This window comes from Bos mutus, chromosome 2, assembly GCF_027580195.1.
Source record: "Bos mutus isolate GX-2022 chromosome 2, NWIPB_WYAK_1.1, whole genome shotgun sequence".
Lineage (NCBI taxonomy): Eukaryota > Metazoa > Chordata > Mammalia > Artiodactyla > Bovidae > Bos > Bos mutus.
In genome coordinates this window covers 11292910-11356284 of record NC_091618.1, presented here as the reverse complement: position 1 = coordinate 11356284, position 63375 = coordinate 11292910, and the positions used below count along the sequence as shown (strand labels likewise).

General features: G+C 41.8%; 1 protein-coding gene and 1 non-coding gene across 4 annotated transcripts; one reads left to right on the top strand and one right to left on the bottom strand.

Moving 5' to 3' along the window:
- The first annotated feature begins 9232 nt into the window (after positions 1-9232).
- On the top strand, positions 9233-9339 carry LOC138985093 (U6 spliceosomal RNA). The gene has a single exon (XR_011462363.1). It is a non-coding gene; the product is annotated as a U6 spliceosomal RNA (small nuclear RNA).
- Positions 9340-12655: 3316 nt separating this feature from the next.
- GMEB1 (glucocorticoid modulatory element binding protein 1) lies at positions 12656-51327 on the bottom strand. Of its 3 annotated transcripts, none has more exons than XM_070384186.1 (10): positions 51200-51327; positions 44958-45115; positions 36636-36718; positions 35745-35869; positions 34664-34767; positions 31928-32085; positions 30204-30335; positions 28579-28716; positions 23497-23619; positions 12656-19281 (listed from the first exon to the last, which is right to left on the bottom strand). In XM_070384186.1, the coding sequence occupies exons 2-10, from the start codon at positions 45083-45085 to the stop codon at positions 18581-18583; spliced, it is 1692 nt and encodes a 563-aa protein (XP_070240287.1). In that variant the 5' UTR covers positions 45086-45115; positions 51200-51327; the 3' UTR covers positions 12656-18580. The 3 variants fall into 3 exon arrangements, with proteins under 3 accessions (XP_070240287.1, XP_070240298.1, XP_005900945.2); XM_070384197.1 differs by lacking the exon at positions 51200-51327 and adding an exon at positions 50126-50956; XM_005900883.3 differs by lacking the exon at positions 51200-51327 and having other exon boundaries at positions 44958-50104.
- Positions 51328-63375: the final 12048 nt, after the last annotated feature.

The following is a 63375-nucleotide window of genomic DNA, read 5'->3' as shown; positions in this document are numbered from 1 at the left end:
AGCTATCAAAGAAGTTTGTCTGACATTGAGAGGAACATAATAGTGTCCCTCCGACCCCAAGAGAAATCATATGTATTGAGGAGGTCTAAAGGATGGGGGGCACTGGTGGTAAAGAACCTGCCTACCAAAGCTGGAGACACAGGAGATGCAGGTTCTATCCTTGGGTTGGGAAGATTCCCTAGAGGAGGGAATGGCAACCCACGCCAGTATTCTTTCCTAGAGAATCCCATGGACAGAGGAGCCTGGTGGGTTTACAGTCCATGGGGTCCTAAGGACTCAGACAGGACTTAGCGACTGAGCACACACACATACACACAAAGGGTGGGCAAAAGCATTTTTCATCAGAGGCAAACCTGACTCCTGCAAGGATATTTGATATGGGACAGCCCATCACCTAATAGCTTTTGTTTTTGCAAATAGTACTAAACAGATGAATAATGCACTCTTAAGGGTCAACCTGATACCATCCACTCCCTGGATACAGGAAGCTTTGGTGGACTCAGTAGTAAAATAAGTGATAACATGTTGTATGTTGCATCATAATTTTACTAAAAGTGCTCAAAGTACTTTTTTCCTACCCATAATCACATTTATGGTTGGAAAGGATAAGGTGAGGTACCAAATATGATAGATTCTGGCAGAATCCAGATTCAGAGGATAGATCCCACCAAAGAAAGAAAACTAACCTGGTAAGCCTTTCTTTTTTTTAAAAAAAGGAAAGATAACTTAGTCAGTTAACTCCATGACCCAGATTTATGTGCAAACTGTAAGAAGTTGCCTAACCTACCCTTGTATGGTAAATATAGGATTAGACCAGGAGTCATAACCTGGGAGAGGGAGTGACTAAATACAGGCCTTCTCAACAGATTTATGACTCTAGGTAAATTACTAAAACTTTCAGTGATTCCCTCATTTGGTGAAAGGGATAAAAATATCTACCTAACATGTTTGTTGCAAAGATTAAGTTGCATGAATCAAAAAACAAAAACATTAAAGCAAATCTCGTACATTTTAAGTTTCTTTCCTATAATCCCATTAAGGCATGATAGTGAAAATTCCCAGATCAGATCAGATCAGATCAGTCGCTCAGTCCTGTCCGACTCTTTGCAACCTCATGAATCGCAGCAAGCCAGGCCTCCCTGTCCATCAACAACTCCCGGAGTTCACTCAGACTCACGTCCATTGAGTCAGTGATGCCATCCAGCCATCTCATCCTCTGTCGTCCCCTTCTCCTCCTGCCCCCAATCCCTCTCAGCATCAGGGTCTTTTCCAATGAGTCAACTCTTCCCATGAGGTGGCCAAAGTACTGGAGTTTCAGCTTTAGCATCATTCCTTCCAAAGAAATCCCAGGGCTGATCTCTTTCAGAATGGACTAGTTGGATCTCCTTGCAGTCCAAGGGACTTTCAAGAGTCTTCTCCAACACCACAGTTCAAAAGCATCAATTCTTTGGTGCTCAGCCTTCTTCACAGTCCAACTCTCACATCCACACGTGACCACAGGAAAAACCATAGCCTTGACTAGACGAATCTTTGTTGGCAAAGTAATGTCTCTGCTTTTGAGTATGCTATCTAGGTTGGTCATAACTTTCCTTCCAAGGAGTGTCTTTTAATTTCATGGCTGCAGTCACCATCTGTAGTGATTTTGGAGCCCAGAAAAATAAAGTCTGACACTGTTTCCACTGTTTCCCCATCTATTTCCTGTGAAGTGGTGGGACCGGATGCCAGGATCTTCGTTTTCTGAATGTGGAGCTTTAAGCCAACTTTTTCACTCTCCACTTTCACTTTCATCAAGAGGCTTTTGAGTTCCTCTTCACTTTCTGCCATAAGGGTGGTGTCATCTGTGTATCTGAGGTTATTGATATTTCTCCCGGCAATCTTGATTCCAGCTTGTGTTTCTTCCAGCCCAGCGTTTCTCATGATGTACTCTGCATATAAGTTAAATAAGCAGGATGACAATATACAGCCTTGACATACTCCTTTTCCTATTTGGAACCAGTCTTTTGTTCCATGTCCAGTTCTAACTGTTGCTTCCTGACCTGCATACAGGTTTCTCAAGAGGCAGGTCAGGTGGTCTGGTATTCCCATCTCTTTCAGAATTTTCCACAGTTTATTGTGATCCACACAGTCAAAGGCTTTGGCATAGTCAATAAAGCAGAAATAGATGTTTTTCTGGAACTCTCTTGCTTTTTCCATGATCCAGTGGATGTTGTCAATTTGATCTCTGGTTCCTCTTCCTTTTCTAAAACCAGCTTGAACATCAGGAAGTTCACGGTTCACATATTGCTGAAGCCTGGCTTGGAGAATTTTGAGCATTACTTTACTAGTGTGTGAGATGAGTGCAATTGTGTGGTAGTTTGAGCATTCTTTGGCATTGCCTTTCTTTGGGATTGGAATGAAAACTGACCTTTTCCAGTCCTGTGGCCACTGCTGAGTTTTCCAAATTTTCTGGCATATTGAGTGCAGCAGTTTCACAGCATCATCTTTCAGAATTTGGAATAGCTCAACTGGAATTCCATCACCTCCACTAGCTTTGTTCGTAGTGATGCTTTCTAAGGCCCACTTGACTTCCCATTCCAGGATGTCTGGCTCTAGGTCCGTGATCACACCATTGTGATTATCTGGATCCTGAAGATCTTTTTTGTACATTTCTTCTGTGTATTCTTGCCATCTCTTCTTAATATCTTCTGCTTCTGTTAGGTCCATACCATTTCTGTCCTTTATCGAGCCCATCTTGGCATGAAATGTTCCTTTGGTATCTCTGATTTTCTTGAAGAGATCCCTAGTCTTTCCCATTCTGTTGTTTTCCTCTATTTCTTTGCATTGATCGCTAAAGAAGGCTTTCTTATCTCTTCTTGCTATTCTTTGGAACTCTGCATTCAGATGTTTATATGTTTCCTTTTCTCCTTTGCTTTTCGCTTCTCTTCTTTTCACAGCTCTTTGTAAGGCCTCCCCAGACAGCCATTTTGCTTTTTTGCATTTCTTTTTCTTGGGGATGGTCTTGATCCCTGTCTCCTGTACAGTGTCACGAACCTCAGTCCATAGTTCATCAGGCACTCTTATCTATCAGATCTAGGCCCTTAAATCTATTTCTCACTTCCACTGTATAATCATAAGGGATTTGATTTAGGTCATACCTGAATGGTCTAGTGGTTTTCCCTACTTTCTTCAATTTCAGTCTGAATTTGGCAATAAGGAGTTCATGGTCTGAGCCACAGTCAGCTCCTGGTCTTGTTTTTGGTGACTGTATAGAGCTTCTCCATCTTTGGCTGCAAAGAATATAATCAATCTGATTTCGGTGTTGACCATCTGGTGATGTCCATGTGTAGAGTCTTCTCTTGTGTTGTTGGAAGAGGGTGTTTGTTAATTCCCTCCTTTCAATAATATTTTCTTAGTGCCTGAAATTTTGATTAATCCCTTTGGGATTACTTTTTGTCCTACAGGAGTTCCCAGTTAAAAGGCAGATATCCTGGGGGGAAGGATATTCTCTAAACCTGAATTAGTTTACAAGATTGGCTTTAACAGGCCCCTGAACAGAACACAAACAATATTGATATACATTTAGGGACTTTCCTGGTGGTTCAGTGGCCAAGACTCCTGGATACCACAGCAGGGGGCTCAGTTCAATTCCCCAGTCAGGGATCTAGATCCCACATGCTACAACTAAGACCCAGCACAGCCAAAAAAAAAAAATTTAAGACATATGGGATTTCCCTGATGGTGCAGGGCTAAGAATCCACCTGCCAATGCAGGCGACACAGGTTTGATCCTGATGCAAGAAGATGCCACATATCATGGGACAACTGAACTTGTTCACCACAACTACTGAACCTGTGCACTAGAACCCACAGACTGCAAGTACTGAAGCCCGAGTGCCCTAGAGCCCGTGCTCTGCAATAAGAGAAGCCACCACAATGAAAAGCCTGTGCATCCACCCACCACAAGTAGAGGAAGCCTGCTTGCAGCAAGAAAAACCCCAGTGTAGCCAAAAAAAAGAGAGAGAGAGACATATAATTAATCATTGGGAAGAGGGAGAGGAAGTCTGGAGTGTGGGGTATCATCTTAGGGTGGCAGAGAAAAGAATACTGTATGAGAAGTTAGTTTGGATTCTAGTTTCACCTCTACCACTAGGTGCATAGATCCTTCAGTCCCTCTACTAACACAACAAGCATTTATTGAGGGCGAGGAGTACGTCAAGGCTGTATGTTGTCACCCTGCTTATTTAGCTTATATGCAGAGTACATCATGAGAAACGCTGGACTGGATGAAGCACAAGCTGGAATCAAGATTTCTGGGAGAAATATCAATAACCTCAGATATGCAGATGACACCACCCCTATGGCAGAAAGTGAAGAAGAACTAAAGAGACTCTTGATGAAAGTGAAAGATGAGAGTGAAAAAGTTGACTTAAAGCTCAACATTCAGAAAACTAAGATCATGGCATCCTGTCCCATCACTTCATGGCAAATAGGTGGGGAAACAGTGGAAACAGTGGCTGACTTTATTTTTGGGGGCTCCAAAATCACTGCAGATGGTGATTGCAGCCATAAAATTAAAAGACGTTTGCTCCTTGGAAGGAAAGTTATGACCAACCTAGACAGCATATTAAAAAGCAGATGGACCTTGCCAACAAAAGTCAGTCTAGTCAAGGCTATGGTTTTTCCAGTGGTCATGTATGGATGTGAGAGTTGGACCATAAAGAAAGCTAAGCGCTGAAGAACTGATGCTTTTGAACTGTGGTGTTGGAGAAGACTCTTGAGAGTCCCTTGAACTGCAAGGAGATCCAACCAGTCTGTCCTAAAGGAGATCAGTCCTGGGTGTTCACTGGAAGGACTGATGTTGAAGCTGAAACTCCAATATTTTGGCCACCTGATGCGAAGAACTGACTCATTTGAAAAGACCTTGATGCTGGGGAAGATTGAAGGCAGGAGGAGAAGGGGACGACGAAGGATGAGATGGTTGGATGGCATCACCGACTTAATGGACATGAGTTTGGGTAAACTCCGGGAGTTGGTGATGGATAGGGAGGCCTGGCGTGCTGTGGTCCATGGGGTCGCAAAGAGTCAGATATGACTGAGTGATTGAACTGAACTGAACTAAGGCAATGTGCTGGGGAGAAAGTCTTAAGAGTTCAGTTCCTCTTGAAGTCTATAGTCAGGGAAACTGACAGCAAATAGCTATTAAAATAATCATTCAATCACAGTTGTGTAGAGTGCATGAGAAAGCGTAGATGGACCCCACTTAGTCAGAAGACCAGGAAGTTTTCTCTGAAGTCCATGAGCTTCAGCTAGAACCTGAAAGGTGACCGGAAATTGACCAGTCTAGGAGGGAAGGAATGTGAGAGATAATGTGTGCAAAGGCCTCAGGCAGGGAAGGAGCTTTGGCACTGGTGAGGAACTGAAAAAAAGGCCAGTGTGACTGGTGCATAATGAGAGACAGGATGAAACCAAATGAGACTCAAGAATTGGGCAGAAAGAAGGAAAATAGAGACTATAGTTGTTAACTACAAGGAGTGATCATCTGGTAAAGGGTTAATAGAAGCATAGTATTCTCAGGTTTATGTTTTAAGAAGTTCACTGTGATTGCAGTGTGGAAAGGAGATTCAGGGAGAGATGAGTACATTAGGAGTTAGAAGAATATCGTAGCAAATGCAAGCAAAACGTAGTGGTCTAATACGGTGATAATGGGGAATACCTTGACGGTCCAATGCTTAGGACTCCTCGCTCTCACTGTCAAGGGTTCGGGTTCAATCTCTGGTGGGGGAACTAAGATCCCACAAGCTGTGCGGCTTGGGGACGGGAAATATATATATATATATATATATATACATATATATATATATATGTATATATATATAAACAGAAAAGGACAAATGGACATTTTAGGTGGTAAAATGAGAGGTCTCAGTGATTGATTGGATTTGGGGAGGGCATTAAAGGAGGAGATACAAACATAATATCTAGTTTAATTTGAGTGATTCCATGGATCTGGTGCCATTTTCTTTAACTATGTTTATTTATTTTTAATATCTATATTTATTTATGTGGCTGCACTGAGTCACAGTTGCAGGACACAGGATCTTCAATCTTCATTGCAGCATTCCAACTCTTAGTTGCAGCGTGTGGGATCTAGTTCCCCCAACCTGGGCCCCCTGCATTGAAAGCAGGTGCCATTTTCTAAAGCAGGTAATACTAGAGACAGGGAAAGATCATTAATTCACCTTTGGACATGCTGTGTTTCAGGAGAATCTAAAATATCAGATAGGAATATTCCATAGACAATTAAGAGGTTTGGGGCTTAGAGAGTAAAATCAAACTAGGAATACAAATCTTGGAATCTCTGGTATGGGGATGTTAGTTAAACCCAAAAGAGCCCCTGAAATTTCCTCAGAAGAGCAAGAGGAGAGCAACAGGCCCAGTACCAAACTAGAGATGGAAGGGGAGAGACAGAGGAAATCATCTCCTTACTCAGAGTCTATTTCCAAGACTGTAAAATAGGGACGTGGGGCTATTAATCTCAGAATAACTTCTGAGATTCCTTCTAGTTCAACCATTTTAGACCTCTGGAAGGTAAAACCGAAGAAATTCTTCCGGATGTATGAAGGGGGCAGTGGGGATAAGAGAAAGAAAAGAAGCAGGCAAGGAGGGGACTTCCCTGGCGGTCCAGTGACTAAGGCTCAGCCTTCCACCTCAGGGGATACAGTTTAATCCCTGGTTCAGTTCAGTTCAGTCGCTCAGTCGTGTCCGACCCTTTGCGACCCCATGAACTGCAGCATGCCAGGCCTCTCTGTCCACCACCAACTCTCAGAGTTCACTCAAACTCACATCCATCGAGTCGGTGATGCCATCCAGCCATCTCATCCTCTGTCATCTCCTTCTCCTCCTGCCCCCAATCCCTCTCAGCATCAGGGTCTTTTCCAATGAGTCAACTCTTCGCATGAGGTGGCCAAAGTATTAGAGTTTCAGCTTTAGCATCATTCCTTCCAAAGAACACCCAAGACTGATCTCCTTTAGGATGGACTAGTTGGATCTCCTTGCAGTCCAAGGGACTGTCGAGTCTTCTCCAACACCACAGTTCAAAAGCATCAATTCTTCGGTGCTCAGCTTTCTTCGCAGTCCATCTCTCACACCCATACACGACTGCTGGAAAAACCATAGCCTTGACTAGACGGACCTTTGTTGGCAAAGTAATGTCTCTGCTTTTGAATATGCTATCTAGGTTGGTCATAACTTTCCTTCCAAGGAGTAAGCGTCTTTTAATTTCATTTAAAACCCCTGCTTAGGACAGGTTTAATCCCTGGTTAGAACAGGTTCGATCCCTGGTTAGGACAGATTTTACGTGTAATCTCCAGAATTTTACTATGGGCTGGGCTGGGCCCTAGCACGCTTGCTCTTTTTCTCAAATGCTTCCAGACTTCAGGAACAGCAGACTTCATTGCCCACGTCACCCTCTTACTAAGGCAGGAATGGAACATTTATCCTTTGATAAATGTTTATATACTTCATACAACTGACAGTGTAAAACCCTATTTTTAAAGATTTCTACTGGTTCTCTGTAATCCACACAGTTTACCAAGCTTGTGACTCCCTGCTGCTGCTGCTGCTGCTAAATTTCTTCAGTCGTGTCCGACTCTGTGCGACCCCATAGATAGCAGCCCATGAGGCTCCCCTGTCCCTGGGATTCTCAAGGCAAGAACACTGGAGTGGGTTGCCATTTCCTTCTCCAATGCATGAAAGTGAAAAGTGAAAGTGAAGTCACTCAGTCGTGTCCAACTCCTAGCGACCCCATGGACTGCAGCCTACCAGGCTCCTCCGTCCATGGGATTTTCCAGGCAAGAGTACTGGAGTAGGGTGCCATTGCCTTCTCCATGTGACTCCCTAGCCATGTATATTTCTCACCATACACTCTGAGCTCCAGCCACATTGTGTTTTTCTGAAACATACATTTTTTTCCTGGAACCTACAACTTTGCACATGCTGTTCTTTCTGCTCCATTGTCCTTGACATCTCCCCTCCCCAACTCACATTTGTCCTTCAAAACCCTGATCAATTAAGCCATATTTTTTCCCTTGAGCAGAACAAAGGTGCTCTCTTTGCCCACCCATAATATTGGTCACAGTTCCTTATGGTAACCTATTTTAGTGTATTAAAGTTATCTGTTAATATCAGCATTTTTCTTTTGGAAATCTTGGACTCAGTTGAAAATCTAATGAGAGTAATGAAACTTCTCAGAAAAATGCATATACAACCAAATTTTTACCTCCAATCTCATTATGTACTCTGTTTCCCAAGGATGGGGGTTCCCTGGTGGCTCAGATGGTAAAGAATCTGCCTGCAATGCAGGAGACCCAGGTTTCATCCCTTGTCAGGAAGATCCGTTGGAGAAGAGAATGGCTACCCATTTCAGTATTCTTCCCTGGAGAATTCCAGGGACTACTGGAATTCACTACTGATCGACTAATGCTTTTGCTTTCACACTTTCCCCAAGTACATCCATTTCATCGACTGCAGGTTAAGACAACCAACTCTCAGCTTATATACTGCCTCTCCAATAAATCTATTACTGCTTATAGGACAAAGAACATTTTATTATTAATCTTTATAATCCAGTGCTTGCTAAATAAATGTTTGTTGAATTAATTTCTCTCATTCATTTTCAAAATTCCCCCTAGTAATGTCAATCTCCATTTTATTAATGAAAACCTTGTGGGGCCAACCTTTGCATTCAAAAGTTAAATGTGAAGATTTAACTTGCATAATTGAATGTTAAGGAAAGGCACTGTGGAAATCCAAGATAAATGGATGGTTGTCTTTTGACATGCAGGTGTGTTTTATGACTTGCTGAATGAAGTTCTGAGAAGAGCAACATGAGAACAAAGCTAAAGGAAGAAAAGACCTACATCTGGGCCAAGTGGCCTAAGGACACTAGGAATCCACAAGGGCCCCTGTCGGGGATGTCATCAAGGGCAGAAAAGAACCAGAACCCAGAGAGAGCCAGCAGGAAAAGATCCTTGAAGTTTTCAACTCAGGGTCTAGAGGTGAAAGCTGAAAGTTTCACCAATCCCCCAAGAAATGAGAAAGCTAATGATAATGTAATGAGCTTTTCATAAAGCTAAACTTATTCAGTGTAGAAGACTTATTTATTCTTAGATTGTTTTCCTCCTACTTTCGTGATGTGAAAATGACCTTTCTTCTCAAATGATGCCAGTAAAAATTAGCCATTTAAAAAATAGCCTTTGCTCACTTTGGCAGCACATATACTAAAATTGGAACACTACAGAGAAGATTAGCACGGCCCCTATGCAAGGATGACATGCAAATTCATGAAGTGTTCCATATTTTTATATGTATGGCTGAGTCCCTTCACTGTTTACCTGAAACTGGCACAATATCGTTAAGCAGTTATACCCCAATGCAAAATAAAAAGTTTAAGGTTTGGAAAAATAAAAAATATACACTAGATGTTGAAGATATAACAGTGAGCAAAAGAAAATAAGTCAATAAATTAATATCCTTATTTGGTAAAATATAGTGTATAGAACTCCGTACTGGTTCCTTTTCTTTTTTTTTCTTCATACTGTTTCCTAAGACTTTTTTTTTTTCAAACCTCTTTTATTGATCCACGGGATCTCAGAGTTTGAACAGCACTGTGCTAGGAAACAGCTTATAGTCTTAATCTTAAGACAATAGCCCAGAGGGAAAAATGAAGTATAAACAAGATTTCTAGAGATAGTTCCAAGAGAAAAATGAAGTTAGGGAGACCTAGGAAGGACTGGTTCAATTTTAAGTCTGTGCCAAGAAAAAATAGTGAAACTAATGAATGTGCCTCTAAACAATTTCACAGTGTTTTATAGTTAAATGCTTCCCTTTTGATCCTTGGGTGGCAGCTACAGAGTGTGAGAGGCAAAAATATGTCCACTTTGCTCAAAAAGTCTTATCAGAATGTCTTGGTCAATGGAAATGTTAACTCAACATTTCTGAAGCATAGTGGTTGCATTTTTGTTCCTGGAGCAGGGAAATACATTTTCACTGAGTTGGTAAAGACTTTACAATATTATAATGTTCTATGAAATTGGTTCCTCACCAACAAGGGATATGGGGTTGGGCTCTCAGTTCAGTTCAGTTGAGTCTTGTCCAACTCTTTGCAACCCCATGGACTGCATCACACCAGGTTTCCGTGTCCAACACCAACTCCTGGAACTTGATCAAACTCATGTCCATCGAGTCAGTGATGCCATCCAACCATCTCATCCTCTGTCGTCCCCTTCTTTTCCTGCCTTCAATTTTTCCCAGCATCAGGGTCTTTTCCACAGAGTCAGTTCTTTGCATCAGGTGGCTAAAGTATTAGAGTTTCAGCTTCAGCATCAGTCCTTCCAATGAATATTCAGGACTGATTTCCTTTAGGATGGACTGGTTTGATCTCCTTGCAGTGCAAGGGACTCTCAAGAGTCTTCTCCAACACCACAGTTCAAAAGCATCACTTTTTTCACATTCAGCTTTCTTTACGGTCCAATTCTCACATCCGTATATGACTAATGGAAAAACCATAGCTTTGACCAAAAGGACCTTTGTCAGCAAAGTAATGTCTCTGCTTTTTAATATGCTGTCTAGGTTGGTCATAGCTTTGCTTCCAAGGAGCAAGTGTCTTTTAATTGTGTGGTTGCAGTCACCATCTACAGTGATTTTGAAGCCCAAGAAAAGAAAGCCTGTCACTGTTTCCACTGTTTCCCTGTCTATTTGCCATGAAGTGATGTGTTGACTTTTAAGCCAGCCTTTTTTCACTTTCTTCTTTCACTTTAGTGAAAGCTCTTTAGTTCCTCTTCACTATCTGCCATAAGGATGGTGTCATCTGTGTATCTGGGGTTATTGATATTTCTCCCGACCATCTTGATTCCAGCTTGTGCCTCATCCAGCCTGGCATTCTGCATGATGCACTCTGCATATAGACCCAGGGTTCGATCCCTTGGTCGAGAAGATTCCCTGAAGTAGGAAATGGCACACTACTCCAGTATTCTTGCCAGAATATCCCATGGACAGAGAAGCCTGGTGGGCTACAATCCATGGGGTTTCAAAGAGTCAGACACGACTGAGAAACAGCATGCACTCTGCATATAATTTAAATAAGCAGGGTGATAATATACAGCCTTGACGTACTCCCTTCTTGATTTGGAACGAGTCTGTTGTTCCATGTCCAGTTCTAACTGTTGCTTCTTGACCTGCATACACATTTCAGGAGGCAGGTAAGGTGGTCTGGTATTTCCATCTCTTTCAGAATTTTCCTCAGTTTGTTGTGATCTACACAGTCAAAGGCTTTGGTGTAATCAATGAAGCAGATGTTTTTCTGGAACTCTCTTGCTTTTTTGATGATCCAGCAGATGTTGGCAATTTGATCTCTGGTTCCTCTGCCTTTTCTAAATCCAGCTTGAACATCTGGACGTTCACAGTTCATGTATTATTGAAGCCTGGGTTGGAGAACTTTGAGCATTACTTTGATAGCATGTGCAATGAGTGCAATTGTGCAGTAGTTTGAGCATTCTTTGGCATTGCCTTTCTTTGGGATTGGAATGAAAACTGACCTTTTCCAGTCCTGTGGCCACTGCTGAGTTTTCCAAATTGGCTGGCATATTGAGTGTAGTACTTTAACAGCATCATCTTTTAGGATTTGAAAGAGCCCAACTGGAATTCCATCACCTCCACTAGCTTTGTTTGTAGTGATGCTTCCTAAGGTCCACTTGACTTCCCATCCCAGGATGTCTGGCTCTATGTAAGTAATCACACCATTGTGGTTATCTGGGTCATGAAGCTCTTTTTTGTACAGTTCTTCTGTGTATTCTTGCCATCTCTTCTTAATATCTTCTGCTTCTGTTAGGTCCATACAGTTTCTATTCTTTATTGTGCCCATCTTTGCATGAAATGTTCCCTTGGTATCTCTGATTTTCTGTGTCTTTCCCTGTCTATTGTTTTCCTCTATTTTTTTTTGCATTGATCTGTTAGGAAGGCTTTCTTATCTATTAGGCTTGCTAATCTTTGGAACTCTGCACTCAGATGGATATATCTTTTCTTTTCTCCTTTGCCTTTTGCTTCTCTTCTTTTCTCAGATAATTGTAAAGACCTCCTCAGACCATTTTGCCTTTTTGCATTTCTTTTCCTTGGAGATGGTTTTGATCACTGCCTCCTGTACAATGTCACGAACCTCCATCCATAGTTCTTCAGGCACTCTGTCTATCAGACCTAATCCCTTGAATCTATTTCTCACTTCCACTGTATAATCGTAAAGGGTTGGGCTCTATACAGTAGGGAACAAATGAAGGAGTTCTAATCAGGGACCATGACATCAGCATCACCTCAAACAGGACCATTAACAAAGTGATAAATCAGTACTTCCTGTGTCTGATGGACAGGATAGATGATTTGGGTTCTAAAATAATTTCTCAGGTAAGTTCCCTCCCCTCACAACTCCCTCTCCAGTACTTTTGAGAGATGGTGAACAGGACTGTAAGCAAAACAACCTTAAGGAGCAGCTAAACAAAATACATTATCCGTAGAACATCATCACGATAAAATAGTTAGTTGAAAGTTTTCCTTTTAGGTATTAAGGTTCTCTAGCACATTTGAAGACTCTGTTTAATAAATTTGATCCATATACAATGCTTCAAATGTATCTGTTGTTTAGAGTAGAATATAAATGTTAGTTTCCTCATTGTAAAATGATGTAAACAATGCTATTGACCACGCAGGACTGTAGTGAGGATCAAATGGATTAACAATGTAAAGTGCTTAGAACAATGCTTGGTACATAGTTATCCTTCCATAAGTATTGGCTATTATTATTATTAATAATATTATTCATGCATCAAATATCTATCCAGCCTCTACTACATGCCAGGCACTGTTCCAGGGACTGCAGAACAGCAGTGACCAAGAGGTGAGAAAGGCCCCTGCTCTCATGGAGCTTCCATTCTAGTTGGGGGAGAAAAAAATACATGTATATCAGGTGATAGTAAAAGAAAGAAAAATAAAGCAGGGTAAAGGAAAGTGGGAAGCACAGTGCAGAAGGAAACTGCCACTCTTCATAGGGTGGGTAATCAAGGAAGTCCTCTCTGATAAGGGAACATGTGAACGGAGACTTGAAGGAAATGAGGTATTAATAATAAGCTCCGCAGCTACCTGGGGGGAAGAGTGTGCTTGAAACCATTGAATCAAAAAATAAGCTGCAAAAAATAAGTATTAATAGATTGGGGTTTGTAATAGGGAGTGACAGTGTCTGTTAAGAAGCCATGTTTCACCTAACACAGGCCTCAGTTCCAGTCTGGTGCTGCTGTGAGGAAATGTGGACCCAGTGTTGTCAGATCTTCTGGGCTTTGGTTTTTGTTGTTGCTGTTTTTTGAAGAAAAGTTTTATCCTAAATTTTTCATGTGAACTGTTCCTATGTTTGAAACTCTGTGTAGGCATAAACGGGGCTTCCCTGGCGGCTCAGATGGTAAAGAATCCGCCTGCGATGCAGGAGACCGGGTTCAATCCCTGGGTCGGGAAGATCCCCTGGAGGAGGAAGTGGCAACCCACTCCAGTATTCTTGCCTGGAGGATCCCATGGACAAAGCTCCTACATTAAAGTCCAATGAGGAACCCATCTTTCTTTCTGGATCACTACCCAGCCTCAGATTTATCTTTGTATGTGACCCAATGCTAATGTCCACGTGTCTTCAAACTAGAAAAATCGACCCACGTCATAAACCATAGTTACTAGCAAAGGCACATAGAAGCAAGAGAACCCAGGGTTAATTTCAAAGTAGAGTGTGGCCTACTTTAGGATGAGAGGGCTTCAGGAGTCTTCAGGTTGGGAGCCTCATAGACACAACAGAAACTTCAGGTAGTTATGAAGATGTAGTTAAGAATCATACTGGGCTGCAATAATTTATCCAGCAAACAGGCATGTCTCAGCCTGGGCTATGGACCATAGGTAGAGAATCGATCAGGTGTGAAAGATAGATTTTAGAATCTGTGTTCTGAGGAACTTCGAGCACAAGCATATCCCAAAGATGCCTCAATTCAGGTGATGACTAGAGTTAAGAAGGCTGTTCTAGAGTAAAGACTGAAATCTCTGGATGTACGGTGAGGTTTGGGTCTTGGGGTCTCCTTGGAAGGAAATGATTGTCTTGAGTTGTTGATAAGAAAGTTATTGCTAAGAAAGGCAGAGTTACTACATGGCAGGATTTGGGAACTAAGTGACACTGGTTTCTCCAAAGCAAGGAGGATGGTGCAGCATGGTGAGGATGTTCAAGGAAAGTAGAACCTTCTAGAGGGCGCGCGATTGCCTAGCTTGGGACTAAGAAAGGTGTTCCAGGTTGGCAAGGAAAACTAGAAATGACTCAACTAAGGCTATCTAAGAAGAGAATACCAGGGGCAGAGAGTGCTAGTCTAGCGGAACTGATCCTTTGTTTAGCGCATCAGCCTTGCTTATTATTGTAGTACGTTACAGACTACACAAGAATTTCCCAGGGAAGAGGTATCCAAGGTGTGAGGGGTCTGTGATCAATTGTACTAGGTTGTTGACTGAAAAGGCAGGGGCTAGCTAACCTAGAATCTGATTTGTCTCAGAAAGGACTATTTCCTCAGGAGCATTACCCAAGTGAATCACAACTCATGCCTATTTTGAGAATTCAACCTTTTCTTTGTCCTTTCTGCCTCCTTGAGAGTTGTGGGCCAGTTATAACTCAATGAACTGCTGCTACTAAGTCGCTTCAGTCGTGTCCAACTCTGTGCGACCCCATAGACGGCAGCCCACCAGGCTCCCATCCCGGGATTCTCCAGGCAAGAACACTGGAGTGGGTTGCCATTTCCTTCTCCAATGCATGAAAGTGAAAAGCAAAAGTGAAGTCGCTCAGTCGTGTCTGACTCTTTGCGACCCCATGGACTGCAGCCTACCAGACTCCTCCATCCATGGGATTTTCCAGGCAAGAGTACTGGAGTGGGGAGCCATTCTCCAAACTCAATGAACTAGGAGTTCCATATTTCGTACTTGATTTCACTATCTTTATCATCAAATGTTACCAGTACTTCCCACCATGCAGACTTACCTTTAATGCTTTTCATGAAATAGGTTAAAATGCCACCACTAAACAGTCAATCCACCTGGGTTGAATGTTAAATTTGAGGGTATCTGGATTAATTCTGGTCTTCCTCCCCAAATATGGACAGAAGCATAAAAGAAACTTCACATGAAACAGCTTGAAATCCTAAATATTTAAGTCTATTGTTTCTTTTTTTAACTTTGGAATGGCAGGGAGTTTTGTTTTAATTGGGGGAGGGGACAGGGATGGAGCCTGGAAACTGAAAAGGGGAAGAGAACAGGCACGCACCAGACAGGGGCATGGCCAAGGTAAGACAGCTGAACAGTTGCTTCTGAGCCCTTTGTGAAAACCACACTGCAGGAATGTTTGGGGCATTTACCTTCTACCAGCTAAAGTCCAGTCCTGTACTGGATTCATCTGCTGGAAACTCTGAGAAGCTGATGAATGACTGGGCTTTCTCCAGTGGAGTGGTCTCAGGAGAGCCTATCTAAGCTGCTGACTCTGCCTAGCTCTGGAGGCAGAAGCAACAAGACAGCGGATTTTTTCCCCCTTCTTGTATACCTAAGTCCAACAACTTGAAAATGGAATCCAAAAAAGTAGCCAAAAATGGTCTGTCCTAAATCAGGTTAGGTATACATCTTCTCCAGGAAGTACTCCCATTATTTACTGATCTCTGCCTCCAAGCTGGGTTAGACGCTTGACCCTTTGTTCTCTCTTCTCCCAGCCAATAGCTCTGCCACTGCACTTATCCCATTGGATGATTAGTTTCAGTATCTCCCTAGAGAAAGGCTTAACCATTTTGTACCTTTGGTAGCCTTCTGAAATCCATGGACCAGCTCTCGGAACAATATTTATCAATGCGTGAAATAAAATACATAAGGTTACAAAGGAAACCAATTATATTGAAATACAGTTCTTAACTCCAGACAGTCTCTGGAGAATGAGTCCCTTGAGTGCATGGACTGAGCGAGGCTTCATCTCTGTACTGCGAGTGCCGAGCACAAAGCCTGGCACATAGGTGACACTTACAAACATTCACTTAGTGAGGGAACAGAAAGATAGATGGCTACTGGAAGCTCAGCCTGAGGAATGATTCACTGCAACTGCTTGTGCACACAGCAGTGCCTTGCGTGTGTCTCACCCCATCTGAGCTCATTTAGACCAGGGCTACGAGGAAACCCACATTCAACAACAGGTACATAGCATTGAGCAATAACGACAGGCTATTGGAAGACCAGGAAAACAACATAGCTCATGTATTTCCACCAGGTGGAATATTCAGAGAGTGAAAAGAAACAGGCTCTGTCTTTAGGAGGCGATCTCTTGACTTAGGAAGCATGATGCTCACACTACTTTAAAACAGTACCAACATCTCTGAAATAAGAAAGGAACCTAAGCTAGCATGTAGGTGTTCTCTAGGGCTCCTCCTCTGTCCAGAGTTAAGCCTGTTGTCTCTAGCAAAGAGAAAAGTGTCCTTAAAAACCACATGAGGGATGACATGTGCCTTTCTAGGTTCAAGTAGTAGTTTTAGACTTAGGCAGAAATTTTGTTTATGTACCAAAAGAAAATCTAAAGAAGCAAGAAATAAAAGTCATTTTCCTCACTAAAGATATATTAAGGGCCAAAGCTTTGTTCTAAATTGATTGCTCTGTCTATTGACTATTCTGAAAAGAAAAACAAAACCCCGGACAATCTTAAAGCTGAAAATCACAACTGCATGGGATTCAGAAATTTCACCCTTAAGCCTTTTAAGATTGACCCTTCCAAATGAGAGGGCTTCTCTAGCTATACACAGCTATCGGAGGGATGGCAGAACGCAGTTTTCACTTGCTTAACAACAGGGTTTCCAACATCCGTTGGAAGAAACATAGCTTCAGGTGGGTGCCTTCAAAAAAAAAGAAGGAAACTACAGGTCAAAGTTTTGTTTTTAATTAAAAAAAAAAAAAGACCTCCCACTCCTAAGATGTGTGCTTTCTTTTTTGACCTACTTTTCCTTTAAATGGTCTGCAGTTTCCCTACATTTTTCCTAGTGCAGTAAACAATGCATTCTTTAGAAATAAAAACCAGGGTCCACTCTTGCCCCAAACACTGAAGATGGTCAAAGAGAAAGAATCACAGCACAGAAAATGGGCCCAGCTCCAAATATACAAAAACATTAAAAAAAGAACAAAACAAAATACCCCCTCCCCACCCAAAGACATTATGATTACATTCCTGGTACATTTCCTATAATATAATGCTGCAGACAATGCTTCTTTCCCAGGAAGTCCAGCTTGCTCAGGAGACATCTACTTGATAGGCTGGGATATTGAGTCCTCCCTGCCAAACCTAAGGGTCTTTTATGAGCTCAATATCTCACAGAAACATCTGTGGTATAAATGGTAGAAATGAATCTAAAAGGGGATGAAGGCAGGCAGCCACCTGTCACTGTTCTCTGAATCAGCCAAAAAGCTGAAGAGCGTGGGATCCAGGAGACAGATGCCATTAACCATTCAGGGATACAGGGGAAAACAAGAGGAAGCACCAAAGGAGTGGCTGCTTTTGGTTCCAAAGTCAAGAAAGGGCCCTGCAAAAAAGGGCAGTTGGTCTGGAAGAGGAAATCTCCTGCTCCTGGAGTCATGCAATAAAAATGATGGCCTTGGAGCCCCAGCCACCCAGAACAGCCACAGTCTAAGGACCAGAGCAATTTTATACCACACCACAGTTTGCAAATGAATGGACTAGGAGGGTAAGTGCTTTGACAGAGCGGCTGCAAGGTAAGCCTTAGCCCCAAAGCACAGCTGTGACATCTCTGGATTCTTATCTCTGCCAAGCTGCAGGTCCCTGACGCCACCTGCTTGGTGAAAATGTACCCTTCCGCTTAACACTGGCCTTGCCTCAAAACGGCACCCATGGTGGTAACCCTCAGAGACAGCAAGAGGCATCAGTAGCACTTCTGGAAGTAAGATAATTTCCTTGCCCCATCCTGGCCAAAGCACTTCCCTTTTTAAGCTTCTGCTAGTTTGTTATCTTCCCCTCTAAGCAGAGTCAACTCACTTTTGTTTGGGGGTTTTGCACTGGCCTCTGAGGGCTTGTTTCAGGATACAACATCAAGTATACTTTTGCATCCATGTGTGAGTGGGTTGCCTTCAGGGTCAGATCTGTGTTCCCTGGTTTGGTCAATGCACCTTATGAGACTAAAACCACGTGTATACACAGAGAGACCAGCCTGGAAAGTGACTTCTGGAGAGGGTTTCGGGTTATCTTGATGCCTCCCCTCAAAGAAATAACTCTCTTGATGTAAGACGGTTAGGACATTGAATGACCTACTCTCAACTTCCAGAAGGGCAGCTTGTTTTGTCCATTTTTCAGAGAGGGGCTGGAAGGGACCCGACATGTTCAGTTACAACAATGAGATCTTGTTTTTTTAAAAAAAAAAAAGGATCCTATGTGGAAATGAGTGGGACAATGATAAAAATAAACAAATAATTAAAATTCCAAACCAAAACATATCTCCTGGCCCCAAGACCCCCAGTTAATCTTCTAAGACCACAATCTCCACATTGTGGACTTGATGCTGGTGTTCTTCCATCTCAGCCACGACTTTCTCCTCAGTCCTCAGTTCGGTCTCCAAAATGACTGCTTTGCCCTCAGTATCCTCGGCCTCTGGGTCTGGGGCTGGGTCAATCTCAATGATGGTCTGCCCATCCTCTGAGGTGCTTTCAACTGCCTGGATGGCCGAGGTTAGGCCAGACTCCATGGCCACCAGCTCCACAGGGCTCACCATGGTGGTCATGTTGCCCAGGGTACTCCCATCCTGCATGGCGGTGGAGCTCAGCAGTGCCAAGCTAGACGAAGGGTGGATGGTCACTGTGTCTGGTGAGCTGCTCTTGGCTGAGGAGACCACTGTGGCATAACGGAAGAGCTGAGGGCCAGAAGGCAGTGTGTGGACAGTCACAGGACTGGAGCCCTGGCTGAGGGTGGCCACTGGAATATTGCCCATGGAAAATGACTGACCCACTGGTGTGATGGTGATGGGTGAGATGACCGTGAACTGAGGCTGGTGGACAGGAGGAGAAGGGCTCAGGACGGTGGTGGAGGCTGGCCGCTGGAGCCGGGGCCTTTTGGGAGGCTTAGGAGTGCTCACAGGCATCAGTACCACATTTTGAACTGTCTGGGATTTCAGCCTGTGATCCTGGGCTTGCTTCTTCTGTTCTTCCAACTGGCGTTCCAAGTCTATGGAAAAAAGACAGACTTTGTGTAGAGAGAAGCGTAATCTTGGGAACAGTAAACTAGGAGTGAGGAGACCTGGGGTCTTGTCCTGGTTTTGCTACTATTTAGTGACTTCACTTTCACTTTTCACTTTCATGAATTGGAGAAGGAAATGGCAACCCACTCCAGTGTTCTTGCCAGGAGAATCCCAGGGACCGGGAAGCCTGGTGGGCTGCCGTCTATGGGGCTGCACAGAGTCGGACACGACTGAAGCGACTTAGCAGCAGCAGCAGCAGCCTTAGGCAAGTCATGTTATCATTTTGAAGAAGGAACCAGACTGGATCTTTACAACTCCACCAGTTATTATATTTCATTGTGTGATTATAGGCAAGGTGATAATTCAGAATCTTGCCATACTGTGATCCTACTACAGCTCAACTCTAGAAGCTCCTGTGGCATTTTGCCACCTGTCACCAAAATGCAAACCGAAGAAGTCTCCATTTGGTCTAGTAGTTTATATATGCCCTGCCTACAGATGAAAATAATATCTGTACAATCCCTTTGCAGTTGCCATGGACCTACAAAGGAGCTACAATGGCCACTCTGAAAAACAGTGATTTCCAAACTGTCCTTCAAGACAGGATCACTTGCTGGTGACCCAGATGGCTTTAATCTACCATCAGCCCCAGAGAAGTCTACACAAAGTTACAAAGGAAGTCCCTAAGAATTACAATACTGAAGGAGGTCTTAGAGTTCTAACATATTCATTTTGACAGAGATCCAGAGAAGTAAAGCTATTTATTTAAGGTCACAGAGCTTGGGCCAAAACAAAAGTCTTCTGATAGTCAATTTGGTGGCCTTCCCACCCCAATACACCTATCACTATCCCTCTCCCAAGGGTCTAATCCAACCTTGATGACTACTGGTGAGTCTGATTCTACAGCAGAACTTCTCTGCTGCTTAGCACCTGATATACATCCAATAAATAACCAGTTACACCCGAAGAGCACTATTCTTCCTGTGCGACACCAAGAGCAAGTCAATTCCCTGCTTGGAATAAAAGAGTGTGTATGTGCATGCATGTATACTAAGCCGCTAATTCGTAGGGATAAAGAACATAGTCAAAAATTTTACAACGCTGTCTTTTAAAGGTTATAAGATACTACATTTTTCTCCCATCTTTGGTGGTAATCAAAGAAACGTGAACCTAAACAAGATATCAATTAAATGTATAGTTTTAAAAAAGTTAAATCAGAGTGTATTATAAAAAACAACACCCAATGTTGGGAGCTCAAACTTGTGAACTAAATTGGTATAATCTACTCGGAAATTTGATAATAGGTCACAGAACTCCATAAACAAATATCAATACCATTTAGCCTCAAGCTTAGTCCTGTGAAGTAGCTTATTTCTTTATTTTTGGGGGGCCTCACGGCTTACAGGATCTCAGTTCCCCAACCAGGGATTGAACCTGGGTCACGGCATTGAAAGCCTAGAATCCTAACCACTAGACCACCAGGGAACTTCCATGAAGTAGTTTAAAAGGACATAAGAAGAAATGTTATATTCATATAAGTTCACTACAATAAATAAGCCTTTGAAGAAAATTTTGAAAATTTAAATTCATCCCTAGAAAAATGTCGAGGTAAAATACTGTGTAGGAACTTGAAAAAATATTAGTATATCATAGTGAAAAAAGCAGAAAACACAACTTTATGTATATTGTGGTTATAACTAAAATATATGGACAAGGAACCAGAAGCCTACATTTCTAACAAAAACCATCTTTCAGACTGTTCTACCAGTCTGAAAGAAGACAGTGCTACCCTGGGCTTCACTGTCAAGGAGTGATGTGATCCCAGCAAATCATTTACTCTCTCTCTCCCTTTACTGGGTTATCTGTAAAATCAGGATAACAGCCTATAATATCCCTAGGAAGATGAAATGAAAAGGGGGATCTCTGAGAATACTTGGTAAACTGAATTTAAAATATAAACTGGACATAAAAATAAGTTTAAAACAACCTAAATTGTTCTTCTCTTACCAAATGATCTTTCTTGCCTTTTGTTTTCCCAACTGACTATATTCTACATCATATAAGATTGATAATCTATACCTCTAACTTGCTTTGTACCTTATTTCGAAAGCTTCTCATGACTTTTCTCTGGATATAAATTGTCAGGGAATGTTTAACAGGAGGATTCCTACGTGCTGTTTCTCACAAGTCCTTTGTTTCTTTTTAAGTGGAACAGCACGCTGCTCCCAGGAACTGAGGTCATTGTGTGAGACAGGCTTGAATCGCCTTTAGTAAACATTCTCTTTACAACAAAACTGCTTAGTCTCAATTCCCTTTCTTGAGATATGGATTGTCTCCTGACCTTGTGACCATCATCATCCCTTGTTCCCTTGGTAATGGTTACTGTACATTTGGTTTTCTGATCTTCATCACTGACGAAAGAAACTTCTTGTACTACGGCCTATATATACTCACAGAAAAATCATTATAGCACCTTTGCTCCATCAGAGCTTGGGTCCCCGTGTCTTTCTTTCTTTCTCTCTCTCTCTTCAGCTGATTCCTCGGACCACAGAGACCCGTCTTGCTCACTCTCCTGCCCAGGCTTCTAAGACTCGCTAGAGAAGGTGCGCTGTGCCTTCACCCCCCATCGACAGGGTGCCCGGTGCCTTCGTGAGAGACCAAGTCCTGTGTCAAGGACTTTATTGGTTTTCTGCGTAAACCAGGGAGTATTAGCCTCTTTCTCTCTTTCACTTTCTTATTGTTGCCTCCAGACCACCAGGTCCCGGTCCATTAAAGGACCCCAACAAGTGGCGCCCGAACAGGGACACTGGTGTACGTGGCATTTCGGTCGGAGGGACTCAGGACCTATTGAGGTTGGGACCTATTGAGGTCAATAAGTACTAAAACACGGGTTATACGGCTGGAAAGCCCCATCATTTCTCTACTTTACTTCACCATTTGTTTAAAGCTCAGGGACTTTTGGTTTCGGGCCAATGAATAGAGGCTTACTTTCAAACACTGGTTAAATGTAATCCTTGGTTCCCTGATAAAGGCAGTTTTGATTTAGAAATTTGGCACTAGATCAAAGAAAATGTTAGACGAGCCACCAAGCAAGGAAAAAATATTCCAATTGATTTCTGGCCATTTCAAGGTAAATTCTAACCCTCCTAATATTCAACAACAGACAGAACACTTATTGCATGAATATGAATTAGATGATAAAACTTTACAAAAGGCCCAATTAGAACAACATAAAATATTTCAAAATTTTCTTACTAACCCTGCCCTAGCTGCTCCAAATGCTCCTCCCCTGCCAACAGGTGCAACTCCAAAAGTCTCTCCTTTGTTGGAACCTAATGAAAGTTATACTAATTTGTAGCTAGATTAGAAACTGCTACTTCCTGTACTGTAATTAGAGAAGAAACCAAGAAACACCACGTAGGAATCCTCCTGTTAAATATTCCCTGACAATAAATGATAATTCCCTTTGTTCTACCACCATACCTTCCATATGCCTCTGCTACAGAACTACTTTTTGCACATATTTCTAAGTCTGCTTTCCCTTGAGTTCCTTGAAAGCCCTCAAGAGACTGAGATTACCTCACTCAACATTATATTTCTAAAATCTAGCTTGGAGACCAGCACAAAGCACTGGGTTGGCCAAAAAATTTGTTCAGGTTTTTCCATAAGATCATGCAGAAAAACCCAAATGAACTTTTCGGCCAACCCAATACTTATTTAAAGGGTTAAATTATATATATGCTCATAATTTCTGATTACCAGAAATAAGGGAAGTGCAAAATGTGTATCTATCAACCAACTCAGTATTAATAATGTAAAAAAGACAAGGGTCAGCTTTATTCTTCTGCCACTTATATTACTGGGCTAATGGAGCAATCTAGCAGACATCTTCATCCTTCAAAGATATAAAAGGAGGATCATGTTGCTAGTTTTCTTTTCTTTCCTTTTGTACTTCTCTGCTTGACCTGATTCCACCTCACCCAGGACTGTGTACAAAGAAAAAGCCAAATCTAATACTATGTGATTTGAAAGAAAGAAAGACAGAGAAGGAAGAAAACAGAAAAGGCAGGAGCGAGGGAGAGAGGGAGGAAAAGAAGGAAGGAAGGAAAAAGCCAGTCCAGTCCCAACAGAAGACAACAAAGAAATGCCAAGACTCGATGATGTTAGTATATCACCAAAGAAAAGAGAGAAGCTATACATACCTGTGAGAGTATAGAGAAACTGCTCTTCTCCCTGTTCTACTTGGTTCTTCCTGTTGTCCAAAACCTTCTTAACTGTGTCCATTAGGCCAAATGTATGTGCTACATTGTTAAGAACAGCAGCATCTATTTAAAACAAAATAGGTCTGTCCAGTTAAAACAGAAATGCTCCACAAACTCCCTACTATGCTACTTATAAATATAAAACAATTCAGAAATTAGAATGCTAATTGCATTTTCAAAAAAACAAAGATTTATCACAGGGCATCCCTGATGGTCCTGTGGCTGGGACTCTGCACTCCCATTGCAGGGGGGCCTGGGTTTGATCCCTGCCCCACATGCCTCAACTAAGACCTGGTGCAACCAAAGAATAAATACAAAGAAATGAATATTAAGTAAAAAAGATTTATCACATGTGTAACTAATTTTTATTTAATTGTTATATCTTTATACATCTCTCCATATAAATAAATACAAAAATAAGGGAAAAAATCTTACATCTGGTTATAGGTTCTGACTTGGTTTAGAAAAACATGGTCATTCTGGACTCGCCTGGCAGTCCAGTGGTTAAGACTCTGCTTTCCAATGCAGAAGGCACAGGTTTGATCCCTGGCCGGGGAACTAAGATCCCACATGTTGTGTGGTATGGCACAAAAAAGAAAGAAAAAGAAAACATGGTCATCTACTAAGCAGAGCTAAGTCTGAATCTTGGTTTTGATGTTTCCAGTCTGTGTGACCTTGGGTAAGTCATTTCACTCCTCAGTTTTTTCATTTGAAACAAATGGGACTAATAATACTTACTCTGCAAAATAGATATGAAGGTTTGAAATATCATATGTTAATTGCCAAACATGGGCATTTATTATTATTAATAGTATTATCCTTATGCCCCTTTAAACAAAGCTTCTTGAAAGAGCTGTTACTAACTGAGCTGTTATTAACTCAGACCACTTCTCTACCTATAGCTAGCTCTCTTCCACAGTCATCTCATCCAGTTTCATCAGTTTAGTTCAATTCAGTTGCTCAGTCATGTTTGACTCTTTGCAACCCCACAGACTGCAGCACACCAGGCTTCCCTGTCCTTCACCAACTCCTGGAGCTTGCTCAGACTCATGTCCATTGAGTCGGTGATGCCATCCAACCATCTCATCCTCTGTCATCCCCTTCTCCTGCCTTCAATCTTTTCCAACATCAGGGTCTTTTCCAGTGAGTCAGTTCTTCACATCAGGTGGCCAAAGTATTGGAGGTTCAGCATCAGTCCTTCTAATGAATACTCAGGACTGACTTCCTTTAGGATGGACTGGTTTGATCTCTTTACAGTCCAAGGGACTCTTAAGAGTCTTCTCCAACATCACAGAGCAAAAGCATCAATTTTTTGGCACTCAGCTTTCTTTATGGTCCAACTCTTATGTCCATACATGACCACTGGAAAAACCATAGCTTTGCCTAGATAGACCTCTGTTGGCAAAGTAATGTCTCTGCTTTTTAATATGCTGTTTAGGTTGGTCATAGCTTTTCTTCCAAGGAGCAAGTGTCTTTTAATTACATGGCTGCAGTCACCATCTACAGTGATTTTGGAGCTCAAGAAAAGAAAGTCTGTCATTGCTTCCATTATTTCCCCATCTATTTGCCATGATGTGATGGAAAGGGATGCCATGATCTTAGAATTTTGAATACTGAGTTTTAAGCCAGCTTTTTCACTCACCTATTTCATTTTCATTAAGAGGCTCTTTAGTTCCTCCTCACTTTCTGCCATAAGGGTGGTATCATCTGAATATCTGTGGTTGTTGATATTTCTCCCAGCAATCTTGATTCCAGCTTATGCTTCATCAGGCCGGCATTTTGCATGATGTACTCTGCACATACGTAAGTTAAATAAGCAGGGTGACAATATACAGCCTTGATGTACTCCTTTCCCAATTTGGAACCTGTCTGTTGTTCCATGTCTAAGTCTACCTGTTGTTTTTTGACCTGCATACAGGTTTTCAGGAGGCAGGTAAGGTGGTCTGGTATTCCCATATCTTGAAGAATTTTCCAGTTGGTTGTGATCCACGCAATCAAAGGCTTTAGGATAATCAATGAATCAGAAGTAGATGTTTTTCTGGAATTCTCTTGCTTTTTCAATGATCCAATGGATGTTGGCAGTTTGATCTCTGGTTCCTCTGCCTTTTCTAAATCCAGCTTGAATATCTGGAAGTTCTCAGTTCACATACTGTTGAAGTCTAGCTTGGGGAATTACGAGTATTACTTTGCTAGCGTGTGATATGAGTGCAATTGTGCAGTAGTTTGAACATTCTTTGACATTGCCTTTCCTTGGGATTGGAATGAAAACTGACCTTTTGGAGTCCTGTGGCCACTGCTGAGTTTTCCAAATTTGCTGGCATATTGAGTCCTGTTTCATAGTTTTAAGTATCATAGACATGCTAAGAACTCCCACATGTAGCTATCCAGCCCAGATCTCTTTCCTACATTACAGATTCATACTTCTGTTTAGTCAAGTGACATCTCCATCTGAAGTCCTCATAAGCATCTCAATTTAAAAGTCAAAAGTCAATTTTGATTTCCTATCCCAGCAGTCTTCATCTCAAGTCACCACTCATAGTTCAGACAAAAAATACATTAGTTATCCTGGATTTCTTTCTTTTTTACCTGACATCTAATCCATCAGCAAGACCTATCAGTTCCACATTCAAAACATATCCCCAGTATGATCATTTCTTCCCAGGTCTACCACTACCCACTTAATTCACACTATCATCGTCTCTTGCCTGAACTAACTCCTTCAAGAGTCTTCCAACTGGTCTTCTTTTTTGAACTATTTATTTATTTATTTGGCTGTGCTGGGTCTTAGTTGCAGTATGCAGGATCTTTAGTTGCAGCATTCGAACTCTTAGCTGCAGCATGTGGGATCTAGTTTCCTGACCAAGGATCGAACCTGGGCCCCCTGCATTAGGAGATCACAGTCTTAGTCACTGGACCACCAGGGAAGTACTCTAAGTGGTCTTCTTGTTTCTATTCTTGCCCCATATAATCTATTCTCCCCACAGCAACCACAGTGATCTTTTAAAAATAAAAATAAACCTGATCATTTTACTCTCCTGCTCAAAATCACTATGATGGCTTAATGTCACCTTAAAATAAAACCCAAAGTTTTATCTTTGGATTTTATCTGACCAAAGCTTATCCAAAATGTCCCCCCTGCTTCTGTCCAACTTCATCACCCATCACTGTTTCCATTAACAGTCCACTGGAGCCATATGTCAGCACTCCTCTAATTCTTTGAACCCACTCAGTTTACTGTCATATCAAGATCTTTGTCCCCTCTGCCTGGAGTGTTCCTTCTCCCAGTCTGTCACATGGCTATCTCCTTCAATTCAGATTTCTACTCAAATGGCGCCTGCTTAGAGGGGGCTTCTTTGACCACCCTGTCTAAAAGAATCACCAGTTTTTTATATTAGTTGCCTTAAAAAAAAACAACCTCCAATCATAAAAAAAAATTCTGCTGTAACGTTTAAGCGTATTTACATAATGTAAATACCAGGGGCTTCCCTGGAAGCTTAAATGGTAAAGAATCTAACTGCAATGCAGGAAACCCCAGTTTGATCCCTGGGTCAGGAAGATTCCCCTGGAGAAGGAAATGGCAACCCATTCTAGTATTCTTGCCTGGAGAATTCCTTGGATAGAGGAGCCTGGAGGGCTGCAGTCCATGGGGTCATAAAGAGTGGGACACAACTGAGCAACTAACACTTCCTGACTTCCTTACACATAGTATATGAGTCATAAAGAGGTAACAATACACATCTAACAAATCTAAGGACAGACTTAACTAAACATACAAGCTTATGAGACCTCATAATGAGCCCTTTTGTATCAGATGATTAAAACATTTTACATTGTGCATGACAGCAAGTACCCTGTAAGTATGCAGAAACACTTATAAATGCACACAATAGTTCTGGGAGCCTTAAACTAACAGAATACGAGAATTGTCTAAGACAGGCGGATTTCTTCAATTTCCAAACTCTATATATCTATTTATATCTATATTGAGAGAGAGACAGAGAGACTGCTTTCTGGCACCATTTACAAAGGCAAAAATTACCTGTGGAAAAAGCAATGCCAAACCTGAGTTTAAAACCAAGGTATGCTAAAAACAGAGCTACCACATATGATCCAGCAATCCCACTCCTGGGCATATATTCGGAAATGATGAAAATTCCAGTTTGAAAAGATATATGGACTCCAATGTTTACAGTAGCAATTTACAATTTGCAGCAATCAAGACATGGAAGCAACCTAAGTGTCCGTTGGCAGGTAAATGGATAGAGAAGATGTGGTATATATATCCAATGAAATATAACTTAGTCATAACAAAAGAAAATATTGCCATCTGCAGGAACACAGATGGACCTAGAGAATATCATACTAAGTGAAGCCAAAGACAAATATTATATAATATTATTTATACAAATATAAATATTTGTATTTATATTATATATATAAAAATATATAACAAAATACATATTTATATATATTATATATATATAAAAATATATATAACCTAACAAAATAATACAAATGAATTTATTTACAAAATAGAAACAAACTCACAGACATAGAAAACATGTTTATGGTTACTATTTCCCCCATGGGAAGTGGGGGAGGGATAAAGTAGGAGTATGGGATTAACAGATATACACTACTACATATAAAATACATAAGCAACAGTGATCTACTGTATAGCACAGGGAACTATATTCAGTATCTTCTAATAACTTATAATGGAAAATAATCTAAATATATATAAATATATACACACACACAAAACTGAATCATTTTGCTGTACACCTAAAACTAACACAATATTATAAATCAACTACACCTCAATTAAAAAAAATATTTTACAGTTAAAATTTACAGTTATGAACTTTGTATAGTAACTTACTGTTTTATGATCCTTAATTTCCTAATCTGTAAAATGAGGATAATAATACCTGTACCTCAGTGTTTCATGAGGCTAATAACGTCTGCCTACAATTGTTACTGTTTAATAAAGACCACTATCGTTAGGATTAGTATGTTTACCTGTGACCTGGAAGGGAGCCTGGACGAGCCGCTGCTGAACTCCCCTAAGTAGCTCCTCTATTTCCTTCTGTATATTGCAGACAACCTCTTCCATCAGTCCAACATCAGCTATTCCTTTCCAGAACATCAAAGTGTCCTCTGGCAAAAAAGGATAAGACAGAAGGCAAATAAGGGATGCTACATATACTTAGGCTTCCCAGGTGGCTCAGTGGTAAAGAATCTGCCTGTAATACAGGAGACATGGGTTTGATCCCTGGGTCTGGAAGATTCCCTGGGTCTGGAAGATCCCCTGGAGGAGGAAGTCCCAACCCACTCCAGTATTCTTGCCTGGAAAACTCCATGGACAGAAGAGTCTTGTGGGTTATAGTTCATGGGGTCACAAAGAGTTGGATACAACTGAGCACACAAATAAGGGATGCTACATATGCTTAGGTATAGCTCTACAATGTTAAGTTCAAAAAAAAATTTTTTTCCATGCTGTGTGGCTTCATGGGATCAGTTCCCTGACCAGGAATTGAACCCAGGCCCTAGCAGTGAAAGCCCAGAATACTAACCACTAGGCCACCAGAGAATTCCAATGATTTCTTATTCAGGCATTTCTGGAAGAAGAAAAGAAGCTTTTGGAACACCAGCTGCCACCTTGAGTTGGTACATAACTATTTGGACTCCAGGTAACTGTGATAATTACCTCACTGGGTCATACCTCTGGCTACAGGGAATGGGTATCTTCCTTCAATAAAAGTATTAAATTAAATATTAAATACTAAAACATTTATTTAAATAATTTAAAGATAATAATACTGGAGTGGGTAGCCATTCTCATCTCCTGGGTTGGGAAGATCCCCTGGAGTAGGAAACAGCAACCTACTCCAGTATTCTTGCCTGGAGAATTCTATGAGAGAGGAGCCTGGTGGGCTACAGTCCATGGGGTTGCAGAGAGTCAGATGCAACTGAGTGACTAACACTTGCACTTTTCACTTTTAATATATAATATTTCAAAAGTTAAATAATAAATAAATTAAAGACATACTCCCTCTAATCCTATACTTAAAAACACCAAAATGAAATAGTTGAATAGGTGGGGGTATAAGCTCCCTGAGGGCAGAGGTTATGTCTTTTTATCTTTCTATCTAGATCAAGCAACAGTGCCAGCTAAAAACAGGCAGCGATAAACATTTGTTAAATGAATTAATGAAAGACGATATAAAGCTTCTCCTGTCCCCTTTAAGTGAATCACCATTAATCATCATCTACACCACCTGCTTGCTAATTTTTTCTTCTAAAATCTTGCAGTTTGGTTTATCTAACGAATGTGCCAAAGTTGGAATCAGTGTGGCAGCATAAGAAGATGGACTCCAGAGCGAAACAGCTGAATTCAGCTCTGATACCAGTTGTGTGATTGGTCTTAGGCAACGTACTAAACATTTCTGAATCTCAATTTCTTCATAAAATCTAACTTTGCAAGGCTGTTACATGGATTCAAATAAGATGTTTGCAGCTATAATTAGTATTAATATGCATAAGAAAGACCAGCACAAGTAATGAAGAGCCTTTCTGTGTCCATAATCATAATGGTGATAAGAATTACAAAACCTTGCAAGAAATCTGCGCGCCATAGATAGTACCTGAAATTTCCTCTGAGTCTTTCTTCACACCCTCCTCTGTGGCCATGGTGACAGCAGCAGTGAGAGCCGAGTTCCATTCCAGCCCTGCCTCTTCCATGCTCTCTTCTGAGATGGCAATCTGTGTGATGCTACCTAAAAGCAGTGCATTAAAGGGAAGGCCAGTGAATTTTATGAAAAAGTCACAGCTATCCTTTCTCAGACAGCCAGAGATCCTGCTATTTAACTTATGGCCTTTTGTCTGCAGGTCCCTATGTTAAAAACTAGAATCCTAGGTAAGCCAGGATGAACACTGGCTTTCCTAAAGAAAACCTGCCTTGCAGAAAATGCTTTCTTCTTACTCTGAATAGAAAGTGAAAGATAACTTACAAAATCACAAAAGAGCAATCTGAGCAATTATATTTTTGAAAGAGACAGAAGGTAGGCATGATTGCCAGGCTGTACCCAGACTTAGTGAGGATGAGGAGGACTTGAAATAATTGAAAAAGAAAATTATGGTGCTTAGTCAAGAGCCCTACTCCAAGTGTATTTGATACTAACCATCTAGAATATGTGAAGTTGCTATAACTTACTTATCAGCTGATGTAAGAGAAAGCAAGATAAATGAGACAAAAAAAAAAAAAAATCAGGTAAGAGATCCATGAATAGCAGATTCACAGAGGAAAAACCTATTGCTATCGATTTAATATTAAGGTTTTAAACAAAGAGAATTGAGAAAAATCAAACTGATCCAGACAGAAATATAAAATGTGGATTCTCCACTGTGAAGGATATCAGCAAACAAGCAAAATATCAATATAGATGATCAAGAAGGTTCAGCAAAATAAAAAGAAAGTAGATAATTTCACAGCATTTTTCACTTCTCAAGTCAAAGTGTCATACCACCAAATATTCACACTGCTAGATATTTTATACTTTCCCAAAAGAAACTCAGTGAGATTTGGCTTCTACTCATCCAGCAGTTAGGTTGGGAACAGAACCTTAGGGTTGACCAAAAGAAACCTTGCGAAGTCATTTTTAAAGCACAGTGCCTTCCTTACACTGCATTCTGTGTCTCTGTCAGGCATATTTTTAAGTCTCCTAGAAGTAGTTTAGACACATTCTAAGAACTTTAGCTGCGCTAAGTTTCCAGCTCAACTAAATCCTTAATAATAACCTCAAATGGTTATATCTTTCCTAGAGAGCCCTCATTCCAAACTCAACAATACTGAAGTGTGTGCACACCCTATCTTATTTGTGAAGATGTCTCAGCTTGTTTATCTGGATTCCTCCCAGACAGAGCTCTTTGACTCTCACAGCAGAGTCTCCAGAGTCCAGCCCAGTCAATGACACACTGTTTTTGAGACTTCTCAGTTCAACAGCTGAAAACCATTCACCATTCTAAATCCAGTCGCCTGCCTTGACCATCAGAATTGCCAGGGATTTTCAAAACAATCTAATTTCAAAGATATACCAAGCAGCACTGGGACCAAAGTAAACTGTTAAATAAACTCATATGAATCCCCTTTCTAACGTTTACCATGCATTGTAATACAGAAACAAGGAAGGAGGACTGGCCAGTAGGAATAATTTGGGAGAAAACAGAGTTCTTTCTAAAGCGTGGACTCCTACCCAAGATTACCATATCTTCCATCAACACTCATGAGAATTAAAAACACAAAAGAGAACGAGGGGAAAAGTACTACTGAGCAACACAATGGGTTTTCAGGTGGTTTCCTACCCCCTACCATCGGCCGATGTGGGCGTCTGCACCACACTTGTCTGCTGTCCTGGCACTGGAGCTCTTGCACTGCTGATAAGAAGATCAAATTTGGTGCTTCTGCAGGTATTGGAGCAAACCTTGTCATGTTGGTAAAAATCAATCTGTCCGGAGTCCATCATTTTCCTGTGCAAAGAGAGACAAGAAGTACCAGTTCAGCCTGTACTTCACGTACAGGGAGGAGACAGAGACAAAGTTGCGGAGTCCGTTCTATGTATTAGTGAAACCTAATAGTATTCAAGTCCTTAGGTCGCAAAAATTCTAACTGGGGCAATAAAATGTTCATGGTCCTGCCCACATGTACAAGCACTCCTCTTCCCTCCCTAGTCTACTCATTATGAGTATTCTCTTTTATTTCCCGTTATCACTAAGTTTTAGACATATAATTGTGACACTAGCTAAATTTCCCCATAGAATCTCATTGAAACCAAACCCTAAAGGGGAAAAGACTAACTCATATCCCAGCACAATTGAGAAAAGGCACAGGCGGATTCAAATTTTGTGGTTAGATTCTGAAATGTTAGTACTTGTAGACCAGCAAGATCTGTTGCCACTTCTGGAGACATAAAACTTCAGCACATGTCTTTCCTTTGAAAAAAAAACAAGAAATAACTCTCCTATAAATACAGAGCAAAGCTGATTACACTAAACCCCCACTATAAAATGTCCTTATAACTAGATTCACAAGACATTGTTATTATAGGCTAGGAGCAAAACCATAGGATATTTTAATTAGAGTAAACTCTATGTTATAATGTTACTTGGCTTTCGCTGAAGATTTTTTAGGCACTCTGGGTCTTTTATATTTGGGGAGAGTTGGCATATGCTTATTTATCTCGCCAAATAAAACAACCCAAGAACAACAAGAAAAGTTAAAGGTATTCACCTCCAATTTCATTCAACTAATAATTAACACATACAAATGATCTGGAGTGAGTTTTTCAAAATTATGCCTCTGACTATACAGATAACACATGAAGAAAAAAATTAACATTTCCTCTGGAAAATATAAAAATTATTAAGAAAACAATTGCTCCTTAAAAAAAAAAATCCCCCAACACAAAGATAATGTCAAAAAAAACAAAGATAATGTCAACATTTTAGCATATGTTCTTCCACTAAATTTACTTACCTATATATTTTTTAAAACAACTAAATTAACTGATAGTCCATTTTGTTTTCTTTTTTACATTATAAGCAATTTTCCACGTAAAAAATCTTTAGGAATATTTTAATGTATAAACCCATATATTTAGATGAGCCATAATTTACTTCAGATACACCTTGCTGCTAAGTCACTTCAGTCATGGCTGACTCTGTGCGACCCCATAGATGGCAGCCCACCAGGCTCCCCCGTCCCTGGGATTCTCCAGGCAAGAAAACTGGAGTGGGTTGCCATTTCCTTCTCCAATGCATGAAAGTGAAAAGTGAAAGTGAAGTCGCTTAGTCGTGTCCGACCTTCAGCGACGCCATGGACTGCAGCCTTCCAGTCTCCTCTGTCCATGGGATTTTCCAGGCAAGAGTACTGGAGTGGGGTGCCATTACCTTGACTGTGTATTAAAGCAGACTGTAATTTTCACTATCCTGAATTATGTTGCAATAAACCCCATTATACTTTAATCTCTATAAGTACTGTAGTTTTTCTTTAGACAGATTCCTTAAAAAATTGAAGACAAAGAGTAAGAGGCTTTTAAGGCTCTTGATACATGTTCTGCGGAGAACTTTTAATTCTTGACCACATTTTAAAATTTTCTATCAATAGGTGACTGCTACTGATAGAAAATAATGTTAATTTTATGGGTAGGGGATGAAATTATGATAAACTTGCTGCAAAAACAGAATTGGTGAGAATATTATACATTCTAATTTCTGGGCTTCCCTGGAGGTCCAGTGGTTAAGAATTCACCTTGCAATGCAGGGGACACGGGTTCAATCCCTGGTCCTGGAAGATCCCACATGCTTCAGGGCAAATAAGCACATGCAGCACAACTATTGAGCCTGTACTCTAGAGCCCACGAGCCACAGCTAGTGAGCCCACATGTCACGACTACCAAAACCTGCACACCATAGAGCCCATGCTCTGCAATGAGAAGCCTGTGCACCGAAACTAGAGAGTAGGCCCCACTCACTGCAACTAGCAAAAGCACATGGCAGCAACAAAAACCCAGCACACAGCCACAAAGAAATAAATAATTTTTTAAAAAACTATTTGCATTAAAAAAAATAACGTTTATTTCTATGGCACAATGACGGCAAGGATTGCATTCATTGTGCATAACTGTTTCTTATGAACAGCAACCTTCTGCTTTACCAGATTATCCCAGAATTTGTCTGTCAGCCTACATCTCCATGGTAGCCACTCTTTCTTAGCACCAGGCTTAGCTCCACCTATGCTGAGTGATCTCAAGCGAGACTGTCATCTACTCCTGAGCTTCTCTGCACAGAGACGATCCTACCCAGCATTGTGACATCACAAGAATTTGCCCTAGATGCTGGAAGGAGTCGATTTAATTCAATTTTCCTTCTCTCACAGGGATTTTAAGAACAAGTTGATGAAGGTCAAATAATACATGGATCATTCAAGCCAATCCTTCAGACAGAATAAAAATTCAAGTTGGAGAGGAAAGACTGGATTCTCTGGATTCTACCATGATTAAGTACCCCACAGTCACTTCAAAGGTGTGGATTTGCTATTAGAGCTCACCTGAGCATGATTCCACCCAGACGAATAGCTCTCTTCCAGTCCTTCAAGGTGGATTTGCCAGCCAGATGAACAAAATGCTTGGGGCTGATCAACTGATCATTGAACTAATGTAAAAGGAAAAGTCCAAAATAATCCAATGTTAATTTAGGCAGGCCATGAGGGAAAGAAAGACATAACTCTATTTGTTACAAACAAAACAATACCCAGATGACATCTCTCATCATAGCCTGTATTCTCTATCTTCCCATCCTATTGTGCTAGAGGAGGTGATCCTTCTCTGGCCCTGTCCTGGTGTTAATATATTGATTAGGATATAAAATCCATTTGTGTCCTGAATCAAGCAGATGGTTTTGATATTGCAAAGGCTATTAAAATAAACTGAAGTTATCTATCCAGCCCTGATGACAAGATTCAGGATCTGGTAGAAAGAAAAAGGATGGTAGAAACCAACAGCACTGCAGAGCCTCAAAACTCTGTAATCCTTAATGATTCCAAGATGATGCTACTGACGGTGCCTACTACCTATGGGTAGAGCTGTGGCTACCAGCGGAGACAGAATAAGCAATTATTTCCACATTGTGCTCTCATGAAGATTATTTTCATCAGTAATAATTTTGAAGAAATTCTGCCAAACTACACACTAGTATAAGGCATTTTACATATACCATTTCACCTTCCAACAACCTTACTGTGTGCGTATGTATGTATAATTATTTGTATTTTAACATATGAAGCTCTGAAATATTACCTGACCAAGGTCACCTAACTAGTGATAGAGTTGAGACTCCATTCATTCAACAAAATATTTACTGATAAATATTCAGAGCACTAGTCCAAGTGCTAGGGATACAATGGTGAAGAAGACAGACAAATTCTCAGCTCTCAAAAGACTTGTATTCTGGTGGGACTTGAACCCAGGTCAGTATCACTCCAGAGTCCTTTTTTTCTTTTAAACTGTGACACCAAGGGACGCTACAAAATTAAGAACACTGAAATGGTGGGGAAGAAGAGGTTCTAAAACCATACCCTTTGAAAACAAGGAGCCCCAAAATAGACCCCAGCAAGGAGAAAAGACAATTACCTTGACACACTTTACATTTATTCCTGGACATACAAACTTCTTCCAAAGGAGAATGGCTTTGCTCTCCCCACAAGTTATGGGGTAAGCAATTTCCATATCCTCATTTGCTTCTATAGTGCTTGCATCTTGCAAATGGAAAAAATATCAGTTATTTATCAAACACTCTTCTTTAAAGTTTAATTCAACAGCTCTAGTCTCCTGGTTCCTCTGAGGGGCTAACAGTTCACAGTGATTCGTATTGTTTAGGAATCTTCTGGAAGAAATGTGCCAGACACTGTGCCATGTGTTTTTACAGGTTCAATCTTTTTTAATTCTTAAAACAATCCTGTGAGGCGGTCATGGTTTCCTATGTACCTGTATGGGACTCAGAAACGTGAAGGGATTTTCCAAGGTTATACAGCTAAGTGAGAATATGGGATTCAAACACCAAGTCTGACTAATTTCAGAGTTCCTCTTCAGTTTCTTTCCACTCTGCCTTCCAATCAGCACCTCATCAGCAACTTCCCTAATGACAGACACCAACCTTGAGACTCCAATTTCTTTGACAGATTTCTACTGATGAGAAGTCTTTTCAGTAACCCTAGCAAACTAACGTTAAACATCAACTGATAGCCCTAGCAGATCGCAGTGTCTCTTGATGTACCATCATCGAATTGATGGCTACAGCACCAGTAGAGCACATTGGGTAGTGAGGTGTGGGGGGACGGGAAGGGGAAATCAGGCACAAAAAGCAAGAAATCTCAACCAAGGAGGCTAAGGTTAAAAGTTCCAGAACAAGGCTTCCCTGGGGGTCCAGTGGTTACGACTCTGCGCTTCCACTGCAGAGGGCTTCACATGCCTCAAAGTGTGGTTAAAAAAAAAAAAAAGTACTAGAACAACAAAAGGACTTACCAATCCCTTCTTCAATTTTGTGTATTGTGTGAGTTTCTACTGCCACAACTGCCGTATTGTTCTCAGATCCAGCTTCATAAATCCTGTCGTAAAAGTGTCCATCAATAAACTACATAAATCACGACAATATTAATATCCACAGCACGGGGTTAAGAAATTTGTTTTAATCTATCTCAAAAGGAATAAAATAATATACTTTACAACTTGATGTTAGTGTTCTGACTCAAGCCCCAATGTATCTAAATTCCAGGCTGCCCAAGACTGCTTAGCAGCTACTATCGTGGAAATGAATCAACAACCTTCCTCATCCCAGAGGAAAAGTTTCTCTTGCTACTCTATTTACACTGCTACTTGTAAAATACCTGTATTTTACACCAGACTTATCCCTTCCTAACTTTAAAAGTTCATGACATAGATTGTTGCTTCACTTGTAACATATTATAGAATTATCCAAACATGACTAAAAAGTAATACCTTTAGACAATTCAAACCAGGAAGAACTTACTGACTACAGAAGCTGATGTCCCTTGTTGGAATCTAGGCACTTTAGCCATTTTTACACTTCAGCATTTTTTAAGGCATCATAATCAAACTACAGATAGGAGCAGAGCCTAGTTTTTTAAAAAAAGAGAGAGAGCGATTATGCCCAAAGTAACTAGCAGTAATGAAAGGTACCACTTAAGGAAAACTCTTTCTCCAAAGTGTTTCTGCCTTCTAAGAAATGGGCTCAGATAACCTGACATGAACACTGACATCCTTTGTTTAATTTCCACAATAAGCCTAACATGCTATTTACTGCACTTGCTATCCTGAAGTACTGCCTGAACAATCCCCTTTGCATCAGTGATTTCCCTCCCTGATGGCAACACCTTTAGCACAGACCTCCCTTCTGAATTCCACAGCAGGACACAATTAACTGCTAATAATAAATAAATAAATAATAAATGCACTGGAATATCCCATAGGACTTGATTGAATGAATTATGTCTAAAATAACCAAGTTCTCTTTCCTCTCCCACCTCCCAAACTACTCTTCTTCCTATATTTCCCATCCTTGTAAATGGCACTACTCAGCACACAGTAGCCTAAAACAGAAGCCTGGAAATTACACTAAATTTCTCCCTTTTCATCCTCCTCAACTCCCACACAGCCAGTCACTAAGTCCTGCCAGATACACGTCCTTAACACCCTCCCTGTCTATTTCCACTGCCACTGCCTTAACTCAGGCTGCGTCATCTCTAGTCTGAACCAGTTTCCTCACATCAACCTGATCTTCTATATTCCTTCCAGAATGATCAGGTAACACCCTCTGCAAAACCCTGTAAGAATCTCCTCCTTGCTGCTGAAATAAAGCCCCAAATACATAATATGATATTTAAGTCCCTCCATGATCTGGTCCCTGGTTTCAATTCTCCCCAAACCCCCACCAGACAACCCAAGCCCCTATGGTACCAAACTGCCATCTTCTTTTATCCCTTCTGTTCTTGCTCTTCTTCCTCTTCCCAGAACATCTTTCCCCATCGTTTGTTTTTTAATCAGCAGCCTGTATGGTGCTTTTTCTTCCATCTCAGTCCTCTGGTATAATCATCCAATTCCTCCTCTGTGACCCAACTGTACTTTAGGCTTTTGCCACAACAACTATAATATTTAATACTATTTACTTATTTACCTTTCTTTCTCTCCTTGGGCATAATCTAAGAGGTCCCTGAGAGGCCTAGTGGTTAGGGTTCTGAGTTTCACCGCTGTGGCCCAAGTTCAATCCCTAGCTGGAGAGCTAAGATCCCACCATGCAGCACAGACAAGAAAAAAATAAAACCATACCTCTACTTCAAGTAAATTTGGTAAGCTCATTGACCAATAAGTACAAAATCCTTTAAAATAATAGATTCTTGTCTATACATAATTTCAACAACCAGTAAATTGCACTTGGGAAGTTGGGGCATAGTCTGTATTTTTACAGGCAAAAGATTTTATCAGGGAAAATCTTTCTAAAGCAACTCATAATAGTGATGGATTTAGCTTAATTCTCTATACTTACTAAAACTATAGTCAAAAATCATAAAATATGTTTAAAATGTTAAGGATTTATAAGATATCAATAGCCTTCTGAATCATCAAAGTAAGGCAAAATTAGGTTTACTAGAGCTTTTTTTAATAATCACCCCAAAATTTTATTATGATTGTTGTTATTCCTTTATTAATTCACATTCTTTGAGAACACATGATATACTAAATCCTTTTTTCCCAAGAACACAGAAGCTTACACTCTAAATTGAAGTATAAAACATGCACACAAATTATTATGCTACAAATAATAAGTGGTAATTATGGATCGGTGAAGTACAAGTCATTTACTATCAGCATTTACAATGACTGTGATGTTAACTTCACTAATAGTATAATGTGTGCATATAAATACATATAAATAGTATAATATATAGTACATATGGTATACATGTTTAAGAGTTTTAAAGTTAAGGCCACATTATTGTATTCCAATTCACTGAAAATTGAAAATATACTTTTTTTTTTTATCTTGAATGTTAAGGAAAGCTATTCTGATTAATTGAGTGTGGGATTCTTACATAAGCTAAGGGGTACCCTACTGATCTGAGTTTATATATATTCCTAACACTTTAAACCTCCCACTAGGGAGGGATATGAGCATAAGGAAAGTAAGGTCACTATTCCTCAAACTGAACTATTCCACTCAGCACACTGAGTAAATTTATGTAGTATTAAAATCACTAGTCCTTTCATTGTTAAAAACTCTTATGAATCCAAAATGAATTGGAAAGTCAAGAATGTAATGGAATCTTAGTACTTTCATTCCTTCTGAGAATTTCCAAAGTATATTTAAAGGTTTTATTTGAAAAGGTTAATAATCATCTTTTTTGTTTTTAAAAAGAAAGCATACACTGAACAAGTCTTCTTTGTTGGAAAAACTCCCAGAATAAAAAATCTTAGTATCTCAGTACCTGAGTACCTGCTTCCCTAGTGGCTCAGAGGGTAAAGCGTCTGCCTGCAATGCAGGAGACCTGGGTTCGATCCCTGGGTCAGGAAAATCCCCTGGAGAAGGAAATGGCAACCCACTCCAGTACTCTTGCCTGAAAAATCCCATGGACAGAGAAGCCAAGTAGACTACAGTCCATGGGATCACAAAGAGTCGGACACAACTGAGCGACTTTGCTTCACTCACCTTAGTATCTCTATTTTCTTAAAAACATGAATGTGGATATATTTTAACTTAGTATCATTATGAAAGTATCATCTTATATAATGCGTCAGGTTATACTCTACTTTTGCTTCATACGTATCCCTGAAAATGTGTATATGGTGAATATTTGGGAAAGTATAAAGTGTCATATATGTAAAAAAATTAAAATGATGGGCAAAAGGAATTACATATTGAAATTTAACAATACTTATATAAAATCTCTATTTCTTGCCTTTTGAATATCAGCCAGCCAGTCAGTTCACTCACTCAGTCACATTCGACTCTTTGTGACCCCATGGACTGCAGCATGCCAGGCTTCCCTGTCCATCACCAACTCCCAGAGCTTATTCAAACTCACATCCATCGAGTTGGTGATGCCATCCAACCATCTCATCCTCTGTCACCCCCTTCTCCTCCTGCCTTCAATCTTTCCCAGCATCAGAGTCTTTTCAAATGAGTCAGTTCTTTGCATCAGATGGCCAAATTGGAGTTTTAGCTTCAGCATCAGTCCTTCCAATGAATATTCATGATTCATTTCCTTTAGGATGGACTGGTTGGATCTCCTTGCAGTCCAAGGGACTCTCAAGAGTCTTCTCCAATACCACACTTCAAAAGCATCAACTCTTTGGCACTCAGCTTTCTTTATAGTCCAACTCTCACATCTTTTAAATATAATCTTTACCAATTTATTCCTAGCAATGTATGCATACCTTTTGATTGTTTATTTCCTTCACACTTGAATTACAGCCCATCAGGTGAAGTATGATGAGGCTGAATACTGACACCTGATAATTTTCACCTTTGTCTCAAGTGTATTAAAATTAAAATGAGACCTATATATCTCATCACTAAAATCACTGTTTTTGTACCCTGCTCATTTTTACAAAATGAGGCTAAAATCCAATAAAATATTAAAATAATTAAATAATACAACTGACAAACATCTCAAAATGCAATAGCCACCCCCCTCCCAAAAAAAGGCAATACCTCAAAATGTTTATTCACTAGCTTATGCATTAAAATTCACTGTAGACAGTGGATTGGGAAGTCAATGTATGTTGGACAAAGATGCCTCTACCTAATCAAGCAATGTCAGGTTTCCAGATAAGACAGTATCATTTGGAAAATAAAAAAGACCAACAGAAAATTAAGTGGAACCAAATCTTCAAAAGAATTAAGTCTCGAAGCAGCAGAGAAGTTTTTTCTGTCTCCACTGTGGATAGGACTAGTGACAACTGGAATACTTTAGGAAAGACAGAAGAACCTGACCTTTAATTCTTCTTGATGTTACTGTACCTCAAAAGGTAACGACGACAAGTATGTGTGTGTGTATCAAAATAAAATTCCCAAATGAGTTTGAATAAGCATGCATAATCTGTGGTGCCAATAAAAATTTAAGACACTCTATATGTTAGACATTATTTATATCAACTTTCCTTTATAGACCTTAGAATATCTCCTTTATGCTTAACAATATTTAGAAATGTCAGACTTCCCTCGTGGCCTAGTGGTTAAGAATCTACCTGCCAATGCAGGGAATGTGGGTTTGATCCATAGTCCAGGAGGATTCCACATGCCATGGGGCAACTGAGCCCGTGTGCCGCAACTACTGAAGCCCAGCAAGAGAAGACACTGCAGTGAGAAGCCCATGCACCACAACTGGAGAGTAGCCTCTGATCACCACAACTAGAGAAAGTCCACGCACAGAAAAAAAGATCCAGCACAGTCAATAAATACAAATTATTAAAGAAGAAAGAAATGTCAGAAAACTATGGTTACGTTTTTAAAACTAATAAGAAAGTGTCCTTATCTTTTACAGATACATACAAATGTCTGGGATTTGCTTCAAAAAAAATTCAGGAGTTGGCGGATATAGAGATGAAATCAGACCGGCCATGTGTTGACAACTGTTGAAGCTGGGTGATGGATGCTTACACGGGGGTTCATTATCATATTTTCTTTATTTGGAGGTATATTTGAAATTTCCTATAATAAAAAGCTTTCTAAATTATCAAGACAGGTTAATAGTTTAACAGTTTTTCCCTAGAACTTTTTAAGGCAAGGTACATGACTTAGTAGACCGGGATTGGATTACTGTCCTTCCTCAGTATTGTGGGGAGATTGGTTCCAGAAAACCCCTGCAAATACCAAAATCCACAGACGTGCAAGTCTTTTATAAAATGGCATAGTATTTGCATATAATATACATACATCCTCCCATATACTTTAGATCAGCTATTGCATAAATCAGATGATTAAAAATTAATTAATGATTAAAAAACTGTCAGCCTATTAGCCTATCTTGGTAATTTATAAAGCTGTTTATTATAGGAAATTTCAAAAATACTTCCAAATAGAGAAAATATGATAATGAACCCTCATGTAAGCATCCATCACCCAGCTTCAACAGTTGTCAACACATGGACAGTCTGATTTCATCTCTACATCTGCCCACTCCTGAAGTTTTTTTGAAGCAAATCCCAGACATTTGTATATATCTGTAAAAGATAAGGACTCTTTATTATTAGTTTTAAAAATATAACCATAGTTTTCTGACCTTTCTTTCTTAATAATTTTTACTTATTGATTGAACTGGGTCTTTTTTTCTGTGCCTGGACTTCCTCTAGTTGTGGTGATCAGAGGCTACTCTCCAGTTGTGGTGCATGGGCTTCTCACTGTGGTGTCTTCCAAACTGTGAAAGGAGTACGTCAAGGCTTATTTAACTTATATGCATGCAGAGTACATCATGTGAAATGCTGGGCTGGATAAAGCACAAGCTGGAATCAAGATTGCAGGCTGCTGCGGCTAAGTGGCTTCAGTCGTGTCTGACTCTGTGCGACCCCATAGACGGCAGCCCAGGAGGCTCCCCCATCCCTGGGATTGTTCAGGCAAGAACACTGGAGTGGGCTGCCATTTCCTTTTCCAATGCAGGAAAGTGAAAAGTGAGAGTGAAGTCGCTCAGTTGTATCCGACTCTTAGCGACCCCATGGACTGCAGCCCACCAGGCTCCTCCGTCCATGGGATTTGTCAGGCAAGAGTACTGGAGTGGGTTGCATTGCCTTCTCCAAGATTGCAGAGAGAAATATCAATAACCTCAGATACGCAGATGACACCACCCTTATGGCAGAAAGCAAAGAAGAATTAAAGAGCCTCTTGATGAAAGTGAAAGAGGAGAGTGAAAAAGTTGGCTTAAAATTCAACATTCAGAAAATTAAAATCATGTCATCCGGTCCTACCACTTCATTTCAAATAGATGAGAAAACTATGGAAACAGTGACAGACTATTTTCTTGAGCTCCAAAATCACTGCAGATGGTGACTGCAGCCATGAAATTAAAAGACACTTACTCCTTGGAAGAAAAGCTATGACCAACCTAGACAGCATATTAAAAAGCAGAGACATTGAAACTGCTTTTTTTTAATTTATAGTAAAGTATAGTGCTAATTAAAAAATAAATAAATAAAAAATAAAAAGCAGAGACATTACTTTGCCAACAAAGACCCATCTAGTCAAAGCTATGGTTTTTACAGTACTTATGTATGGATGTGAGAGTTGGACTATAAAGAAAGCTGAGTGCCAAAGAATTAATGCTTTTGAACTGTGGTGTTGGAGAAGACTCTTGGGAATCCCTTGGAGTACAAGGAGATCCAACCAGTCCATCCTAAAGGAAGTCAGTTCTGAATATTCACTAGAAGAACTGATGTTGAAGCTGAAACTTCAATACCTGAAACTTTGGCCACCTGATGTGAAGAACTGACTCGCTGGAAAAGACCCTGATGCTGGGAAAGATTAAAGGCAGGAGGAGAAGGGGATGACAGAGTATTAGATGGTTGGATGGCATCACCAACTCAAGAGACATGAGTTTGAGCAAGCTCTGGAAGTTGGTGATGGACAGGGAGGCCTGGCGTGCTGTAGTCCATCGGGTTGCAAAGATTCAGACACGACTGAGTGACTGAACTGAACTGAAGATTATTTGTAATATCTAATATAATGTAAATGCTTATAAATAGTTGCCTGTGTGTGGCAAATTCAATTTTGCTTTTTGGGACTTTCTGGAATTTTTTTTCCATCCAAGGTTGGTTGAATCTGAGGATGTGGAACCTACAGATACAGAGGGCCAATTGTGTGTTTGCCTAGTGAAAGTTGCTCAGTCGTATCCGACTCTTTGCCAACCCATGGACTGTAGCCTACCAGGCTCCTCGTCCATGGAATTCTCCAGGCAAAAATACTGGAGTGGGTAGCTGTTCCTTTCTCTCGGGGATCTTTCCAACACAGGGATAGAACCCAGGTCTCCCACATTGCAGGTGAATTCTTTACGATCTGAGCCACTAGGGAAGCCCGTAGAATACTTCTGATCCTTAAATCTTTTATATATTCCCCAAGATAAAATAACTAGCCCCCTTTTCTCTCTGGAGATCTAATTCCTGTTTACCTTTCAAGCCCATTTAAGAATCTTATCTCTTCTGTCAAATCCATCGTGATTTTCTGAATCACTTCTCTGAATTCAAAAGCACATCCTAAGCATGCCACTTGGCACTTCTTAGATTTTGCCATGTAAGTGATCACTCTATTTATAAACATGTAGTTTTGCTTTGCACAACTAGACTGCAAGCTTCGTGATGGTGAGAACCATGTGCTATATTGCTTTCAACACCTTTGTGATATGTTGTATAATGGTAGGCGATTGATACACATATTTTTAATAGACTAAGCTTGATAATTTGCCCATCCATGAGGGCCCAGAGAACTTCTGGTAGGAATACTTTTATAGCTGCCTTGCCTATTCTCCTCTGACTGTAACTATCTCTTTTGGCAAAAGTACCACATGTACCAAGGCACTGCGCTAAAGTGTGGATAAATATGATAAGGGAACCATGTAGCTTATCCTCAAGGAACTGAGAGTAGAGGGCGAGAGACGAGGAAACAGTCAGTTGTTGTAATAAGTACTGAATGACAAATATAGCACACAATACATTATAGAGATGAAAACTTAGCTCTGAGAGTTGATGTTGAACGTTCCATTGTGCTAAATCACCTTAAAGTTACAATATCTCCACTCTAAACTCCCCAAAGTTTTCAGAATATTCCCATCTTTAGTCACTTACCCTTGTTGCACAGGCTGTAACTGCAAGATCACTTGGGTTTTAGTGTCTTCAGGGTTCTCCCCTTCATTTCCTTCAGTGGGTACCACAACCACATCTCCCACTGGGACACTCACTTCTGCATTAGCCATCTTTCACATGAAGTCAGATAGCTGGGAATGCTGTCAGAAATAAGAAGCACCAGTAATTTTGTCTGATTTGAAAAGATGACAACCATAGGAAAGGAACAGCAATATAATAACTATTAATTCCAAGGGCATCCTGGAGATCATGGTCTCCTGAAAAAGATGGGAATTGTAAGAAGGGGCAGACATCTTTTCACAGAAATGCCTTTGGACTTCACTAGCGACTGGAGATTTTCTTAGTATGTGTGATTCACCCAGTGGTATGCTGCAGGCAGCTCCACCAGCTCCTGTGAACCAACTGTGCACGTGCCTGTGTGCTCAGTTGGGTCCGACTCTTTGCAACCCCATGGACTGTAGCCCACCAGGCTCCTCTGTCCATGGAATTTTCCAGGCAAGAATACTGGAGAGGGTTGCCATTTCCTACTCCAGAGGATCTTCCTAACCCAGAGATTGAACCCGCATTTCTTCCATCTTCTGCACTGCAGGTAGATTCTTTACCACTGAGTCACAGGGGAAGCCAACTGTGTACATCTCTTTGCAACTCCCAGTTTAGCAACATCAAGTTGGTAACTTGAAATCAGTGATGCTGGGAGTATATACACCAAAGAAATTGGCAAGCATTACAAATCAGGGTATTTTTTATTCTAGAGAGCTGGTATATGGCACATTACTAGTTCCATCCTAAGTGCTTAGAAAGTAAGAATCATCTATTTTCTTTGCAACCAGCCATTACACTTCATCAAGTGTTCTGAAACTAAGTTGCATGGAAAAAGAAAGATGATTTGCATTGTATGGCTGTTTAATAAATGCTGTGTCCAACTGTATGACCTCCAGGAACATCTTAATACCTCTTTGCCTCAAACTGAATGGAGATAGGATCTTGCCTGACACTTCACTTGCAGAGCTGTTGGGGGAACTACTGTCCAGTACCAAAAGATCTTTGACTCTAAAGTAACTCAAAGCATTATTTCCATCTTTATGAAAACTCAGAGGGTCCTAAGTTATTCTGCAGCTATTAGTCTTCACAGCTGAAAAGAAAGGAGAGGGTCATGTAAGAGAATATAGATAAGAGTACTGTGTTGACTGAGATATGTGAGTACTTGAAGATGATTAGGACTGCAATGAACTGTGCCTAGACACACAATGGATATGTATTTGGTACTCAAGATGACCAAATCCACATTTCAGCTCTGCCACAGCAATTGTTTGCCTATAATACACATATTTAACATAGCACTCAAAGTCTCCCTCATTTGGCTCCCCAAATTTTCCAGTTTTATCTGCAACTATAATACCCCAAGAATCTTAAAATCCAGCCACATCAATCTCTCACTAAATTCTGGACATGTAACATGTATAGGTTTCTGTACGTTTGTTATTCTGTAAGCCCCAAACTCCTTTCTCCCTCATCGCCTTCTCCCTTCAAGGCCCAGTTCAAAGTTCACTCCTCCACAAAGCCTCTAGCTCCCCATTTTCTTTCCTGTAGGCCCCCAATACTTGCTTGCCGCCCTCCTCTAGTTTAATAGCACTGTACCTTGTACAGCGGGTAACTGAACATACATCTGCCTCCATGACCACACTGTGAAGACAGGTGCTGCTTCTCTAAAAATCTTGTCTCCTACAGCCTTGTTCACTGTAGCCACTGACATACAGCAGTTCAATCAATTTTTGTTTGTGTTTGACCAAGTTAAAATTCCTCACATATGACTTAGACCTGCCCTTTATGATTCTCACATTCAAACTTTTTCCTGGATTCAATACTTCCTATATCTAAAAACCTCTTAAAATATCTTAGGCATCTTAAACTGAAAGCATGTTCCCTCTCAAACCTGCCCCTAGGTTCCCTGCCTCAGTAAATGGCACTACCCTCCATCCATTTTCTCAAGCCAAAAACTAAGGAGCTATTTTTGACTCCTCTTTCTTCTCTTTCTAAATTCAACCAACCACCAAATAAATCCTAGCCATTTTATCACCTATATATCTCTTTTAACCATCCTCCTCTCTCCATCTGTGCTGCCATCATCATACGCTGAACCACCACACTGTTACCTGGATTTTTCCAGCTGCTTCTCATCAGTATCCTAACCTCTGGTTGGATCTCCAACTCATTAGATAACAGACAAAATGATCTAACTAAAGGCCATTTCCCCCACTTAAAAAACTCTTCAGGGCATTCCCTCTGCTGCTATTACGGTGCAAACACCCTGGCTTACAAAACCCACCAAATCTGTCCCCTGCCCACCCTGCTGGCCTCACTTCCCACAGTGCTTCCTCTCACACTGTGGGCTCCTGCCATTGCATTTTTCCAAATTCTCAAACATGCCATATTTCCTCACCTGAGCCTTCACACTTATTTATTCTACCTGGAATTCTTTTTTTCTGTCCTTTTTGGCAAGTCACTGCTATACTTTTGTGACATTTAAAACATCACTTCTTCAGAGAGGCCATCTGTGACTTCCTTGACTAGATTTGAGGGGGTCTTTTTGCCTCCTCAGCGCCTGGAGCATCCCTGTCACAACCATCAGCCCACTCTGTCAGTCTCTCCTCACCAGACTGCATCCTGGGAGAGAAAAGCTAGCTTTACTTTTTTTAACAGGCTTCCCTATGCTAGCTCAGTGCCCAGGGCCACAAGTGCAATAGTTTTCAAATATCAGACTTCTATTTACAAAACTGCCTACCTAAAACTTTCTAAGGAAATCTGGTACACAGCAGGTATGTAATAAATTTTCATGCAATCAGTGACTCACTTTACCCTAAAAGACTTCTAGAACTTTCTACTTCTTTAATTTAGGAGATATAAATTTGCTTAGAAAGCTTGAACTGGCCGTAATGATGGGGAGAAATCACATCGGACACAGTTAGGCTCCTTAGATATGAAAAGGGATGGTATCTGTTCTTAAGGAACTACAGAAGGGAAAGAGATATGTGACACTGTCATACAGTAGAGGAAAAAAGTAATTACAAGATACTAGAATATACAATCTGAACTTCTGTAAATTAAAAGTTTAAAACTGGAGTGGGGGTATGCGGAATCAATGGACCAGTTTGGCTGGCTGCCAGAAACAGAACCTAAATGATTAGGACCTTTGAGTCTAGAAAATGCCAAAAGGGATATGATGAAGTATAAAATGCCATCAAATCCTAGAATAAGTGAACCGACCAATATCTTTAAAGTTTGAACCATAAAAATGTAGGATGAATTGAAATAATCACAGCTAACATTTGTCAGACCCTTACTTATTGTCAAGCACTATCCTGTTACATATGCAATGAATTTAAAAGATGTAATACTTTAGCATATAACAATCGTAGATAATTTATTACTTCAAAAAAGTGGTTTAAATGTTAAATTAACAGCATAGGTAAATTAATGGGTTAGAAAAGCAAAATTAGAAGGATGCTTCTAGTTCAACTTTCTACCCTAAGGTTGAGTCCTCTCTGTCTACAATACTCTGAATAAGTGGTTGACTAACTTCTTGATTAATACTTTCCTCAATAAGAACTCATATTTTACTTCTTACCCCTCCCACACCTTGGAACTCAAAAGCAATATTATGGCTGTTTCTCTAACCTTCTGAGAGTTTACCAGAAAAGATAATTATAATCATCCACAATAAGTCTCTCATTGTCAGTCAGAGACACAGGTCTGATCCCACATGGCAATTCTTACATTCCTCAGAGAAGCAAGTTTGGGTTGAATAACTCTTACTATCCTAAATACCATATTCTGAGCAAGAAACCCTAACCAGCTCTACAGACTACACTGGCTAATTGGAAGGTCATTTCTTTGAACTGAGTGTAAATTGAAAAGTGGCTCTTGTTTATAGCAACAAAAACTAAGGGAAGATGAGTAAGTTGCTCCTTTGGGTATTTTATGGATGGGACCTTGGAGTATTCATTGTGGAATCACACAACATTCTGTAATTCTAGAGAACACACATAAGGGAAATATGTCAAACTTCTGGAAAAGGAAGAATTATTTGTAGTTATTTTCAAAGACAAGACACCTTGAAAGTAACTACATGACTACTCACGTAAACTATCAAAAAATTAAATCAATGATACCTGACCTACTCTGGATTAAATTCATTTTTGTGTTCTGAAAAGTTTAAAACACATGGCAAGATGTAAGCACAAGTGTCACATGATCATAGGAACATGACAGTTGGTAGCTGAGAGGGAGTCATAGAAATACCATATATCCTGAAATTTTCTAACTCCAAAATGTATTTGTTTCATACTTAAATTTTGGTAGACTATGTAGCCTATTCTAAGAAATTTCCAACTTAAAAACTTTATTATTACATGAGGTCAAAACTCCTTGATTTTTTTCCTTCTTTATTCTGTTTCATGTATTTACTAGGTGATCCAGGGTGCTACCAGATGTAATGAAGCCAACAGATCACTACACAAGATCACTGAGGTAAAAAGCCAGAGCAAATGAAGTTTCGGATGAATCACTTAATAGTGACCACTCTGTAGGTGTTTGGAGAAGCAATTGCAAAAAGGGTTTTTTGAAGGGTCAACATACTACAGTTGAGGAGATTTCTTCTTAGGACAAGAACAAAACACAGTCCAAACTAACCCCATGAAGCTGAGTACAAGTTGGCTATTCAATATGTTTGCTGTAAACACGAGTAAGCAACTAACAGGTAACTAATGAAAAAAGTCAAGTCAGTAGAGATTAAATACACATAATTGATAAAAGGCTGACAAGTTAGGTCAGTCCAACAATTTAATGAAAAAGTCCCCCAAACGTTCCATAAGCAAAGAGAGAGAAAAGAATCCTGTGAGACTAAAATTAGCTGATCCTCTCTTTCCTTAATCCTCCAGGTTAAGGAGGAAAATGCCACTTCTTGGTTCTCCTAAATAAACACGAGTTAAGGCCCCTGTTTGTGTCTGTTAGGAAGTGTTTTTGAATTTCTCTCATCTTGAGAGAATGCCTCCTCCTCCTCCTCCTTAGACAGCCAAGACTTCCCATGATCAAGACTTGAAGTGTCAGTCTGGATGGATCACACTCCAGGACCCTCAAGAGTCTGCTCTCACCTCTCCTGCCCCTCAATTAGGAAACACCAGGCCAATTCCCCCGTCGTTTTAGAAAGCAGGGATATGCTAGCCTTCTTTCCAACAATCATCTTCTCTCCGGTCCTCAAAAACTCAGGTTTCCCCATCCGCGACAGGCCACATCACCCTGCTCTCTACCTATATGAGGTACTCCAAGCTCTCTTTTATTCCCTCACAGATCTGGACCCTTCTCATTCCTTCCTCTGGAGGCTCTGAGGTGTATTCCTACCGCCCCCTCATCTAGGGGAAGGTAGAGGCCTGCTCACTTTCCCTTGGAGCTCTTCTTCCTTGTCCCCTGCTTACCGGACCTGTCACTGTGCCTTCAGGGAAGCACCTGCCTCTTTTCCCCTGAACTGAATGGCCGAGGCCTCTAGGCGCCCCCGGGTGAAGCTTGGACACTCTTTTCCTCAGCAGAACCCACTCTCTGCCCTGGCTCCCCACCCCAAGGCTCCGAGAGGTCCTCCCGGGCAGACAGCGGGCTTCCTTCACTCTTCGCCGCCCCCTCCTGTCACCACTACCCGGTAGCCCGAGCGCGACCCAGGCCTCATCCCCAGCTCCACATCGAAGGGCCTGGTGCTCCCTGGATCCCGCCTTTAGGGATACCCCCTGGATCCCCAGACCCCTCCCCGGGGTCCTAGATGTCAGGGCCTCTCAATCCGGAGTCGCTCCGGCCCTTCCTGGTCCCTCGGCAGAGGACTTCCGGGCCCTTCAGTCCGGGGGCGCCGGGGCCCCCCAGTGCCAGGCTCGCCGGCCCCCCGCCGCTCTCGGCCGGGGGCCGAACCCGAGCGGCGCGGCCGGCCGCGCTGGGGGCGGCCCGGCTGCTCAGGCGGACCCAGCGGCAGCGTCCCCCCACCCCCCCGCGGCGCCGCGACGTCCGCTCGCTCCCCGGCGGCGGCGGCGGCACGCACAGGGCGTGGGGAGGCGCCCGCGGAGGCAGCAGCCCCCCGCCCCCTGCGCGCCCGCCCGCCCTTGCCGGCCGCCGCGCGGCCCCCGCGCCCGCCCCCGCCCCACCCACCCCGCGCCCGCGCCCGAGCGCCCACCCCTCCCCCTCCTCACCGTCTCCGTCGGGCGGGCGGGCGGCGAGCGGCCAGGGCGGGCGGGCGACGGAGCATGCGCAGAGGCCGCCACGGCCGCTACCGCCACCGCCGCCGCCAGGCCGGGCTTCAACACTTCCGGCCGCCGCCGCCGGCGAGCTGGAGCCTTAAAGGGGACGCGTCCCTATTGCCAGCCCGAGGAGGATGAACTTCAGCCGGAGAGTTTGGGGCCTTTATCAGAACAAGTAGCTCCCGCTTTGGAAAATTAAGTGTTGGGAGGGACGCCAGGGACCCTAATAACTCTTCTAACCCCACTTCATGGATGAGGAAAACGTGGTCTAAATTAAAGACACCTCATCCGCAATCGGGAACAAAGGCAGGACTCCCCTTGGAGAACTCTGCGTGCCCCTCGTCACTCCTCAGATCCGGTTTATGAAGCTTACATTTACCAGACTTTCAAAAGTGATGATCCAACTACCAATTCGGAATCAAAAGATCTGGTTGAGTATAGAGTCTGTAAGCAAACTCCTTTGCCCTCTCTGACACATGCATGTTTGCCAAGCCTTTTCTGGCTGCGAGTTGGTTCTGGATTCCAGTCAGAACCCATAAATTCTTTGGGGGTTACTTGACAGCTTTAAGCCCGTATTTCGTCTAGGACACAGGTTGTTACTAGCGTTTAAAGACGTGATACTTGAAAATGCTTAGAAAAGTTCCTGGGGCCAGTCGTAATAATTAGCAAATATTAAGACCTTTGTGGGAATTTCCCTAGAGGTCCACTAGTTAAAACTCCTTGCTTCCAAGGCGGGGGAACAGGTTTGATCCTGGTCAGGGAACTAAGATCTGTTCTGATAAATAAAAATAGCTTAAAAAAAAATGAAGACCTTTGTTTGGCCGGGCCTTGAAGAAGATTCCTTTATCTCATAGAATCCTCTTGGCAACTCTACTAAGTAGCTTCTTTTCACTCCCGTTTTACAGATAAAACCCAGGAGGCCAAGAGAAATTAATGAACCCCTCAAGGTCACCAAACTTGTAAGTAGTATAGCCAGGATGCAAACTCAGGTCCTTCTTTCTGCGGAGTGAAGCACTCAGATGGTCACTACCTTTATTAAGAATGAATGAGGTGGTGGTATACAGGCACTTTTTTGAGTGGGGGGGAGAGAGTTGCTTCCCCATCTTGCCTGCTCTTATGACTCACATCTCTGTTCTCTGTCATGAGGAAGTAACAAGAAGTTTTACAGGCTCTTGATTCAAGAACAGGCGAGGCAGCCCAGGAGTCAAACAATAGAAAAGGATTTGGGGGCCAGAGAACCTGGATTCTAGGCTTGGTTATCAAAGCTCATCACTGCAGATGGTAACTGCAGCCATGAAATTAAAAGAAGCTTACTCCTTGGAAGAAAAGTTGTGACCAACCTAGACAGCATATTTAAAAGCAGAGACATTTCCTTGCCAAAAATGGTCCATCTAGTCAAGGCTATGGTTTTTCCAGTTGTCATGTATAGATGTGAGAGTTGGACTATAAAGAAAGCCAAGTGCTGAAGAATTGATGCTTTTGAACTGTGGTGCTGGAGAAGACTCTTGAGAGTCAGTCCCTTGGACTGCAAGGAGATCCAACCAGTCCATCTTAAAGGAAATCAGTCCTAAATATTCATTGGAAGGAGTGATGCTGAAGCTGAAACTCCAATACTTTGGCCACCTGATGCGAAGAACTGACTCATTTGAAAAGACCCTAATGCTGGGAAACATTGAAGGCAGGAGGAGAAGGGGATGACAGAGGATGAGATGGCGGGATGGCATCACCAACTCGATGGACATGAGTTTAAGTAAACTCCAGGAGTTGGTGATGTACAGGAAGGCCTGGTGTGCTGCAGTCCATGGGGTCACAAATAGTCAGACACAACTGAGCAACTGAACTGAACTGATCAAAGCTCAGGGATCTTGGCCAAGTCACATCTCCTTTGTGCCTTGATTTCCTCACCTGTAAAACTGAGATAGTTTTCTCACTGTGCCCATCTCTCAGGGCTGTTTGCAGGATCAAATGAGGAGGTTTAGTATCCACATTCATATCCTTTTTTTTTTTTTTCATATCTATTCTTATGATCAAGAATTTACACATTAGCAGATGATTCTGAATATAATAGGAACTGCTCATGACTGGACTCTTGACCTTTGTGAACTATTTCATAGTGATACCATCTATATTTTTTTTTTCATCTATATCTTTTGATTATGCATCGTGCACTCATGGAACGTTTACCAAAACCCTGTCCCTGTCTTCCAGAAGCTCTCAGTCTACCTTCTTCAGAGACAGAATTGTAAACATACGAAGCAGTACAGTGTGATAGGTGTTATGGTAGAGATACAAAGCGCTGAAAAAATGCAAAGGACTCTCCCTGGAGGATTCCTGAAAGGCTTCACAGATGAGGGGGCATTTGCACCTGGTCTTAAAGGATGACTAGGAGTTCATCAAGGAGAAGGCAATGGCACCCCACTCCAGTACTTTGCCTGGAGAATCCCATGGATGGAGGAGCCTGGTGGGCTGCAGTCCATGGGGTCGCTAAGAGTCGGTCATGACTGAGCGACTTCCCTTTCACTTTTCACTTTCATGCATTGGAGAAGGAAATGGCAACCCACTCCGGTGTTCTTGCCTGGAGAATCCCAGGGACGGGGGAGCCTGGTGGGCTGCCATCTATGGGGTCACACAGAGTCAGACACGACTGAAGTGACTTAGCAGCAGCAGGAGTTCATCAAAGGGAAAAAGTGAGGCAGAACATTCCAAAAAGAACAAGTGAGTGTGAAGAGGGAGGCTCAGAACCAAATGGTCCTCATAAAGAGTAAAGAGGTATTCTACAAGGAGTGGGGACCCACTGGAGGTTTAAGTCCTCTCTGGCTGTACTGCTAACACCCAGCCCCAGCCCGCAGGACTTACCTAGATCACTGAAGTAATTCCTAGTACTCAGCAACCCTGTCCACCCACCTTCTAAATGTTATCTATCCTGGGTACCTAGAGAGAGTAATCTTTTAAAGAAACAAAGTAGGTGATTTCTGTGTTTAAAACCCTTTAGTAGCTTCCCATTGCACTTAGAATAAAAACCCAGACCCCTCACTAGGACCACCATGTGTGACCTTCTTCCTGCCCTCCTCTGCCTTCGCTCCTGTGCTCCGGACACCCTGTGTGTGCCTGGAACCCCCGCACAGGCCCTTGTCACCGGCTCTTCTCTCTCCCTGGGAAGCTCTTCTCTCAGGTTTTCAGGGTTCACTCATCTTTCATTCCTCACAGGCCTTCCCTGGCTCCCAACCTTAAAGCCGGATCCCCAGCCACAGGCTACTCCCTTTCCATCAGGGCACTGGTCAGGTTCATCTGGAAGACTCTTCAGGGCACCACATCTGAGAGAGCGCCTATATCCATGTCCTAGTTATTGTCTCCCAACCTCCAGCTGATTTGCATAGCAGTCTCCACAACATGAAACCCTCTGGATTATTTCTTGACCTATTTTGTATCAATTCATTGAGTATGGTACATGGCAAATGTTTTTTGATTAAATGACTGAATAATCAGAAAAAATGATAAGATATAGACTGGAGAGGAGAAAGACCAGGACAAGGAAACTTATGTGAGGGAGACTAGGATCATCTTACTAGGATCCTCCCCACAGAGAGAGAGATAGGCCTCATGCAGGGCAGAGTTCATGGCTCTGGACACAGTTCCAATCGGAACAGCAAGTCTTAGTGACCAAGCGAATGTGATGAATGAGAGAAAGGGACGAGGCTATTCCCCAAGTAAAAGAATGAAGTAGGAAGAGTTGGGATTGAGAGAAAGTGGAAATGGTGAGTCCACTTGAGCTTCTTCAGTCTGTGATATTTGAGGGGCATCTAAATGAAAGCCTCCAGGAGGAAGTTGGATTGACTTGTCCTCAGGCAAGAATCCAGGGCTAGATTTGAGGACTTGTCAATTAGATGGACTGTAGAGGCCAAAAGTAAATAGGTCACCTGAGGAGAGTGTGCAGGGAAGGAGGAAGGAACCTAGAGGCCCAAACCTGGGCAACATTAAGCCCTGAGGAAACTAAAGGAACCAACTGAAAGTGGTCAGAGTGATTAGCTCCCTGGACAGAGGAAAGCAAAGCCCAGAGAGCAGGCAGGGAGCTTCCAGAAGAAGGGGATTGCACTAGCCATGCCAGATATTGCAGAGAGCTCAGGCAAGGAAAAAAAGGTCACTGGATGTGGCAACTAAGAGGTCGTTGCTGATCCTTCAAGGATGGGGTCACCTCTGAGGTTAGGAAGGAGGCCAGATTCTAGTGGCTCAAATGGTAAGTGGGAGGAGAATTAGCAGAAACAATGAGTAGAGACAATATTTTTTGACTCATGTTTTTTTTTATTGTAGTAAGAACACTTAACATGAGATCTTCTCTCCTAACAGGTTTTTAGGTGTGCAATACAGTATTGTTATCTGTAGGCACAATGTTGTACGGCATATCTCTAGCCTTTATTCATCTTTTCTTCATCTGTTGTATATATACACTTTTTTATTTATTATTTTTTATTGGAGTATGATTGGTTTACAATGTAGTGTTCGTTTCTGCTGTACAACAGCAACAAAAATTTTTAACAAAAAGGAGAAACTAAGATATAAAGGACCAAGGTGATTATTTTAGGAGGAGAGGGACTTCCCTGGTGGTCCAGTGGTTAGGACTCTGAACTTCCACTACAGGGGCCCCAGGTTCCACCTCTGGTCAAGGAACTAAGATCCTGCAAGTCTCTGTGGGGCCAAGATATAAATAATAATGATAAATTAACAGGAGAAAAAGTCATGTGAAGGTCTTCCTTTTTTATTTTTTCACTTATTTTTCCTGTAATCCCTTTTCACTGCAGGAAATTGTAAACTACTTAATAGGATGGAGAGGGACCTCCCTGGTGGTTCAGTGGTTAAGAATTTGCCTGCCAGTTTCGATCCCTGGTCTGGAAAGATCCCCATATGCCTTGGGGCAGCTAAGCCCATGCACCACAACTACTGAGCCCACACACCTGAACTGCTGAAGCCGTGGGCTCTGGAGCCAGTGCTCTGCAACAAGAGAAGCCACTGCAATGAGAGGCCCAAGCACCGAAACTAGAGAGTAGCCCCACTTGCTGCAACTAGAGAAAGGCTGAGCTCAGCAAAAAAGACCTAGTATGGTCAAAATAAATAAATAAAAGGATGGAGAAGCAGGGGGAAAAACCCACTTATTTAACCTGGAATATATTTCCTTCCAATCTGTTTTCTATGCATTTTTTCCTTATCATGAAGAAATGTCTTGAACATGCAATCCATGTTATACTTCTTTTTCCCTTAAACACTGTTTCCTAAGCATTGAAGAGGATAATTTTTCTTCTCCTTCTCCCCCACCCCTCCCCACCCCACCACATCTCCTTTCCTTCCCTTCTTCTTTTAAATATGAGACATACTTGAATGACCAGTCTGGCTCTATCCTTCCCTATAGCATTCTCAGGTCTCTCTGATTTCTAGGCAGACAATTTTGTTTGGGAGATAATTTTGTTCATTTTGATTGAGTAAAAAAGCCAAACAGTAGAAGGGCCAAACATAACTGGGGGAAGCTGGCAAGGTGAGGAGAGGACCCTATCTGGGATGTTCAAGGCACTTAGGCCCCCCTGGTTAGATTGTAGGTGTGAGCTGGACATAGGCCCACCATGGCTGCATGGTTTGAAAACAGAAGGGAATCTCAGGGGTAGTGGTATCAGGCCTGCTGAGAGCTTGCTCTAACCATGTTAGATCTATATAGCCTCCAAGGTCCTGTTATTAACCTAATGTAACGTGAGAGGTTAAGAACTTTCCCACACTCAGGGAATTCCCTGGTGGTTCAATCATTAGGACTTAGTTTTCACTGCCAAGGGCCGAGGTTCAATCCCTAGTTCAAACTAAGATTTTATGCAAGCTACACACCTAAAAAAAAAAAAAAAAAAACAAAACACCACTTTCTTACATTCATACATCTGTTTATTGGCTAGCTTGTATTTGAACTTAGGTAGTTGATTCCAGAGCCCATGCTCCTAGTTTCCCACTTTTGTGGAACTTCTATCCCTGGTCGCACATAAAATCACTCAGGGTGGTCTTATAAAATACCCATACCAGAGCCCCATCCCAGACGAATTCGACTGGAATCTGTGAGGGTGGAGTCTGGCCATGAATATTTTCTAAAATGGCCTTCAATGACTCTAGGGAACAGCCAGGTGGAAAAACCACAGCTCTGCTGGCTCTTGACTATGTCTGTTCCAAGCCCAGTAACAACAGCAGCAGCATGAATAACAACAGCTAAAGTTTACTAAGTGCCAGCCCATTTTAAACACTTGGTATTAATGTACTTGGAAGGTACTAGTAGGGTCCCCATTTTATAATAGGAAAACCAAGGTCACATAGTTGGTACGCAGTAGAACCAGAATCTGGGCTCTTGACTTCAGTCTGTGCTATGGCCTAACCAAGATGATTTCCTGAGACTAGCTGCTGACAGGATTGAAGGGAAAAGAAACTAACATTTCTTGAGCCCTTCCTCTGTGTCTGCAGTGTACTAGAAGTTTTTCCATAGATAAAATTCCAGGTAGGGAATTTCCTTTCCAGGTAGGGAGTGATATCCCCTTTTCTCAGAAGAGGCAAAACAGGCTCAGTGAAATTAAGGGGCACAACCTCAGGTTACAAGTACAAGAAGTTGCAGAGCTGCCACTCCCATGGGTCTGTCCAAAGTCCAAGCTCTGTTGACTTATTTGGAGTAAATAAAATCATCAAAATCACAGAGACAGAAAATGGAATAGTGATTACCAGGGACCGGGGTAAAGGGAGTATTTGAGAAGCTAGTATATATAATGGGTGCAGAATTTCAGTTGAGGATGGTGCAAAAGTTCTAGGAATGGTTGTTGGTGATAATAAACAATGACATGAATGTACTTAATGCTTCTGAACTGTACACTTAAACATGGCAAATTTTATGTTAAGTATATTTTTATAATAATTTAAAAATTAAAATGAATAAATAAAATAATTAAATAAAAGACAGTGAAGAGCAAGGTTTTGGGCGTGCCTATGATGACACCACCCTTATGGCAGAAAGTGAAGAGGAACTAAAAAGCTTCTTGATGAAAGTGAAAGAGGAGAGTGAAAAAGTTGGCTTAAAGTTCAACATTCAGAAAATGAAGATCATGGCATCTGGTCCCATCACTTCATGGCAAATAGATGGGGCAACAGAGTCAGACTTTATTTTTGGGGGCTCAAAAATCACTGCAGATGGTGACTGCAGCCATGAAATTAAAAGACGCTTACTCCTTGGAAGGAAAGTTATGACCAACCTAGATAGCATTTTGAAAAGCAGAGACACTACTTTGCCAACAAAGGTCCGTCTAGTCAAGGCTATGGTTTTTCCAGTGGTCATGTATGGATGTGAGAGTTGGACTGTGAAGAAGGCTGAGCGCCAAAGAATTGATGCTTTTGAACTGTGGTGTTGGAGAAGACTCTTGAGAGTCCCTTGGACTGCAAGGGGATCCGACCAGTCCATTCTGAAGGAGATCAGCCCTGGGATTTCTTTGGAAGGAATGATGCTAAAGCTGAAACTCCAGTACTTTGGCCACCTCATGGGAAGAGTTGACTCTTTGGAAAAGACTCTGATGCTGGGAGGGATTGGGGGCAGGAGGAGAAGGGGACGACAGAGGATGAGATGGCTGGATGGCATCACTGACTCGATGGACTTGAGTCTGAGTGAACTCCGGGAGTTGGTGATGGACAGGGAGGCCTGGCGTGCTGCGATTCATGGGGTTGTAAAGAGTCGGACACGACTGAGCGACTGAACTGATGATGTCCCTGGCCCTGGGCAGGAAGCTCACTGCCAGCTGAGGGAACTTAGGCTCTACCAGGCATAACAGTGCCCATGCCAAGTGCCTGGTAGACAGCACATGCTCATAAGTGTAGCTCCTGGGACTTACCTGGTGGCCCAGCGGTTAAGACTCCAAGCTTCCATTGCAGGAGGCGCAGGTTCAATCCCTGGTTGGGGAACTAAGATCCTGCATGCCACACAGGATAGCCCCAAATAATAAGTGTAGCTACAGATGGGGAGACTTAGGTCCAGAGAGGGTCTTAACTGTAGCTATTCATTGGAAGGACTGATGCTGAAGCTGAAGCTCCAATACTTTGGCCACCTGATTCAAAGAGCCAATTCACTAGAAAAGACCCTGATGCTGGGAAAGATTGAAGGCAGGAGGAGAAGGGGACGACAGAAGATGAGATGGTTGGATGGCATCATCAACTCAATGGACAGGAGTTTGAGCAAGCTCCAGGAGATGGTGAAGAGCAGGAAAGCCTGGCGTGCTGCAGTCCATGGGGTCACAGAGTCAGACATGACTGAGCAACTGATGGACAACGACTGGGCTCTGTTCTGAAAGGCAGGTGGGTGGTGCCAGTTGGAGTATTAAAAATAATACCAGCTGGCACTTCTTAAGTGCTTATTACATTCCAGACATGATTCCCAGTCCCTCTGTGAGTGTGGATTACCTCATGTGCTCTTCACAACCCCCGATGTGAGGAGGGTACCATTATTGTGTTCCTTTTACAGATGAGGAGACTGAGGCTGAGACAGAGATTGATTCAAGATCACAGAGCCAGCAGGACTTGAATCTTGTCCTCTCTGACTCCAAAACCAGCAAGTTAGCCTTTTGCTTGGGTGGTGGTGGTGGACATTGGGGGTGGGTGGGGCTGGTGTGGGGGAGGCGGTGATTCACTTGACTGTATCTGGATTCATCACAGAGTTTTTTCTTTTGCACCCACGGGAAGAACTTCCTCTTTTTCTGACTCAGTCCCCATATCGGCTTCTGAGAATGTGATACAGAGGGTGGGGAATTAGAAGCAAAAGTACAGGCAGTCTTTAGTAAACAAAGATTTTTTGAGTACTGTCTATGTAGCAGGCAGTGGTCCAGGGGCTAGGAGTCCTGCAGTGAATAAAATAAATTTTGTCTCTGTTCTCATAGAGATTCTATTGCATAGTGCATATTTTGGGGGTAGGTGGGTAAAAAGATAGGGGAAATGGGGGAGAAAGGAGGGAAGTGGATATAGACAAAGAGCAGGATATGCCTGGTATGGTAGGGCTATGAAGGAGATGTGCCAGAGAGATTGAGAGAGGATATGACTGAGGAGGGGACCTAACTAGACATAGTTAAGTGAACAGGGACGGCTGGCTCAGGAGCTAAGGCCTGGAGGATGAGAAGATCCCAGCTGAAGGTCCGGAAGTAGTGTTTCAGGATTCTGTGGGGAAACAGCAGAGGCAAAGTCCATGAGATCCTCACATGTTGGAGGAACTTGGAGAAGGCCAGTCAGGCTGGAGCAGAGAAACAGAAAGAAGTCAAGAGAAGATCCCAGTGCCAACACATATAAGGTCTTGTAGACCCCAATGAGGAGTTAAAGGTTAATTCTAAGTGACAGGAAGGCCACTGAAGGAGTTAAGAATGAAGACTAGAAGGGAGCATGACAGGAAGTCAAAAGACCACTTAGGAGCTTCTGGTTGTAATAGAACAGGTGATGGTGATGGTTCAGACCAAGTGGGGATTCAGAGAGGAGGTGGTCTTAGAGGGGTCTCTGGGAAGTTACTAAGTGATGGAGAGGGAAGTTATTAAGTGATGGATTTGCAGAGGTCAAAGAGACAAGAGAAGAAGCAGGCTTGATGGGGGATGGGAAACTAAGGGGAAGTGGGGATAGAAATTATGAAATAATTGCAGAGTTAGTAGCTGTCCATGCAGCTGGAGACAGTGTTCTGGGCTGCAAGTAGATACCAGAGAGGAGGGACCAGAGGCTATCCTTCTAGGGACCCATAGGTCATACCTCTTCACAGATGGATAACATAAGGTCCAGAGGATATCTAAAGTTTTTGTTGAAAATCATTTATCAACATTTACAAATCCAGAGATATCAAATAAAAGATTTTCTGCCTCCTTTTCTAAATTGGTTGCTCTGGTCACACTGGGCCCTTCCCCATGTACTAGGGAGGCCGTAGCAGGCTGGTAGGGGAGCCCCCTGCTCCTCCAGATTGAACATAAACTCTTCAGCTGATCCCACCACAGCAGGCCTGCTGCAGATTCCACTCAAAGCCTGGTCCTGGCAGTCCTAGAGTTTCAGTTTCTGGCATGGGCAGGAGGTGACACCATAGAAGAGGGAAAAGTTGGTCTGGGACACAGTATACACTTTCTCCCATTCTATAGTGGTTATCGATAGTGGTTGTGTGTTTGTTAGTCACTCAGTTGTATCCAACTCTTTGCGACCCCATGGACTGTAGCCCACCAGGCTCCTCTGTTCCATGGAATTCTTCAGGCAAGAATATAGGAGTAGATAGCCATTCCTTTCTCCAGGGGATCTTCCTGATCCAGGAATCTAACCCCACTCTCCTGCAATTCAGGCAGATTCTTTACCAGGTGCTGCTGCTGCTGCTAAGTCACTTCAGTCATGTCCGACTCTGTGCGACCCCATAGAGGGCAGCCCACCAGGCTCCCCTGTCCCTGGGATTCTCCAGGCAACAACACTGGAGTGGGTTGCCATTTCCTTCTCCAATGCATGAAAGTGAAAAGTGAAAGTGAAGTCACTCAGTCGCGTCCGACCCTCAGCAACCCCATGGACTGCAGCCTTCCAGGCTCCTCCGTCCGTGGGATTTTCCAGGCAAGAGTACTGGAGTGGGTTGCCATTGCCTTCTCCATTTACCGGGTGAGCCACCAGGAAAGCGATTATTGATGCACAAAGGTTGTAAATTCTAATAAAGTCCAATTTACTTATGTTTTCTTTTGTTGCCTGTACTTTTGATGTCATATTTAAGAAATCATTACCAAACCCAATGTTATAAAACTTTCCTATTTTCTTTTAGTTTTAGCTCTTAAATTAGATCTTTAATTTATTTTTTCTATGTGGTTTAAGGTAGGAGTTCAGCTTCATTTTTTTGCATGTGGCTATCCAGTTTTGCCAATGCTATTTGCTGAAAAGACCGTCATTTCACTATTGAATGGTCTTGGCATTCTTATCAAAAGTCATTTGAGGCCATGATTTATTTCTGCACTCTCTATTCTATTCCATTGGTCTACATGTGTGTTTTTACACCAGTACCACAATATTTTTACTTACTTTGCTTTGTAGTAAGTTTTGAAATTAGGAAGTGTAGTCCTCCAACTTTGTTCTTTTTCAAGAGTGTTTTTGGTACTCAGAGTCCTTTGAGATTCCAAACGAATTTTAGGATGGGTTTTTCTATTTCTGCAAAATATGTCATTGGGATTTTTACAGGATTTTTTGCATTGAATCCACAGATTACTTTGGATAGTATTGGCATTTTAATAAGATTGTGAACATGGACGACCTTTCCATTTGTTTCTGTCTTCTTGAATTTCTTTCAACAATGTTTTGTAATTTTCATGTACAAGTTACACTCCTCCTTGGTTAAGTTTCTCCTCCTTGGTTAAATTTCCTAAGTATCATATAAACATTTCTAAGTATTTTTTTTTCTTTTTAGTATTATTGTAAATGGAATTATTTAATTTTCTTTTCAGTTAGTGTATAGAATACAATTTTTGTGTGACCTTCATTTCTTATCAGTGGTCACTGATTGCAACATTGGAGATACAGACCAATAGGGGAGCTCAGGAATAAGATTTGGCTGGTTTCAAGAGAGAAGCCATGATGGCATTTGCCTACCTGAAGGATGGAAACTTCCTCCTCTCTTCTGACAAACTGTACTTCTCTGGTGACTCAGATGGTAAAGAATCTGCCTGCAATGTTGGAGACCTGGGTTTTATCCCTGGTTTGGGAAGATCCCCTGGAACAGGGAAAGGCTACCCACTCTAGTATTCTGGCCTGGAGAATTCCATGGACTGTATGGGGTCATGCAAAGAGTTGGACATGACTGAGCAACTTTCATTTTCACTTCTCTGACAAACTGACACCCTTTTCCCCTCCATCCTTCAAAATACCAAAGCAAAGCCTCTCAAAATCCATATCCCTGAACCACCTCCCCTCCCATCACCCACCTGCAGTAAACCCATCCTGGTGTGAGTCTATGATATGATTAGAAGTAAGTCTATTGGGGGTGGGTCAAGGAGGGCCTCCCTGAGGAAGTGACATTTGAACTGACAAAAAGAATGAGGAGGAATTAGTCACTTTGGGAAAATGCGAGAGGAAGACAGGCTGCTGAAAAAGAGAAAATT

What these genes read in the sequence shown, in the direction of transcription:
- GMEB1 (XM_070384186.1), bottom strand. Translation starts at nt 45,085, where the DNA reads ATGGCTAATGCAGAAGTGAGTGTCCCAGTGGGAGATGTGGTTGTGGTA. An exon ending in AGACTCAGAGGAAATTTCAG is followed by an intron (nt 28,717 to 30,203) that starts GTACTATCTATG and finishes CTTTTTTGCCAG; the next exon opens with AGGACACTTTGATGTTCTGG. An exon ending in GTTTCTCTATACTCTCACAG is followed by an intron (nt 19,282 to 23,496) that starts GTATGTATAGCT and finishes TTTTTTCCATAG; the next exon opens with ACTTGGAACGCCAGTTGGAA.